This window comes from Pezoporus wallicus, unplaced genomic scaffold (genome assembly GCF_028554395.1).
Source record: "Pezoporus wallicus isolate ANWC-B61680 ecotype Strahan unplaced genomic scaffold, APGP_CSIRO_Pwel_v1 contig_13737, whole genome shotgun sequence".
NCBI lineage: Eukaryota > Metazoa > Chordata > Aves > Psittaciformes > Psittacidae > Pezoporus > Pezoporus wallicus.
Window position 1 is genome coordinate 579,233 of NW_026641629.1, and position 65,758 is coordinate 644,990.

General features: G+C 56.8%; 4 protein-coding genes and 1 long non-coding RNA gene across 5 annotated transcripts; 1 reads left to right on the forward strand and 4 right to left on the reverse strand.

The window, feature by feature from the left end:
• Positions 1-1,579: 1,579 nt before the first annotated feature.
• On the reverse strand, positions 1,580-8,178 carry LOC130607555 (uncharacterized). Its single transcript, XM_057424750.1, has 13 exons — positions 8,169-8,178; positions 7,767-8,056; positions 6,031-6,154; positions 5,743-5,943; positions 5,338-5,650; positions 4,828-4,932; positions 4,458-4,604; positions 3,825-3,888; positions 3,271-3,331; positions 2,710-2,801; positions 2,588-2,630; positions 1,876-1,931; positions 1,580-1,717 (listed from the first exon to the last, which is right to left on the reverse strand). Exons 1-12 carry the CDS (start codon positions 8,176-8,178, stop codon positions 1,900-1,902), a joined length of 1,482 nt encoding a protein of 493 aa, XP_057280733.1. The 3' UTR covers positions 1,580-1,717; positions 1,876-1,899.
• Positions 8,179-17,044: 8,866 nt separating this feature from the next.
• LOC130607574 (uncharacterized) lies at positions 17,045-17,699 on the reverse strand. The gene is made up of 2 exons (XR_008974281.1): positions 17,622-17,699; positions 17,045-17,398 (listed from the first exon to the last, which is right to left on the reverse strand). It is a non-coding gene; the product is annotated as an uncharacterized LOC130607574 (long non-coding RNA).
• Positions 17,700-18,158: 459 nt separating this feature from the next.
• On the reverse strand, positions 18,159-27,242 carry LOC130607557 (BPI fold-containing family B member 4-like). Its single transcript, XM_057424752.1, has 16 exons — positions 26,990-27,242; positions 23,091-23,202; positions 22,761-22,832; positions 22,536-22,634; positions 22,121-22,331; positions 21,722-21,826; positions 21,528-21,650; positions 21,086-21,149; positions 20,491-20,551; positions 20,058-20,137; positions 19,376-19,561; positions 19,180-19,233; positions 18,934-19,104; positions 18,501-18,568; positions 18,324-18,366; positions 18,159-18,164 (listed from the first exon to the last, which is right to left on the reverse strand). Exons 1-16 carry the CDS (start codon positions 27,095-27,097, stop codon positions 18,159-18,161), a joined length of 1,563 nt encoding a protein of 520 aa, XP_057280735.1. The 5' UTR covers positions 27,098-27,242.
• Positions 27,243-31,290: 4,048 nt separating this feature from the next.
• Positions 31,291-35,776, forward strand: BPIFB2 (BPI fold containing family B member 2). Its single transcript, XM_057424753.1, has 15 exons — positions 31,291-31,439; positions 31,683-31,782; positions 32,101-32,205; positions 32,364-32,501; positions 32,909-32,954; positions 33,156-33,216; positions 33,362-33,453; positions 33,550-33,726; positions 33,913-33,954; positions 34,034-34,198; positions 34,368-34,435; positions 34,858-34,903; positions 35,188-35,251; positions 35,350-35,426; positions 35,708-35,776. The coding sequence occupies exons 1-15, from the start codon at positions 31,331-31,333 to the stop codon at positions 35,774-35,776; spliced, it is 1,359 nt and encodes a 452-aa protein (XP_057280736.1). The 5' UTR covers positions 31,291-31,330.
• Positions 35,777-39,470: 3,694 nt separating this feature from the next.
• Positions 39,471-48,747, reverse strand: LOC130607567 (BPI fold-containing family B member 4-like). The gene is made up of 15 exons (XM_057424775.1): positions 48,627-48,747; positions 47,822-47,936; positions 47,245-47,349; positions 46,866-47,021; positions 45,433-45,496; positions 45,042-45,105; positions 44,545-44,636; positions 43,434-43,607; positions 43,060-43,113; positions 42,596-42,763; positions 42,419-42,486; positions 40,742-40,784; positions 40,182-40,245; positions 39,776-39,852; positions 39,471-39,522 (listed from the first exon to the last, which is right to left on the reverse strand). Exons 1-15 carry the CDS (start codon positions 48,730-48,732, stop codon positions 39,499-39,501), a joined length of 1,374 nt encoding a protein of 457 aa, XP_057280758.1. The 5' UTR covers positions 48,733-48,747; the 3' UTR covers positions 39,471-39,498.
• Positions 48,748-65,758: the final 17,011 nt, after the last annotated feature.

A 65,758-nucleotide genomic window follows, 5' to 3' on the forward strand; every position in this document is an offset into this window, starting at 1 on the left:
CTGAAATACCTGAGCTGTGGTTCAGCTCCAAGGGCGCTCATCACTGCTCCTGTCGAGCCCTTGCTCCCCTGTGCTGGTGCTGCCCAGCACGGGGCCGGTTTCACACAGATCCCACTCCTGTCAAACCCAGCTGGGGAGTGGAGCCCCAGAGTGGGGCTGGTGTCGGCTGCAGGGGCACCCCCATGGCCCCCTTGCCCAGCACCTTCAGCCCTGCTGCTCCACTCACCTCCGCTCCTGAGTGCCCTCAGTGAGGAAGAGCCAAGTCCCGCAGCTGGTGGCAAAGTCGAGTGTGAATGTGGGGTGAGCAGTGGGTCCTGGGGAGCAGGGGAGATGCTGCCTGGAAACCTGGCTCCCGGGACCCCCTCTGTGCCCATGGGATGGGCAGGAGCAGAGGGACCGGTGACGGGCAGAGGCAGAGGAGGGTGCTGGTGCTTCGCAGTGGAGCCACCACGGCACTGGGAAGGGGCTGATGCCACGCGGTGCCGTGTGGCACCCCCGGGGTCCTGGTCCCAGCCCCAGTCTGGGGATGAGCCCCAGCGGGGCACAAGGGACGTGTTTGTTCATGTCCAACAGCTCCCGGCTCGCTGGCAGCACGAGCAGAGAACAAAAGAACCAGAGGCTGAGGGAAAAGGGCAGCATAAATCTGCATAAATACAAATGAGGGGAGCAGTTACTGCTCCCGTGGACCACGGCTGCGTGCCCTTAGCCGGGAGAGGGTCGGCAGGGCTTGGCCTGGCCGTGGCTCCCCACCTTGCCAGCAGATGTACCTGTTCAGTGCTCTTTGCTGTGAGTCACTGCTGGGCTGATGGGGAGATAAACAGCAAAGCCCCGGCAAACACAGAACCCCTGTGGCAGGTTGGAAAGGAACCAAGCCACGTGCGGAATGCAGATGAAGAAAACCCTTTTATTGCAAGCAGTAACAGAAGGGACGTGAATCCGCCTCCCCCACCACGCGCGACACCCAGCCCCACTTGCGGATCACAGGACGGGATAGCGTTTCCTCTGATCACTGGAAGCACAGCTGTGTGGGAACGCATCAGCCACGTACGGGCTGGATTAGGCCTTTTTCTGCCTTCTTTTTAACAGGATGAAATCGCTGGAAGCAGCAACATTTCCTTTTGAAATGGTAAACCCGTCACGGAGCAGAAGGAGAGCAAAGACAAAGCCTCCACCGGCCGCTGGTGCTTGTCCCTTTTCTCTCCCTTCACAGGGATTTGGTGCAAACTCACAGGGCTCCCATGGGGCAGCCGCATGGGATGACATCCCCACTGCCAGCCAGGGGGGGCTTGGTCCAGCACCAGGAAAGGCTTCTCCGTGCCGAGCAATTCCCAGCCCAAACCACAGCCCAGGGCCAGGCAGAACGTGGGGTGCTTGAGGAGGGGCTGGGGTCAGGCTGTACCTTCGTTAGTGGGTGCCCTAATGAGTGGCTTGTGGCTGTGACACCGGGAGTGAATGTGGGCATGGCCTGAGGCTGCTGCCCTGGATCCAGCGGGAGCAGTGCATTGGCACACCTAAGCAGCAGCAAAGATAACTCTTGGCACTGCTAACCCTGGGGTGGACCGAGACTCCAGTGATCAGTCTGAAACGTAACGCAGAAGAAGCAGGGAGTTTTCTTGGGTGGGTTTCTCTATTTTCCTGTCTGTTCTCCATGTATCCAGCAATCCTCCTCCCTCCTCCTCCTCCTCACGGTGGAGCAGTGGGAATGGCCGTGGGGTACCTGTGGGGATGCTGGAGCTGAGGTTTTGGGCAGCGCAGGAGCCTGGAGCAGCAGCTCCGTGCTCCCCATCAGTGCAGGCTCAGCTCTGGAGGGTTCGGCTCAGCCAGCCCAGCACCAGCACCGGGGCTCTGAGCCAGGTCCCAGCAAACCATCCTTACCCCACAGCGCTGCTGGCCCCATGGCTACGGAGTGCCCCCGAGGTTGATGCCTGTGACTGGGGAGAGGGACCCAGGTCAGTGCCCCCCGGCCCCCCCAGCCCCACAGCTCCCATCTGTGGGGCCGGCTCCCGACACAGCAATGGCTGAGATCCCTCAGCTGCAGGGGCAGAGCTGATTTAGTGCCCTGAGGAGCACGCCTCGGGGGAAGCTGGGACCGCAGCCAGCTCTTCCTTCCCTCCTCTATATATTAACTTTGCATGCATATGAGGCTGAAAGCTCTTCCAATCACCTCTGCAAATACTAATTAATCCTCACAGCATCCCGAGGACCATTATTCACTCCTATTAAGTAAATATTATTAAATCCTCTTATGAGAGGTGAACGACTTTTCCAGGGCTGTGCAGGGCCCGTGTAGGGGAACACAGACTTTGTCTCACACCCGCACACCCAGAGGCAGCGAGGGCCTGAGCCGGGGGATGCCTCTGAGGACTGCGGACCAGGAACCACCCCCAGCACCGCTGTGTGGGGTGGAAGCGCTCTGTGGGACCTTCCTGAGATGCGTCAGCACCCTGAACCTTGGCTGCACCCCAGGGCCGTGGGGACCCGCTCTTGGCCACTACCTGCAGCAGGGCTGCATCGCCCCGAGCATCCCCACAGCCTGGGCTGCTGCCCGTCTGGCCCACAGTGGGGATCCCGTTGTGCCTGGACTTACTGCGCAGGAGCCAGTCGATGAAGGCGCTTGGGAATGGGTAGTTCTGTGCAAGCAAGGAGAGAGGAAGGTGTGAGAGGGGAGGGAGAGGGAGGGCGGGGGGGCCGGGGTGGACACGGCCGTACCTGCAGGTCCAGCTCCATGTAGTGCCCGCTCGACACCGGCAAACTGGAAAGGGCCGAGTGGATTTTCCCCAGGAGCCCAAAGGAGACGACGCCTGAGGAGAGGTCAGTGGGGCTGGGGCTGGGCAGAGCCGGCTGCTCACCAGGACCTGCTGGGTGCTCTGCCCGTGCTGGTGCATGGAGCCAGAGGCTGGGGAGCTCAGTCCTGCCTGGCCACGGCCCCAGCACACAACCACGGGATGGGTTGGGTTGGGAGGGACCTTAAAGCTCCTCCAGCTCCAAGCCCTGCCGCGGGCAGGGACACCTTGGAGCAGGGTGCTCCAAGCCCCTGTGTCCAACCTGGCCTTGGGCACTGGAGGACAGCAGGGCCAGGGTGGTTTTGCCACGTCAGGTACCAGGGATGAGCCAGGACTGTGCCCCCCCAGCAGCTTTTGCCAAGCAAAGCAACCCCTTCTCCAGTGGGTCCGGCTCTCCTGAGCCCCCCAGGGCCTGTGGAGGTGACTGGAGAGAGAGCTCAAGTGTTCCTCTAAAAGTTAATGTAGAAAAGGCAATTTGACGACTTACGGTTGAGGAATTGAAGCTTAATGTTGATGATGCTGACCCAGATGTTCACCAGCGGGCAGAGCTGCAAAGGAACAAGTGGCTCAGCCTTGGTGAGGACACCATGGGTGTAGCAATGCGCTTCCTACCACTGCGTGGGATTCACAGGTTTAACTCAAGATGGAACAATCGGCTCCTCACAGGCCCCCCCATGGAAAAAACAACATCAGTTGTTGAGCCCTCTCTGCGAGGGGCACGGATTCCATTGAACAGAACAAAGGGTTTGCTCAGAAGCCCCTTTCCTCTGGGGCTGCCAGCCCTGCTCAGCGCCTCGGAACCGGCCTTTCACAGAGCCATCGGGTGCCGATTACCCCGTGCCACCGAGCGATGCCGTTTGAATTGCTCCTAACAACTAACTCCGGGCTGTAAGAAAGATCAGGGGAGTTTGGGAATTCACTCACGGGATGTGGCTGTGTGCACATGTATGTATAGAGAGTGTGTGTGAGTAACTGCTGCACAGCTATGGCGAGAGCTGCAGTAAGTGCAGCTCTGAGAGCGACGGGCTTTGAGGCACTCACCAGCGCGGGTATGAGGGACCGGAGGGAGCTGTTCAGCAGATTGCTCACCATGGTGGTGAAAAACCTGCAGAGGGAGGGAAGCACAGAAATCGCTGGGGGAGGCCTCAGAGCCAGGCCTTGGCATCCAGACAAACCCCAGCTCTGCCCCCTGAGCACGGGACGGGAGCACCAGCACCCGTCGTCTGCTCCTGCCGCTGCGTTAAAAGATGCCGCGAGCCCACAGCTCCCCCAGGCTTCAGCAGGAATTACTGATGCTGCGGATTTTGCTCCCTGGTTCCCAAATCTGGTTGCTGAGGGGGAAATCTGTGCCCAGGTTTGAGGCTGAAATTCTGCCCCGCTGCAGACTTGCAAAGAGCTGCGAGTCCTGCCTCTTGTTTTAACCACTTCCGAGCGCATGCATTGCTCCACACAGATCAATGGCTATGTCGTAGAACAGTCACAGAACCAGAGTGGTTTGGGTTGAAGGGACCTTAAAGCTCCTCCAGCGCCAACCCCTGCCACGGGCAGGGACCCCTTGCTCCAAGCCCCATCCAACCCGGCCATGGACGAGCCCCAGGTAGGCACAGAGGGGCTGGGCTGAGCTCCCGAGTGATGGCTCCATCCCTGCTAAACCCCCTCAGCGCCCACGCTCACCCCCTCCGCAGGTTGACTTTGAAGCCCACAAGCAGGTTGCTGCAATCCTTAGACACCAGCTTGAGGTCCCCGGGGGTGTCCTGGGTCAGCGCCATGTGGGACGTGATGTTTGTCTCCACCGAGGAGCCGCTCAGAAACTGAAAAATCCTGGGGGACAGGGAAGCACCTCGGGAACCGGAGCTGCCCCTGGCTGAACCGGAGCTGCCCCTGGCTGAACCGGAGCTGCCCCTGGCTGTGCCAGGGCCACTGGAGTCGGCTTGGCCGGGGCGATGCTTTAGTGCCACCAGCGCCTGGGGATGCTCCCCCAGCACCCAGGAAGATGCCATCCTCCCCCCGGCCCCGCTCCGCCGCCTCCCCCAGCCCTGCTCACCCTGGCAAGCGCAGCACCAGCTTCGAGTACAGGCTCAGCACAAACTCGCTGCCGTGAACGACCCTGCAGGACACTCGCACGTTCTCGAGGTTCAGCACCTTCAGCCTGGGCCGACACCAAAGCAAACCCACCTTGGGACGGCAGGGTCAGCAGGAGCAGCCCCCGCAGCCCCATCTCCTCCTCTTCACTGCATGACCTGCTACCTCTGGGGATATTCCCAGTGAAAAGTGATGGTGGGGAAGGGACAACTTCAAAGCAGGGTCAGTTTGCTCAGGGCTGCACCCCCAGCTCCCAGGGTGCCCATCACAGTGTCGCATCACTCCCATAGGGAAGACTTTTCCCATCTTTGGTTGGAATTTCCCTATCTCAGCTCCTCACATGAGCCCGGGACTGGTGGTTGGTGTAAGAGGGAGGAGTTGGCTCCTGAGCATCCCCTTAGGGAAACCCATCCTCTGGACTGATCCGTTACCCTGCAGTGAGCACCACCCCTGTGCTTCGGTGCCCACTTACCAGGAGAAGTGTGTTGGTGTGCCAGGGACTCCACCGCCCAGCAGTCCTCCTGCACCCAGCACGCCATCGAGACCAAGGAGACTTCCATTGCCCAGGAGACCTCCTTTTCCAAGCAGCTCTGTGCCAAGCAAACCTTTCTGTCCAAGAAGGCTCGCATTGCCAAGGAGGGCACTGCCGAGACCATTGCCAAGGCCTTCTCCACCAAGGACGCCAGTGCCAAGGAGCCCATCTCCACCAAGGACACCAGTGCCAAGGAGCCCATCTCCACCAAGGACGCCAGTGCCGAGCAGACCGCTGCTGCCAGGTTGTCCTCCTGTAACAGTCACATCTCCATTACTGGCCTGGCTTTCACCGCCCAGCAGCCTCCTCTCCCACGCACACCCATGCCATGTGGACCTTCCTCACCTAGGAGGCCTGTCCCGAGGATCCCAGAGCTGCCGGACTCTTTTCCTGCATCACTGGAACCTCCGCTACCTTTTCCACTCGGACTTCCCGTGCTAAGGATGCCGGTACCGGGGAGCCCATCCTCACCAAAGAGGCCTGTGCCAAGCAAGCCACTTTTTTGGTTGAGGAGACCTTCGCTGCCAAGACCGGTTCCAAGCAGACCTGCACAAGAAAGTCCCAGTTGCTCCTCAGACTTCCCACCTGTGCCAGGATGCTCCCATGGGACACACGGAGCACCGCGGAGCTCACCGTCTTTGGATTGCGCTGGGCTCAGCCCAAGGACACTGCCCAGGTTGAGGAGGCCCTGGGAGGGGGGCAGGAGGCCTGTGGCAAGGACGAGACACCAGAAGCGCAGCATCTTCTGACCCAGCACCTGTGGAGAAACCCACATCAGCTCAAGCATCAGCCCCACCCCATAGGAATGGGCAGCCTGGGCACCGATCCGGCTCTCCATCCTTCACGTGCGCTGCTCCCAGGCAGTGGGGCAGGTCCCCCCCTGGACATGGAGCCCCCAGGGGCCAGCCCAGACCCACAGCACCCTTTTCCCACCCGGAAAGGTCAAACTGCTCCTGGTTATCAGGCAGCCACTGAAGCACGGCGCCGAGCTGCTCTGCATTGTGCATGCCCGTGGGCTACCCCTCTGCAGAGCTGGTGCCTGTCACTGCAGGGAAGCTTGCAGGGAGAAAATGCCATTTCAAGAGAGCTCGAGGATGGAGATGAGGCAGGAGGACCTTGCAGGGAGAGATGGATGGCTTCCCACCGCTCCGAAGTGACCCTGGAAGAGGAGCACTCACAGGGACGCAGCCGGATGAAAAACGGTGCGTGTCAAAGCCGCGTCCTTCTCCCTGCTATGAAGAACACTGTTATTAAAGCCCACGGCACAGCCAGACCACACTCCCTTTGCCATGGGCAGGTTGTTTGCTCTTCTCATGGCGCTCCATTCAGGCTATGAAAAGAGCCCATTTTCCCTGAATTTGATCTGCCTCTATTCAAAAGAAAGCACCTTCAAGGACCTTGCGTTCCTGGGCACCTTGGGGTTGCAATCACCACTGTGGAGTGCTTGTTTAGGCACAGAAAGGTGCTTCAAATAAGTGAGAACAGGAAACCAGGGAAGCGCTGCCGTGGGTCCCCGTTTCAGGAATGCCCACCTGCAGCACCCATGTCCTAGGCCTCGTCCCAGCTTTCCCTTCTGAGGAAAGGATTGCAGAGCCTCAGCACCGAGCAACGTCACTACTGAGGTCAGAATGAACACCTGCGCTATCAGTTCCAGGTGCTCTGAAAACAATCCCTCCATGACAGTTCTTGGCGCAATCAAATTAGACTTTAATTCACTGGCCTGTCTTTGAGATTTTCCCTTTGATCAGAGCGCAGTGATGCACAGCTCCTGGAGCTGGGATTATTGAACAGGAGAGGAGGAGGGAGGCTCAGGCAGCTCCTATTGAAAACCGTGTCAAATAAAATCAGGGGGATTTGTTGGAGGGTCTCTGCAAGACGTGTGCAGCATTGCAAGAGGCTCCCCCAAAGGCTCTCGGGTCTTGCAGAAGATCTCTTAGAACGCGACTGCCGCCGCAGTTATTAATGTTATCTATCAGGTTGCTGTCTCCTTGGTCACACACGTTTAGGCTGAACATCTTGCACATGCAAAATTCATGTATGGCTCTGCAGATGAAGGCTTTACAGCAGCTCAGATGAGACCTGATAAGCTGAAAATGGCTCTGAATTCTGGTCACCGAGAGCATGAAGCAACCAACCCCCAGTCACTTCTGCTGGCTCAGTGGTAACGTAACAACAAAAATAAACATGGAATTTGACAAGCAAGAGCTCTGCTGGCTTTAAAAATTAATTCTCATCAATTATTAAATGCTGCTACAGAAGTCAAAGAAAACATCATTAAAATTCCTGCTTTTAAAGCCGCGTCACACTTTGCTGCAGGTCACCCAACGGGAGCAGTTGCTCCGTGGCCACTGTGCCGCAACACCGCTTACCTGGAGCCCTTTGCTGCAGTGGTGCTGCTGCCGTGGCCGCTCTGCGGGGCTGGCTGGCAGGAGCAGCCTTATATACCCGAGCTGCAGGAACCAGGAAGGTCCAGGGAAGGATGAAGCGGGATAGTTCCTCCTCGCTGGCTGTGAAGTGTGAACCCTGCACCAGCCTGACCCCGCACGCTGCACGTAGCCGTGCTGGGCCCTGGCCAGCAGCTCAGCCTGGATGCGGTGCCCACCGGCTCTCCTCCTGCCGGACACGCTGCATCCCGCTCCCCGGGCTTCTCCTCCTGCCCCTGGGACCAGGGCAGCAGCACCGGGGGTGAGGGTGCAGCAATGCACCCCTGGGTGCTGGTGCAGCAGCCCGTGTCCTCAGGCAGGGGATGCTCTGGTCAGGCTCCATCCCACCCAGCGCCATGCGGCTCCTTGCACATGGTCCAGAGAAGCTGGACATGGCCATGGCCAGCACGGGCTTGTGCTGCTCATGGCTACTCAGTGTCTCTCTTGCTTTGCTCTCCCAAAGTGAAGCAGAAAGATGCTGATCAAGGTGGAAATCTGTGATTCCTCCTTCTCCCCCCTCTTCTTTCTGCATGCAGACCCCTGAGCATCCTTAGAGCATCACGGTTACTCTGAGCCACCTCAGAACCTTGGGGTGCAGGGGGATGCCACGAGGAGCTGGGGATGCTCTTATCTCTTTGGCTAAAGAGAGGGTCTCAGGAATGGCGCAGGGGATGCTCCATCATATTCACCAGGGACAGTGAGAGGTGAGCATTACCTGCCAGCGAGTTAATTCCATACAGAAACAGCGTGAGGCAGATTAAAATGAAAAGTTGTCACAAACTAGGAGTGTGTGGATCTAGGGCATAGCAGCTGTGCTGTGAAACCTGCCTGTCACCCAGAGGAGAGCAGGAGATGGGCTGTGCCTCCAAGAAAAACCTCAACAGTTTAAAGAGAAGTTGAGAAACAGCAAATAAAAGAAAATGGGGAAATGAATATAGAGAGAAAGGGAAGAAAAGCATGAAAGATGACAGGAAAAACCTGTTTCCAGGTGGTTTTCAGGGTGGATCTTGGCTGGACAGGGCAGGACAGACTCTAAGGCAGCAATATTACATCTGACCCAGCTATTCCCCTTTCCCCCAGAGCAACAGGCAGCTTTAGAGCCTTAGAGAAGGCTTCATTGCTCCAACAGAGCAGGGAAGAGCCTGGCCATAAATAAACTGGGGGCCATCCTGAGCCCCGGGGTTCACTGGAACACCCCCCCCCACACACACAGAGGCCGGAGCACCAGTGGTGGCTGCAGAAGGGGATGGACTTTGTTAAACCCAAGCATGAGAACACAAAATACCCCCGATCCTTCCGAGCGTCCACAGAGGAGTCAAAACAACGTTCAGAGCCAAACCCCACCGCGGTCCAGGTCCCAGCAATGCAGGTGGGACGCAGTGTTTGCATGGAGGAGACCAAGTTACTGCATTGGGTACGAAGAGCAATGCAGCAGGGACTCCCTGGGCAGGCTGAGTCCCATCACCCCGGGGGCAGAGAGGGAAACCCAGGGCTCCCTTGGCAGCCCGGTGTCCCCGGCTCACACTGACAGCAAGAGATCCTGGGGAAGCAAAGGGGTTTGGTTTCCTCTGGAATCCTCTGTGCAGAGCCCCGGAGCGGGGCTGCCATCGGGGCACGTCTGAAGCACTTCAATGACATCGATGTCGATGTTCAGCAGCCCGGGGAGGGGAACCCCCTCTGCCAGCACCTCTGTGGGGCACAGCCCAGCCCAGCTCCGTGCCAGGCAGGGCTCGCTGCCAAACCTCAGTCCCCAGCTCCATCCTCTCAGTGTGCAACCCCCCCTCCGCAGGGTTCTCCAGAAGGGCTTTTGTGCCACGGGACTTGGCAAAGCATCCTGGCAAAGCATCCTGCCATTGCTGCTGCTCCCAAAGCATCCTGCCATTGCTGCTGTCCCCGAAGCATCCTGCCATTGCTGCTGTCCCCGAAGCATCCTGCCATTGCTGCTGTCCCCGAAGCATCCTGCCATTGCTGCTGTCCCCGAAGCATCCTGCCATTGCTGCTGTCCCCGAAGCATCCTGCCATTGCTGCTGCCCCCGAAGCATCCTGCCATTGCTGCTGTCCCCAAAGCATCCTGCCATTGCTGCTGCTCCCAAAGCATCCTGCCATTGCTGCTGTCCCCGAAGCATCCTGCCATTGCTGCTGCTCCCAAAGCATCCTGCCATTGCTGCTGCTCCCAAAGCATCCTGCCATTGCTGCTGCTCCCAAAGCATCCTGCCATTGCTGCTGCCCCCAAAGCATCCTGCCATTGCTGCTGTTCCCGAAGCATCCTGCCATTGCTGCTGCTCCCAAAGCATCCTGCCATTGCTGCTGCCCTGAAGCATCCTGCCATTGCTGCTGCTCCCAAAGCATCCTGCCATTGCTGCTGCCCCGAAGCATCCTGCCATTGCTGCTGCTCCCAAAGCATCCTGCCATTGCTGCTGCTCCCAAAGCATCCTGCCATTGCTGCTGTCCCCGAAGCATCCTGCCATTGCTGCTGCCCCCAAAGCATCCTGCCATTGCTGCTGCTCCCAAAGCATCCTGCCATTGCTGCTGCTCCCAAAGCATCCTGCCATTGCTGCTGTCCCCGAAGCATCCTGCCATTGCTGCTGCTGCCAGCAAAGCAACCGGGGAGGCTGCTCAGGGTGTGAGGTTTCACCTCCCAGCAAAGCCCTCCCACCCCACCCAAGGCCCTCAGTGCAGGTCCCGCTGGCTCCTGCTCCATGCAGTGGGGTGAAGCTCACTGCAGACACTGATGGCACACCCAGCACGGGGAGCGGGCAGGTTCTCACCGTCCACTGCAGGCACGAGGGCAACATCGAGAACCTGGCCAATGAGCGTGTCCAGGAGGGAGACCTGCAGCAGGGAGAGGGGTCCCTCAGTGCCACCGCTGGTCCCGAGGCCTCACCCTGTCCTGCAGGAACCGCCCCTGGAAACCAAACGTGCTCTATCCGCAGGTATCCTGCCACAGGAGAGCCCAGGGTCCCCTGGCTTTTCCCATTGTCCCCTACGAGGCACAGGGATGAGCATCCCTGGGCACATCCCAAGGGGACATTGAGGACATGTGTGGGATGTCCTCTGTTCTCCATGGAGCCAGGGCCTCACAGTGAGGATCTGCCTGAGAACCACTCATGGATCAGCCATGAAAAAAGTCCACGTCCAGAGGTGACGGGAAGGTGCTGTTCAAAACAGACCACAGCCATTACCGGCTCTCAGTTCTCCTGAGCCAGTGTCCACCAGCGCTTTCCTTTCTGCAGTGGGTTTTGTGTGCTGCTGAGGCTGCTCCTGTTCCTACGTCAAAGCCGCCGATGGACGAGGACACCAAGGAGAGATCGGCCCTGCGGGAGGAACCAGAGGTGAGTAAAACCCAAGCACTTCCTCTGATGACCCAGTCCTGCTGCTGCCCCCATCGCTGCAGAGCCATGGCCATGGCCGCCCCGCGGTGCCCTACTTCAGTTTATTGTCCTCGACTGAGAACGGGGCCAGCAAGGAGGTGTGCTGTGGTCAGAGAGGGAGCAGAGGGCAGGGGGGCTCTGCAGGACACGGCACCAAGCTCAGGAGGTTCAAGGAGGTGCCCAGACGCGCGGAGCCGGTGGCTGCCATGGGTGGCAGCAGGGGCACGGGCACCCGTGGGGGCAGTTGCTGGCTCTGCCAGCCGATGGTCCAGCCGGCCCCAGCCACGCTCCCCATGACAGCCTGGAGTTCCACGGAAAGGAAGCGGCCAGGGCATTGCAGTGTTTGCCGTCACGGCTCTTCACGCCCCTGGAGCGTGCGATGGCTGCACGCATGACCACGAGCCAGCCCCGCGGCGCTCCCTTCGCCGGGCACTCGGGAAACGGGAGCCCCGTGGTGCCCTCCCATGACGGCAGCAGCGGGAGCAGGGAACGCGCTGGGATCTCCCTGAGCTTCCCGCGGCGCCCTTGGCACCCGCTGCCTGGGTGGCTCAAGGGAACCTTCCCAAACTCGATAGCCCAGCCCTGGCGCACGGGGCAGAAGATGCAGCACTTGACTGACTTACGTTCAAGCCTACCTCGAGGAACAGGTTGGAACCAGGGGAAGGCTGGACGCGGTGTACTCGATGCTGCCCAGCACGCCCGGGGCACCAGCGCTGGGGCAGAGGATGGGACTCAGTGGTTCCCTGTGGGCTCAGGTGCAAATCGCCCCTCCTGAGCCCAGCAGCTCTTTCCTTCCAGAGGAGCCCTGGTTTGCAGCGGGTGCTCAGGGCAGCTCCCTGGCCCTGGCTCCCTGCACTCTGTGCTGCAGGAGACGTCGTCTCCCTAAGGAGCAGCTGTGAACGGAGGGGCCAGCTCACAGCTCCCTGCAGTGCCCAGTTATGCACCAAGGGGTCCTTCTGTCCGTCATTAGAGACGGGGAAAGGGGAGATGAGGGGTCCATGGGGTGAAGTGAGGGGTTTGCAGCAGCAGAGGGAAAGCCTCACAGTCCTCAGGCAGGCAGAGCAGAGGTGACGGGGACAAGGCAGGGCAGGGCAGGGACCCACCAGTACTCCCAGTTCACAAGACCCAGCTGTTGTTTACGAGTCCCAGGGCGATGTCAACCACCGGGCAGAGCTGCAGGGGTTGGGGGGCACAGGGGGTGACCCACGGTCAGAGGCGGACAAGGACTCACAGCCCCGTTTGGCCTGGGAATGGGAGCACCAGGCACGAAGGGGGCAGCGCTCCCAGTGCTGCTGGGGCTGCACCAGCTCCGGACCTGCCCCTGGGCACCTTCACCCTTGGTCAGAGAAGCAGGGTCCCAGGGCCCATGTGGGACGGCGGCAGAGATCCTGGGGCTTTAGGAGGGAGGAGAGGTTCAATGAGCCCCTAACATGGTCCAGAGAATCCTTAGAAGCTCCCAGCAGCCGGGCAGACCTGCGCTGGGGCACTGACCTTGTCAGCGAGGGAGGGAGGGAGCAGCAGATGGAGACACGGCGTGTGTCTTCCTAATCCCAACCCATGGCCGTGCTCCCATTCTGGGACTCCAGCGATGCCTCAGGAGCTGCGCTGCAGCTTTGCAGACTCATTGCTCCTTTCCAGGGTGGAAGTTTCATCCCAACGCACCAGATCAGGAAGAAGTCTGTTCAGGACACTTGCCAATAAATTACCCACAATTGGGAGCAGGCTGTGGAAAAATAAAGGAGCACTATGAAAAATCCTGCTGCAGAGCAAATGGCTCCCGTTAAACAATTCCCTGTGAATAGAGCGGAGCAGAGACCTGCCGGAGCAAGGCAATTGCAGCAGCAAAGTGACTCGGCTTGCCTGGATTTTGCATGAGATAAGTGTAATTTGCATCCCAAAATAGCCAGTGGGAAATTTATTGCTGCCTTTTATCTGCTAGTGTAGAGTCTCCTCAAATGAGCAGAACCAGACTCAGCCCAAGTGGGTTCTATGATTTACACCCCACATCTCCCATCTCAGCAGATGCTGTGCAGTGCCGGTTACAGTGACCCATGAGCGTGACACGTGGGACAGGAATGTCCCTCTGGGATCACTGTGGGGTTGGGCAGCCCTTGGACAACGTGTCCATTTACATGGAGCAGGCAGGGGCCACCACGGCCAGCCCTGGGACATGGCCGGGGGTGGCTGTCACCAGTGAGAACCGTGCCATGGGGAGATGCCCTTGAGTGTTTGCTGTTCTGTGGGTGCAGGCTGGGGACAGCAAAGCCAATGGTGAGGTGGCCCATGCCAGCAGAGGACACGTCCCTCACTCACCCTCACAGGAGTCTGCCACCGAGGAGGGTGCCGCATCTCTGTCGCCAGCGTGGGGTAGCCGGTGCCGTCCATGGTGAGCCTAGCCCTTGACGTGATGCTCACTTCCACCGCGACAACGAGCAAGCCCAGGAGGCTGCACAGGGCAAAGGGAGCGACCTTCGGAGGAAGCTCAGGGGCTGCTTAGACCAGAAAGGACAACAGACACCGAGCTTTCTCTGTTGGTTCCCTGGTGTAGTTATTCGCCAGCTTCACCAGAAGCTTTGTTATAGCTGAGTTACTGTTGCCTGTGCTTCTGCTTGGTGCTGGGCTTCAGATAAGGGTTGAAATGGGGTGGCTGCAAGCCAGTGAGCATTCGCTTGCTCGGTGTGCTCGGTGCACCCTCTATGGGCAAGCTGCTGTCGGCTCCTGTTTCCTTGACCTTGTGCGGCTCAAGAGGCTCTTTGCAGCAGCGGTGCAATGGCAGAGTCGTTTATCTCGAAGCATCACCTCCAAACCAGAGCATCTCCTGCAGCATCACCACTGCTGCCCACAACCAGCACTGGGGTGCCCCCCCCACAAGGACTCTGACCGGTGCTGTCCTTACCCAGTGAGCCCCTGCACGGTGCTGAGCAAGCTGCTGAGCAGCTCTCCACTGCCGGGGGGCCACCAAGGGTCCTGACTGTGCTGAGGGGATCTCCATCACTGAGCACATGTCCTTGATCCATTGCTCCTCCAGCACCCCCATGGGGACAGCATCCCTGGGGGCATCGCCACCAGCTGCCAGCCATTCCCTGGGGGGGGGGGGTCTGGGCTCACCCCCATACACACCTCCAGCGCCTCCTCCACCCAGCAAGCCACCGCCGGCATCACCCCCTCCAACAAGCAGCCACCAGGCAGCCCCTGCCACCACCACCCAGCAAACCACCAGCAATGCCACCAAGCAGGCCACCAGCACCAGCACCACCAAGGACACCTCCTCCAAGGCCACCCAGCAGCTCCCCACTTCCATCTGTGCTGGGACATCTGCCCCTGAGCAGCACCTCTCTGGGGGCGCCTTGGAGGACATCATCGCTCTGCCGCAGGGAGCCTGTAAGAGCTGGACCATCACCCACGAGGCAGAGCTGACCCTGGCCATTGCTGCTGCCCTCGAGAGGGGACCAGCAGGCAGCTGCCAGCCCCCTGCCCGCACCTCACACGTGGGCTGCTCGGGCTGTGTTGGTACAAGAGCATCAACCCCCAGGGACCACTGTTGGTTCCTGCTCCCCAGGGTCTCACCTCGAGGAGGCAGAGGGATTCACCATCACTTCCAACTCCTTTACTGAGCCTGGGGGTGGCACCTTTTGGCTGGCCTGGAGATGGAGTCAGCAGAGCACACAGGAGGAAATGCCAGAGCCGGTGCCACGGTGTCCTCTGCTTGGCTGGGAGCTGCGGCAGGACCTGGTCAGGAAGAGGGTGGGAGCAGGCTGGAGATGAGTCAGGTGTTTCCATCTGGGGGACATTTCTCAGTGACTGGAACCAGGAGCTTGAGGAGAACCAAAGCAGCCCGGAGTTAGAGCTGCATTCAGCAAACAGACCTGGACACACACAGAAAGGGGAAGAGGAGCGTGTCCTGATGCAGGAGCCAGCTTCTGAGCCACTCCAGGGTCTGTTTGCTTATTCCTGCTCCTGGGCACCCCCACAGCATTTCCAACTTACAGTATGAAACCGTTACCCATCACCTATGGACCCCACTGAGCTGCCCCCACTAGTATCCACCCTATGAGTAGCTATGCAATTGAATGCTGCAGTGCTACAAGAAACCTGCATTGGAATAAAGCTTTTCTCCTTAAGACGGCCTGTTTGAACATTACATCCATGAAAATCATACTAACAACCTTAAAAGGGTTAACTTTTTGTGTCAAATGAATATGGTTCTTCAGAGAAGGGTTTCATTTTACTATAGCAACCTTTGTTCTGATTTTTCAGGCTAGTCACTAAATATAAACCAGAATTAGTACCTGCATGTCTACCATTATTGGAGTTATTCCCATAGCTTTTCTTGCTCACCAGAGCACATTGCAGGGCTGGCAGGTAAAATGGTGGCTCTGCCTCCCCAGGCTTACAGCACCCTGTACCACTGGTTTGACCATCCTTCCTTACCTGGCTTTATCCTGGATTCCGAAGCCTGACTTTGGTCCTCAGTGCTCAGCTTCTGGTCAGGGGGAGACCTTTGCTCTGTCCCGAGACACCTCTGCTTTAACAGGGAGGAGCCGCGGGTCCTTACATAGCAAATGTGGAAAGACGCCTAAACTGTAAAAGCTGGGCTAGAGGATTGAGTGTATAGAACAGGATTTGTGGGTTTGATGTATCCCAACGTGAAGAAAGATTTGTCAAACAGGGAAAAGCTTTGAGCAGCAGGTTACAGGACACCCAGCTATCGGGTAGTGGTTACCCAAGAGCTAAAGCAAAGGAGAAGCCTGAGACCCTGCGAGCTGCATGGCCCCAAGATCCGTGATGGATCCTGCTTCTTCCAGACAAATCCCTGCTGACACCCGCGCGCAGGGTGACCAGCACCCACAAACGGGGTGTCCAGCACCCACAAACGGGGTGTCCAGCACCCACAAACAGGGTGTCCAGCACCCACAAACAGGGTGTCCAGCACCCACAAACGGGGTGTCTCACACACACCACTGTATCGGGGCAATGTTAAGTTCCCAGAGAGAGCCTGGAGATCCTTTAGCAAAGCACGAGGGGATTTTAGTCTCCTTTAGTGCTCACCCCAGCAGCGGCTCCCGGGAATCATCCCGCCCGTCCCCAGCAGAGGAAGTTTCCACAGCCCCAGGGTGGTGAACACGCTGCTCTGCGCCAGCTCCAGGCCCTGAGGGTGTTTCTGCCCTGCTGTCCTCGACACTTAATACCTTTGTGAGACACCAGGTGCGGCAATCAGCCTGGTGTAGGTGATAACAAGGTGATAATGAGCTCGTAAACGAGCAGCAGATGAGGGGGTGTGAGCTCAGTTTTCCTGGCCTGGCTCCGTGCAGAGCCTTGCACAACCAGCTCCATGTGGGACGTGCTGCAAACGAGCCCTTGGCAGGAGCTGCTGCCCCTGCAGCGGCTGCAACACGGGCTCCAAGCGGGCGATGTCAGCCGGCCCCTTGCTAACCCCGCACTGTCAGCGCGCTGCCAGCACCCCTGCGCACCCGCAGCACCCAGCCGGGGGGGGACCCGCAGCACCCAGCCGGGGGGGGACCCGCAGCACCCAGCCGGGGTGGGACCCGCAGCACCCAGCCGGGCCGGGACCCGCAGCACCCATCCGGGGGGGGACCCGCCGCACCCAGCCGGGCAGGGACCCGCAGCACCCAGCCGGGCCGGGACCCGCAGCACCCCCGCGCGCCAGAGCCCAGCTCCCGAGGGTGCGAGCTGCTGCTCCACACCTTGCGCCGCAGCCTGAGCCCCGCAACCACCCTCGGCGTGGTGCCGGCTCCTGGCTCCGGGCACAGCCGCCTCCTCCAGCTGCGCTGCCGGCCCGGTGGCACAGGGCACAGTGAGACGGGGTGGGAATAAACCCTCAGAGAGAGAAACACTGAGGCAGAGGAAGGCTTTATTGGAAGAGCAGTAGGAGAGCAGCCTTCAGAGCCAAGGCAGAGCTCTGCTTCCCCACCAGGGGTGTTATAAGTGGCCGCAGACCCCCCCAGCATCCACCAGCAGAGCAGTTTTCCCTACCCTGACGCCAGGCTATGCCAGGACCCACTGACTGGAGCTGGCTGCACATCGCTCTTGGGCCGCAGCAGCGACCCAGGGCAGCGCTCAAGGGAACATGGAGGCAAGCAGGGGGCTGGAGCTCATGGGGTGCTGTCGGTCTTGGAAGGGGAGCAGGGACAAGGGTCCGCTGGGGCAGGAATCGTCCAGACGGGTCTGGTCGGCAGAGCTGTCTGCCTGCAAGAAGCAGCACAAACCCCTCAGTTCTCGCACTCACATTTCCCAGCTTTCCCCCGTTCCCCAGGTGAGGTTTTCCTGTGGGACCTCCTGGAACGCGGGAGCAGCCCATGGGAAGCGGGGCTGGCCGGGGCGTGTGGTTTGGGCTCGGCAGGTCCCTGCCCCGGGTGGGCGCATCCCCAGCTCCCCGGGCAGGCAGCGCTGTGGGATGCGGGATCCTTACGTCGGTGATGTCAACCTTGGCGTTCCTGAGGCTGATGTTGGGAACTTTGGGCAGAGGGACCGACACACTCAATGCATCTGCAGAAGCAAGTGGAAGCACCTCATCATGGGGGGGGACACCCCAAAGGTGGCAGAGAGGGGAGGGAGAGAGCCCCAGATCCAGCCAAGTCTGAGACAACGGGGAGCTGGACGTGGCCATACCAGTGACAGCAGGTAAATACGCAGCTGTGAGGACTCTCTGGAGCCATCCTGCAAGGGGGGAGACCTGCAAAGGAAGAAATGTCAGTATCAGGAGAAGAGCAATGGTTGTTGGGGTGAAACCAGCCACATCTGGCTTACCAATCCCGGTCTGTCCCTGCAGGATGCTCTGAGCTGTGAAATCAAATGCTGGGAAGCTTCTGTCAGTGAAGCTCTTCCAGGACTGAGGGTGGGGGTTACAGAGGGATGTGCTTTTGGGGTAATTTCTTCTTGATTATTCCTCCCCCCCCTTCCCAGGACCCCCAGTGTGCAGTCAACAAGCAAGCACATACACCCAGTGTCACTGCTGTAGGGTACATGGGATGGACAGGATAGGCAGCAGCTGGCCTCTGCCATGAAGGAATATGAAGACTGAGGAACTGACATATTGGTTCTCCCTCCCTACACAGCCCATGGCCATTGAGTGCTTGTGGCCCTGCCTCCATCCAAAGCACCGTGCACTTACACTGAGAGGGTCGAGCCTCAGGGGTGTCCGTGTCAGGCTGATGCTACAAAAGACAGAAGCAAGGCAGAGTCGGGGTGCATCGGGGCCGCACTCCTTCACATCTCTACGTCTCCATCACCCTCCCAACCACTGGCACCTCCCACCAGGCTCTGCAGAGTCCCCAGAGCTCGGCTCTACCTGTCCAGCGCCAGGGAGGTTTGGAGCTTGCCGTCGGAGACTGATGGGGTGATGCTCAGAACGATGTCCTGAGATTGGAACAGTGGAAGAAATGAGGTTATCACCTGCGCAGCTCCAGCAATGAAAACTCACAGTGTGTATGAATAACCCATCCTGAGCAAAAATACCTGCCCAGGCCTAGAAATCACATTTTTTGGTGGATGGCATCGTGCATCTGTCCCCAGCGTTCATCCTTCCTGTCTCAATTTTGTATTATGCCTTAAACACTTCACTTGCGCTCAGTTCTGAGCAGTTCTAAAGCACTGGGCACCACCGTTTGCAAGATGAGGTGAATTCAAATGCACAAGGGCAGGACAAGCCCAGGGGACGCCAGAGAAGAGCCAGTGTCAGCCCTTGCCCTGACCCAGAGCAATCAGCCCCGGGAGCCACTCACCGCATCCAGGGAGAAGAGCAGCTTCTGGGCAGACTGCAGGGCAGGGCTGAGGACGTCGATGGAGGCTCTGAGGGTGGCGGTGGCTTTCCCATCCCTCACGGCCACCACTGGCTCGTTGGCCACCCGCACGTGCAGCTCCAGTGGCAGGGAGCCGGGGAGGACCTTGGCGAGCTGCAAGGGGCAGGGGGGTCAGGGCACGGGTCTGTGCACGGGGGGGTGGGAGGGGGGTGGAAGGAGGCGACTGACCTGGGGGATGAGCGGGAGAAGGGCGGACGTGGACAGCGAGATGCTATTGGGCACCTGCAGGAACAGCACCGATGACCAGGGGGGTCGTGCAAAGGGCTGGACCACGCAAAGACAAGCACCCATGGCGAGCACCCCTGGGACACCCCAGGCTGACCGGGACCCTGACCCAGCCCCAGAGAGGGGCACAGGGACCCACCATGGAGCTGGTGATGCTGCGGTTGAAGGCTCCCTGCTCCTGGGCCAGCTCCAGCAGGACACTGAGGGCACGCTGGGGCAGGCTGAGCCGAGGCGGGCGCCCGGTGACCAGCAGCAGGTTGGCAGTGAGCGGTGGTCCCTGCATGGTGGGGGCCCCCACTGCACCCTCCATGTCCCCGACAGGGAGCTGCAGGGGACAGAGCAGGGAGGGACGTTAGTGGAGCTCACAGTGGGCATCCTGCCCACCATGGACCTCGTGGAGAGGAGCACGTGGGGTTAATGGACTCTTTAATACAGGTAGGGATGCTTCGAATGCTCTAGCACAGGCCACAGCTTTCCCTTTGAAACACTGCCACATCTCCTGGTCAGAGAGACACAGCCCATATTGGCCTCACATGGTCCCTATCAGTGACACATCAAACTTCAAACCCGCTTATAAATGAATGCGCTTGTGAGCAGCGACCACTGCTCCTGGGCTCTGAACTGAGCTTTCCTGGTTAACAGCTATGAGAGAGCTGTAACTGTGTGGATTCAGCAGTGTCAGCCACGCGGGCTCCTGCTGCCCTCCAGGGTTAGCAAGTAAAAGGATAAGGTGGGGAGCAAGGCAAACCAGGCACCGTGCTGAGATGAACTACGCCAGCTCACCAAGCCAGGGGGTTTGGACAGGGAAACGGGGCACTTACGTTTAGATCCAGCTGGATGGTGTCAGCACCGAGGATGGAAAAGGTGGGCAGATCTCCCAGAGCCCCCAGCGGGAGCGCAGCTGTGGGACAGAGGGAGGAAAGCTGTTAAGCTGCAAAGGGAGGGGGATGCTCCCAAATCCCGTGGTCCCAAAAGATGTCTGGACTGACGGTGGCTCCTGCTCACAGCGTTCCCAGCTGGATGGGCTGCCAGAAAGCACAGGAATGGTGCTGCTGAAAGCAACGGTTCCTGAAGTGCTTTTCTGTGGGAAAAACTGTGCTGCTGCGCTGGGGTGAAGGCAACTGAAACCGGGCTTGAGCAGGGCTGGGAGCTGAGAATGTTGTTAAATATCTGTGTTTGCCCCAGGTAAAACCAACCAAGCCCGAGCGCGGGACCCCACACAGGAGGAGAGGACAAGGAGGGGGCAGCACTTACGGGTCCTGGAGCCGAGCAGCGAGCTCACCACACTGAGCCTGGTGTTGACGATGTTGCACCCCTGAGGAGGGAAAGGAGCATCAAAACCTGTGAGGGTGGTGGGACACAGGCACAGGGTGCCCGGAGAAGCTGTGGCTGCCCCATCCCTGGCAGTGCTCAAGGCCAGGTTGGACACAGGGGCTTGGAGCAAGCTGCTCCAGTGGAAGGGGTCCCTGCCCGTGGCAGGGGTTGGAGCTGGAGGAGCTTTAAGGTCCCTCCAGCCCAAACCAGTCCATGACTCTGTGAGCCATAACAGGGTGCATGATCACAACAAGGCAGTCTGCCTCTGCTGGGGTGCACAGGGTGGCAGGAGCCTCTGCAGGGCAGGGTTTGGTGGGACCCCGTTACTGCAGCGGCCCCTCTGAGCTGGGGGCTCTGGCTCCAGAGTTTGCTCGCTGTGACCCTAAGGCGGTGCAGTACCGGTGCCCATGGTGCCCATGGGCGTGAGGACGGGCTGACCCTGTGCTGAGCCTGCAGCTGTGCAAACAGCCGCTGCCATGGCACAGCCTGGACCTGCCTGTGCCGAGCTCACATGGAGGTCGCTCTGCAGCCTTACCATCTCCCGCAGGACATCAGCGAGGAGGCGTTTCAAAGCCTGATCCAGGACAGGCACTTTGGGACTGGGAACAGCAAAATAGGAAATAAAAGGTGATGTAGATTGATGGCTGGAAGATAAAAGGACTTTGCACAAGAGGAGGTTTCACCATCTTCAGTGCCATATTCATATTCAGTGCCAAAGTCAGTTACATATTCAGAGCCAAAACATTACCAAACCCCAGCCCTCTGAATCCGGCCCAGTGCTTGGTTGCCAGCACAACCCCCAAATACCCTTTCTTTAACCCAAACTTCAGAAGAAAGCTCAGCAGTTCCCCTCTGAGAGCAGCAGCCGGGGGGGCTCAGCCCCTGAGGAGGCATCAGCCCAAAAGCCCTGCCTGCAATCCCAGCAGCACCAAGGTTTCCCATCACCACCCATGACGGTACCTGATGCTGGTGCCTACCTCACACTGACGTTTATGTCAACAGTCTGGCATTCCTGGGTGCTCTGGGGAGCCGCCCACTTGTCCTGGACCAGCGCGCCCACATCTGCTTCCACCTGCACGCAGCGCGGCAAGCCCGGGATGCTGCACGGGGAGCAGAGCGCGGCTCAGGGACACGCCGCCCACCAGAGCCCCCCCCCATGGGCGCTCCCTACCTGGAGCTGTCTATGAGCATCCGGGTGTTGAAGTCCACCTGGTGCCCGAAGCCGGGCAGCGAGCGCAGGCTTATTCTGGGCAGGGTGTTGTTCACAATCCTCAGCCTGGGCGGTGGGACAGGGAGCGCGGCTGTGCAGCGATGCCCCAGCGCTGCGCCCGCTGCCAGAGCCACGACCGGGGATCCTCCCCCCCCGGGGCCAGTGGGGACCCCACCAGCCTGGAGCAGCTGGATGGCACCTACAGGAACTCCCAGCAGCTGAACCCTCCCTTATGGACCTGCCCCAGGAGGGGAGTGGGGCCCCACGTGTTAGGCAGCAGGCTCCAGAGCCTCCTTTCCCCAGCGTGGTCCAGACACCGGGAGGGCTGCGCAGGGACACCCGTCTCCCACTCTCACTCACCCTGCGAGGTCACCGTTTCCACCGAGATCACCGTTCCCACCAAGAAGATTGCCAACGAGACCATTTTTGCCAAGGAGACCACCTTCGCCAAGGAGAATATTAAGGACAGCATCAAGGAGACCATCAACAAGACCGTCTTTGCCAAGGAGACCATCAACAACACCATCTTTGCCAAGGAGACCTCCAAGGACACCATCTTTATCAAGGAGACCTCCAAGGACTCCATCTCCTCCAAGGACACCCCCAAGGAGACCATCTCCTCCGAGGAGACCATCTTGTCCAAGGACACCACCAAGGAGACCTTCTCCTCCAAGGAGACCATCTTGTCCAAGGACACCCCCAAGGAGACCTTCTCCTCCGAGGAGACCATCTTGCCCAAGGACACCACCAAGGAGACCTTCTCCTCCAAGGAGACCATCTTGTCCAAGGACACCGCCAAGGAGACCATCTCCTCCAAGGAGACCATCTTGTCCAAGGACACCGCCAAGGAGACCATCTCCTCCAAGGAGACCATCTTGCCCAAGGACACCACCGAGGAGGCCACCTCCTCCAAGGAGACCATTTCCTCCAAGGAGGCCACCAACAGCACCATCTTTTCCAAGGACTTTGCCAAGAGGACCATCTTTTCCAAGGAGACCACCGAGCAGGTTGCCACCAAGGAGACCACCTTTAAGTTTCCGGAGGTCGCGTTTGGCCAGAGAATCTTTAATATCTGAAAAACAAAGGATGGGAGGTCACGGGCTCAACACAAGCATCTGTGTCAGCCTGGCTGGTCCTTTCCTCTCCATTGTCCTGCAATAGGGCTGGTGGCCACTGTAAAGTACCTCAAGTGCCATCTCCAAAGGGCTTTATAAAGGCAAATTACCAGCATTACCTCTACTGCTGCACAAGTCTGGAGCAGCCTCTGATTTACTGAGCGTGGTCAAGAGATAGGAAGGGCAGGACTGGCCTCTCTTTTCCGTACACTTACCATCTACATCCATCTGGGGACCCAAGGGCATGATTCTAAATCCTTGCGAAGGGGACAGCAGGCTGCAGAGGAGGAAGACAGCCCAGAACGGAGCCATCTTCGGTCCTGGTAACTGGGAAGTGATCGATGTCAGTGCAGTGCTGGGGCACTGAGCACAGGCCATGGAGGGGGAAGAGGATTGTAGGAAAGAGAAAATCAGTTATAAAGTTCCAGCGTTGTTGACATTTCGGAGGGAGCTCCAACTTGGAGTAGCTTTTTATTTATAAAGAATCATAATGAACATCCCCATATCTATTTAAATGCAGATAGCACATAAGGGAAAGCAAGTGTGAGAGGTCTAATTCACTCTGGCTAAAAGCCTATCTCAGATAATAGAGTTATACCAAAAATCATTGAAATGAATATTTCTTATGAAGACCATGAAATCCCTTTTACTCTTCAAGGACGCAAATACCAAGAACATGCATGTCTGTTCTTGGGAAAAGCACAGTGAAAAGCCGACACACGCTTTCCTTGTTGGAGGGGAATTTAGGCAGGCAGCAGGCAGGAATGACAATGTCTGTTGAAAAGGCAACGCTCCCAAGTGAACGTGAAGGGTTCTTTGGGAAGCATTCAGGTTTGCAGAGCAGAAGCTAAGAGCATGATTTTGGAGGAACAAGCTCACCCTTACCTGACCAAGCTCAAGAGTGTGAAGCTCTCCAGCCGATGTCCCTGTCTTCTGAGAAGGACCCACACCAGGGATCTTCATATATAGAGCTTTCCATCAGGCAAGTGATGTCACTGAGGACATCCAGGGCAATTGGTGGGGAGCAAAACAAACAAGATATGGTTTCTGGTGATTTCCACTGCAAATATTTCCTTAGAGATGTTAGGAGTCAAGTAAATCATTGAGCAATGACCTGGAGGTGCAGAGCAGACTCAGCCAGCTCACCCCTGCCGGGTTTGGTACATCCTCCCTTTGGGCTTGCTGCTGTCAAGACGTGGACATGGCTGAAGGGTGGGGCCCTGGTAAAATGATTGGTTTTAAATAAAATTGAGGTTTTGACTGAAAAATGAGTCCGAAGGAGAGGTGGCCTCCCTGCCACACCACCCCATGCAGCAGTGTGCTGCAGCTCCGGGGTCTTCTGCCTCCACATCACAGCTCTGTCCAGGCCCCTGCCACTCAGATCTGTGGCCAGGGTTTTTCCAGTTGTGTCCCAGCTGATCCATCACAGCTCATTTACTGCAGGCTCACTTCCTAAATACCACCCGCTCACACAGAGCTGTGGAGCTGCTGCCCCGAGCTGCACCAGAGCAGCAGCTCTGCGACAGGACACAGAAAACCCTCTTCTGAGGACCACAAGCATAGGCCCCATGTGTGGATCACATCCCGATGTGCAGGGTCAATGAAAGCCATCCAGGGTGAAGGGGTGATGCATCAAGGGGACAGCGTGAACTCTTCACTCCCCTGATGTGCCCCTGAGGACAGGGGTGGGAGGGCTGCTCCCCAGCACTGGCAAATAATAGTCCAGAAAATGCTTGCTCGGAGTTAATATGTTCTGCAAACTTGGGAATCCGCATTTCCAGCAGATTAGCCAGCTTTGGTCACACACTGATTCCAGCTTTAAAGAACATCTCAGCTGAAGGCCAAGGAAGGGATGGCAAAGATGCCAAAGTAAAGGAGTTGTCACTCTCCTTGCAACCTGATCAGCCAGACACCGCAGGAGCACAAAGCCTTGCTGTCATGGCTAGATCATGACATTTGATAAGGTGGAAGTGGGTGTTAACAAGCTGGTATTATGTTATCATCCTTCCTGTATCAATTTATACTTTGGGCAGTCACTATAGAAACCTGAATTACCATAAAGACAGACCTAATAATGGTCAGCACACAGCAAAGGGGCATCTTGGCATGGTGGAGAATAGCTTCTGGGCAGTGACCTTTCAGGCACGACAATAACTTGGCCTCTCACCAGCTCTTGCTGAATGCAGAGGTCTCTGACAACAAAATATTATGGATAAACTGAAGCCGATTCCCATAAAGAGAATGACATCGTTGATGTCCAGGTCCTGATGACATTGAGATGTCCACGTCTCGCTAAAGCGACTTTCAAAGCCCCAGGAACACGAAGCCAAATCGCTGTGTGAGAACGGAAACACAGAGTAAAACCAGAACGGACTTGGTCAAAGGGAGAAGAATAGGACTGACGTGAACAGACACTGCTTTGGTGCTCACATCACCCGGGACCTGAGGGGTAAGGGCAGGCAGCAAGAGGGACATACATACCCTGAGAAGTGATGGAGGCCTTGACATGAGCAAGAGGGCAGCAGGCTCTGGCCAGGCAGAGGGAAATGTATGAACCCTGGCTGAGAAAGGAGCCTGCTCTGCTCTGCTGTTGATGGCATCATCCAGACGTGGCCCTTCTGCCCAAGGGAACCACCCCTTCGGGGACCCCTGAGCCAGGGCAGCCACAGTTTGCTCTTTCCTGCCTCTGGGACCATTAAGTGGGGGGAATGGTGCATTTCCCACTGCTGGGAGAGCTCCAGGGACTGTGCTGGTGCCTGCACACATCCCGCACCTCCACCAGCACCCGCGGGCATCAACCACCAGTCATTGCCAGCGCGGCTTCCCAGCCTGGGTAAGTGAAAAATCAACTCAGTGCCCCCGGAGGTTTCCAGGCTGGGGTTCTCCTGGGCACGCTGAGCACAGATTTTGATTCATGGTGTGCTGCTCTCACGGGAGCTCGGGCTCAAACTGTTCCATTGGTGACCAGCAAGAGCAGGCACAACCGGGGAAATGGCTTTGGAAAGCTGCTTGGCTTTGGCAGTGTTTGCAGTGGAATGAGGAGGGAAGGCTCCCCAGGCACCGGTCCTCGCGGGGAGCTGGCTTTATGGCCGCTTCCCTCGCTGCTTAGCAGTCCCGATGAGGACAGTCCCTTACACGCGCTGCGGAGCAGGAGCCTGCTGGGGCTGGCACACACAGGAAAACAAAGGGAGCGCTCAGAGCCTGCCTCATGCAGAGACCTTCCTGGGGACAGCCTCTTAGAAACAGTGATCTTCCCAAAGCTGCCCTCAATTCCTCACCAGCTCCTGCCACCGGGAGAAAACGTTCCAATCCTGCTGGCTCCATGAGATCAGGGTCGAAGCTGTTTATTGACCTCCTAATGACAGGTAATAATGCAGCAGTCAGGGAACTGTACGCCTGGGATCCATATCTGTGCTGCAGCTGATAAACCACGGTGCTGGGCTCCTCTGAGAGACAGAAACACACATGGAGATGTCTAAACACTCGGCTCTAAATCATGTGGAGAAGCACTAATCCCTTACAGGGCTGCAGACACGCTCTCACCTCTGACAGCACGGGAGCAGGGGGGTCCCTTCCTGCACCCCTCTCCTGGGGGGTGATGGGGTCTTTTTATTTCAGCTTGTGGAGTCGAACTATTGAGAAGTGAAGGAAAGAGGAAGCATCACCCTGGGCAGCCCAGCACCCTCCCTGCTCCCTCTGCAGCCATTGCTGCGGGTCTTGCAGGTTGAATAAACCTGCCTGGAGCTGAGCAGAACAAGGCCAGACCCCCCCAGCTGTCTGACTGAACCAGACCAACGCTGTGACATGTGGTAGGAGGCTGCAGGTCTGCCCTTCGACAAGCCTCCAGGAACAAGCGTGCTCAGCATCACAACCAGCTCTGCCCGAGCATCGCATCCCTCACCGCAGGCTGGGATGAGGAGGCTTTAGGCAGTGACAGTGCCTTCACTGTGCTTGTTGGCTGCGTAAAACCAGGAATTGCTCAAAATGCTCCCTTTCAGCAGCCTGCAGGCTCCTCTGTGTAGCAAAACTGTGAAACCCATTAAAGCTCAGTGAGGAGGAGGAGGAGGAGGAGGAGATGATCTCCAAGAAACGAAGGGAGGAGGATCAGACTTACCAGGCCTGACAGCACTTTCTGAAGGATGCTGTCCACAGTCTTGCTCCTGCCTTTGTATTGCAATCTGGGCAGAGGAAACACATCCACCGCTATGCACACAGCACTCATTATTTACTAGAGATCAAAAGGCAAGAAAGGCAAGTGCTAAACAAACCCATCTGGTGCGGGTTAGGACAAAACATGCCCAGTGTCTAATATAAGATGTTTTCCCTCTTCACAAACCTTTTCTCAAGAATGCCATCTTCTGGCTTTAAAGAGAGCTAAAGGTTTCCAAGCCTAAAAGAAGCTCTGATATCCCCAGAGTGCAGCACTCAAATGAGGACTGATGCCAAAGGGAACGTTCACAGAACAGCACAGCTGGAGCTGGCCTGAATTTGTCCGTAAAACATTCTGTTTTTCTTAGTGTCAAAAAAGGAACGGTGAAAAGTGTTTGTGTTCTGCAGGAAAGCAAACCTGGAGGCTGGCAGGTTCAACAGTGCTGCCACTGCCTCTTAGGGGCTATTGATACTGACAGAGCAGGGACGCTGTCCCCTGGGAGGTTGGTTTTCACTCTGATGGGGCAGCTCCTGGAGCAGAGCCTGGGGGTGCCCGTGGGGTCCTGCCACATCCAGCCACAGGCTTGCAGCCAGGGCAATGCCCATGATTCCTCCTGCAGAGCGGCTCAGAGCAAAGCCCAAAGCGGGACAATCCCCTGGAGTTCATCCCAGCAGCGTTCCCTGCAGGCAGCGGCTTCCTTCTCCCACCTCACCTTCTCCCAGCGATGCTCCTTTGGAGCATGAGGAGCTCCGAACCCAGTGAGAGCAGCAGCGATATCAGTGGGAGATGGAGACCTTTCACTCTGAGCCTGCAGAAGAACACAGGAAGAGGGCTGGGAAAACAGAGCTGGGAATAAGGAGCCCACAGCAGCCAGGTCGGGCTGCTTCCATCAGTCACTATCAGATATTGCCATCACCATCTTTAAAGTCCCCATTTAAGAGCACTGTTTAATTTAGAAACTTGCTTCTTCCCACCAAAATCACACCGCTTAATTCCGAAGAAAAATTGGGAAAAGAGTGTTTTGGGTTTCCGACACCTCCTGCTTTCCCCAGGGGGAAGCTGTGGGATGGAGGCCCCAGAGAGTCAGGGGTTTCCTCAGGATGTCACTGACAAACCCAGCACCCCCAGCCTGGAGAGCAAACCCCAGCGGTGCTGCAGAGCCGATGCCGCAGCCCCGGCACACAGGAGCAGGAGCCGATGCGCTTTGTTGCCTTTAAGTTATAGTTTCTCCATGTATCTGTGGACACAGCCATGCAGAAAATCACCGGCTTTAATATCACACTTGTTAGCGGGGAGTGATTCGTTTCTGCCTCCGGGCTGACACCTCCCAACCTTCTGCTGCTCTCCTTGGGTTTCAGGCTGGCGCTGCAGCTCATCGCTCAGCCCCACACGCCTTTGATGGATTGCGTGCTCTGCTTCCTTTTGGGAGCTTCCTCTGTCATTCTCTGCAGAGCATCTCTCCCCTTCGGAGCAAAGGAGGGTGCTGGAAGGTTTGCACAAGGTTTAGCTCAAAATCTCCCTGCGCCGGAGGGCGGGGGGACTCAGTGCTCCCCATCGTACCCTATAAAACATCCTTATTAACGTGTTCCCCTTCCAGCACACAGGCACCAGCAGGACCCTTCACACGCTGTGAATGGGGATAAGCATTAGGGTCACTGCATCACACTACAGGAAAGCAAGCAGGGCTCCGTGCAAGGCCAGCAGAGCCACACTGGCCAAAACAGAGCCGGAATGCACAAACAGCTCCCTGCCTGCGCTGGGGCTGGTGGCCCCCGCGGTGTCCTCCCCTCTCCCCTCCTGTTACTCACCCCAGGACCCGGCTCTGGGAGCTCCCCCCATGGGATCCTGCAGTAATGTGTTTCTTCTTCTCTTTTCTGTATAAGACATGTCATAAGGTTTAACCTGTCGTTACCTCCCTCCAGTGAGGCACTCGCTGTCTCTGCTCAGCCCAGACAGGGAGATTTACATCTTATCTAACAGGAGTGTCAGATTTACAGATAACTCCCAGTGAGGAAAGCATCATGCCAGAAAGACGCTTTTGTGTTGGTAGCTTGATCCATCATTATGCTGTAAGTTGACATCTAATTAAGCCTCCACAGGGATCACTGGGTCCAGAGCAGCTCTTGAGGAGGAGAAAATCTGCCTCTAATCACCACGGTGCAATCTCATCCCAGCAGCTTATCCCCAGCCCCTTGCACTGCTGTAAGTGGTAAGAACACTCCACTGGTAAAGCTCTGATACTGCTTGGGAAGAGCTGCTGATGTTACCTGGGCAGGAACAAGGCAGAGCAGGGTTGAACTTCCAACTGCTGCTCTAAAGCACAGTAAAGACATCTCCCAGAGACTTTGCTAGGTTGTGTCCATGTCCCTTCCCAAGTCGCAAATCGCCTTGGGACTCACCTGCAGGTCACAGCCTTCTCAATGGTAACACATGTCCTGACTCTAAATGGGCTGCACAGGTCAGTGTGGATGAGTAAGCCCTGCTCTCTCCTGCAGGCTGCTGGATGTGCATCTTCACACTGCCTTCAGTGGGAATGCACAACGTGCCTGAAACTCCGCTTCTGGTGTTCCTGTGCCATGCCAAGAGGGAAAGCAGCACAGCGCTCCGAACGTGTCAAGATGCACCTGGAACCAGCGCCCAATGACTTACTTCATCAGTGCACAAAGGACAATGGTTTCCTCCCCAAGCTCCAGGTGTTTCAACAAGCTCTGAACACCTCATCCCATTGCCAAGGGATCCGGACCAAAATGGGCAGCTCAGTCCTCTCCAAGACTGGTCATGCCTCAGAGCTGAGATCATGAGTACTGCGGGCAGGGGCGGTGTCAGAACACGGAGCACTGAGGAGAGCTGTGAGACCATGGAGGATGTGCTTACATGGCATTTGCAGGAGGTCCCTGCTCCATCCTCCAGGCCAAAACAAGGCAGGAGAACGTGATGGACCCCGAGCATGAGATGGAGCAGGACTCTGACCCCCTTCCATGACAGCTTTCCTGGCTTGTAGAGACATGATCAAAGAGGGTGAGCATCACTCACCACTTTTTCTACCACTCGTAACAAATATTGCCAGTGCCTTTGGATTGGGAATGGGTTGAGAGGAAGGAATGGCTGCACATGGGCCATCCCGGAGGTCACAGGAGACACCTTAAAAGAAGTTGATCCTCTGTCCGGTCTGAAACTCACTGAACACAACAAACACTCCTGTTGCATTCAACACTTACCCAGGCCTGGTGGGAATGGAGGGCACCCTTGATGGATCACCACGACCTCAGTGGGACACGTGCAGGTCTCATCCCTCTGGTCTGAGCTGCCCAGCCAGGACAGACACAAACCACAGCAGCTTCTTGCTCGTGTGGACATGGTGCTGGCTGCCCTGTGAGGAAAGCACGGCCACAGGGACATCTGCTTTCTAACAATGGTTGCTTTCTTGGCACCTCCACCCAGAGCCCTTTCTGTGTGCTCCCCTGTGACAGCAGATGGAGGCACGCTGCCCCAGCACCGGCTGTGCAGTACTTCACCTTGCTCGGGCAACAGCCAAAGTAATCAAATACGCAGGGAAACAATAAAAATGATGTATAAAACAAAGCGTCCTCCCCATGTCCCGGTTTCCAGCCCTCTGCCAGCTCCTGCCCCACCAGCCTCGTGTGTGAGGGTATATAACACCAGCACGATTCCCTGGTGTGGCCACAGCACGACACGGACCGAGTCAGAAGGATGGGAAGAACGGCCAGGAAAGGTAAAGAAGCTTTTGCAAACTGCATAGCTTGATGTGGGCAGTGCTTGCGCTTACCCTGGTGTGTCTCTGTAAGGTCAGCTCTCATCAAATCCACTTTCTGCAAAGGCTGATATACACACGAATGTTTTCTGCAGGCTAAGCTTTCTGAATTACTGGGGTTTTTAATATTGCACGAGCATTGCAGGCATGCTAAACAACTCCCAAAGGTTTTGCAGAGGGAGATAACACACTCACCTCTTTGTTCGATTTTACCTTCTCCATAACTTCCATTCATTCCTCAGCTCATTTCAGCTCCTCTTTATTCACCACTTTTATACAGCAGTGGGTCATTGTGAGCTCTTCAGCAGGCATGATACCGCTGCGAGCACCACTCCAGCGCACAGACTGGCAGGGGGTTTCAGGGCCGAGCCTTCTCACGGTGCTCTCAGATCCCAGGCAGCACGAGAGCCTGTGTTGTTATTGCACAAATGCTGCCAAGCTCAGGACCACAAACCTGACCCCAGCAGCGGATCCATGGCTCCGTGCTGCTCTCACCAGGCTGCTGTGGATGTTCTGCTCTTCCAGGCACCGGCATGGCGAATCTCCGCACCCTGAGCATCCTCCTGAGCCTCCTGGTCCCCGTGCACAGCACCCGGTCACCCGACTGCGGGGGCATCCTCACCCCCTTAGGACTGAGCTACTGTAAGTCCAGTCCCCTCTCAGCGGGGAGGGGAGGCAGCAGCATCGTTCAGTCCGATGATGAGACACCAAACACTGTCACCGCAAACTTCTGCCATTACTCAGCTCTCTTTCAACATCCTCTCTCTGTAGCTAGTACCAGGGGGGTTAGTAAGGGAAGGAAGCGTGTCGCCCCGTGGATTTCAGCCTGTCCATCTGCCCACAACCCCCCAGAGGCTCTCATAAAATATGTGCCCTGTTTCACAGTCGCTGAAGTTTCCAAGCCACACGCTGAGACAGTCCTCAGGCAGGACCTAATGGCTCCCACCGTTCCTGACCCGCTTGTCGGCTCCACGAAGCCCAGCAGGTGAGTCCGTGGCTCTGCCTTTGCTGCCATAGCCCTGCTTCATGCTGCTGGTCAGATGAATATCGTCCCAAAAGGCATTGTGCCAGTGAGGGCAAAAATGCTCCTGGAGACCAGCTCAGCTCTTTGCCAGAGAGGTTTAGAAATGAGCTCCTGGTTCCTCCACTGGGCTCTGAGGGCAGCAGCCCCAGTGCCACCCTGCGGCACCGATTTATCCATGGGCATCCCATGGACCTTTGGGGTTTGCCCGCTATGAGAGCAGGCAGGGACTGCCCACCAGGCCGGGCTGCTCTCCTGACACCTTCCTTTCTGCTCCAGCAGGACCCAAATCAGCTCTGTCAAAGTCACTGAGCTGTCTCTGTCGCTCGTCCCCGACTCCGGGCTGCGGCTGAGCGTCGATGTGGACCTGGGCATCACACCCGCCCCGTGAGTGCTGGGGCTCATGCTCCTGTCTGGAGCAATGGGGCTACATCCAGCTCCTGACATCTGCCTGCAGGAGCGGGGGGGCTGAGGTGAGTGGGACCAGAATCAGGACCAGGATCAGCCCCTGTGCTCCAGCCTCTGCTTCTCCTCCGCTGGCACAGCTCGACCACCAAGGTGATGAGACTGTCCATCCGGGCGAACCTCCACGTGGAAATGAACCCCGAAGGGAACCTGGAGGTGGTGACCTCTGCCTGCAAACCCACCATGGAGGAGGTGCAGAGCACTGAGGAGACGGAGAGGTCAATCCTGTGGTTTTCCTTGTTATGGGATCTGGGTAACGGGGGACAAGAGGAAACTGAGGCATGAGAGTTTCTAGGCAGGAAGGTGACTTTGACTGAGAGCTGCTCACAAAGGTTAGAACAAAAGCTTTGTTCTGCTTCCAGGGTTGGTTTTCCCCATTTCAAGAGAGTTCCATTCTCTCGTAAGGGATCTTTAGAGCAGAGCAGCAGCCACATTTGTAACACAAGTCCAACAGCAGTTCTTCAGTGTTTTAGGATTCTGAACTGTATTTGCAGCTTAACTAGATAAGAAAGTAGTGGTAATAACACCTCTGGTTGCCTTTTGGTCCAGATAAAAGACTCACCTGCCCTTGACTCACCTGAGCTGGGGCTCACCTAACTTCTTCCATTCTGTTGTTTTCATCCAGCAAGTCCTCCAGTTCAGAGCTGGACAAGGAGATTAACGTCGATAAGGTAAGAGAAGGCTGTGAGGCAGGAGAAGACAAAGTTGTGCAGGTCTGTAGGAACGAGAGCACTTTCAGTCAGGCCAGTGCACTGCCCCATGCTCCTGAATGCTTCCATCCCCGTCTCCAGGCTGCCAGCTGATGGGGACACCCCGTGCCAGCAGACTCCTGTGTTCATCTACCAGTTCTCTTCTTGTTCTTTATGCCACAGGTTTGCCTGGAAGTCTCCAAACTGCTGCTTTCCCCGAATGAAGAGCTGATCTCTCTGACAGGTGAGCGTTGGGCTTTCACTCTTGATACGGACTAAAGGCTTTGGGGGTCATTCTGGAGCAGCTCACAAGATGGAGCAGGCCCATGCAGGCACTTCCCACCACCTTCGCCTCCTCTTCCTGAGCATCCCTTATGCTCGGTTTGCAGCTCAGTTCCCCTTCACACCGAGCTGCCAGCTCCAGTACCTGCCCCTGGCTGCACCCATGTTCTCCGAGCAGGGAATCACCATATCCCTGCAGGTAAACCCTCACTTCCCAGCACTCACAGCCCAGCTCCCAGGGCTACGTGCCCTGAGACACCTCAGACTCCTTTTCTCCTTGCCCATGTCCCTGCAGACGACTTTCCAGGTGGCAGGAATGGCGATCCCGCTGCCAGTCAGCCCCGTGCCCTTCAACATGCCCGAGCTGGCCAGCTCCAGCCCCGCTCACCTCACCCTGGCTTTCTCTGAGCACTTCTTCACCAGCCTCTTCTTTGCCCTGGAGATGGCAGGGGCCTTCAACATGACCATCCTGGTGAGTAGAGCAGAGAGCAGGGAGCAGCAGGCACACATGGGAGGGACAGCCCTGGCCCAGGAACGGGCTGGGGGAGCCGTGCACCCTGCAAAGAAACGGGAACCACTCTGAGCACCCATGGGAGCTGGGCAGTGCTGGCTGCGAGCCCTGGGGCTCGGTCAGCCACAGGCTGTGTTTGCCTTGCAGAGCCCGCTGACCACCGCCACCCTGGCACCCAAGATCGCCCAGGTTGGTTGCGGTCGCACCGAGAGGCACGGCCCCGGCTCGGGCAGTGCCCCCGGGCACCGGTAACCCCCCTGCCCCGCAGATGGGCTCCCTGTTCCCGGAGGACCGGCCGGTGGTGCTGCAAGCCGTGTTCAGGAGCTCCACGCGGGTGGTGCTGGAGGAGGGCAAGGCAGCCCTGAAGCTCTTCCTCACCGTCCACGTCGGGGCAGGATCGCCGGCATTCCAGAGCTTCCTGAGCGTGAACGTGGTGAGCGTGCCCTGCGAGCCACAGCTGCGCTTGCCTCCGATGCAGGGAGCAGGGTGCGAGGAGCTCATCGCAGGCGGCAGCGCACGATGGGCTCAGCGCAGCCCAGTGCCCAAAGCTGAAGCAGGAGCGTTGGATCCCTCTGATCCTTGCCTCTCTTTTTCCCATGCAGGATATGTCTGCAGGACTCCTCCTCAGCGTCACCAACACGAGGATGATAATCTCTGCACCGGTGATAGAGTAATGAACCCTGCTATGCTCCGAGTGCTTGAAGGGGATGTGTCCCACTCGTAAAGGGAAAGGAGAGGCAAAATGATCCAGGGAACTTCTTAGCTTACGTGGTTTGGGCACTGCAGAGGTAGCTCTGTCCTGAGGGGACCAGTGAGACTTCAGTTTCACTGTGATTAAAGTGCAGCATGCTGCATCCCAGCCCGCTCACCCCAGCCCATGGCACATCAGCAGCACCCCAGAAGGCTGCTCAGGCTGAATCCTTGGGGACAAAACCTCCCTAGACCCTCACTGCCGTGCCCAGGGGAAGTCAGGCTCCAGCCGCCTGCTCAGGCACTACCCAGACACCGAGCCCCTGGCCCTGCCCTCACCCGTGGTCCCTGGGGGAAGTCGTTGCTCACTACAAGCATCTCCTGCTCCACTCTGTTTTCCAGGAACGTTGAGCTCAGCCTGGCTGCCTCCGACGTGGGCCCCGTGCCGGTAGGTGCCCTGCACCCCCCAAGTGACTGAGCTCAGCCACAGCCCCTCCTTGCCCTCTGCTGCACCCACTTAGTGAATGCACCTTAGCATCGTCTTCTAACAGCCTGGTCCTGCACCTCCCAGCTTAGGCGGTCCTAAACCGTCCTGAGCAGTGGTTATCAGCAGGGGAACGCTGACTTTGGTGCTGGCCTCACCTGTGAGCACCAGGACCCCCCCTCCGCTGGTCCTGGCCCCCCTCCTGCTTTAGCCACTCTGTGAGCTGACCATGGACTTCCCTTTGGCAGGATGCCTTACTGGAGGAGCTCTTCTTGCCCACGATCCGTACGGAGGTACCAGCTCAGATCAATGGTGAGGAGCCGGGAGTCCTGTGTGGTGCTGCCCCATGGGATGCGCAACCAGGACGAAGGCAGCACCCAGCTGGCTCCTTTCCCTCTGTTTTTTCCTAGTGGTCCTGAGCGAAGGCTTGGTCCTGCCCCACATCTCCAGCTTCACCTACACCGACATCAACGTCGTGATTCACAAGGTAAGAAATAAGACCTTTAAAGTGCTCCTGCTGTGTCTGATTTAAGGGGAGCCTGGGAGCAATGCTCACCTCCTGGTGCCAGAATAAATCAGAGCCCGCTCCTCCAGCCCTGCTCACCCACAGAACCAAGCCTCCTCACCTCACACAGGCAGAGCTCCTCTCCAGCCCCCCGACAGCAGCAGGGGCTGTGCTGGAGGGGCTGCTGGCCCATGGGGAGCCCTGAGCAGGCTCTTGAGAGCCACCCCAGCACCTTGCTCAGCCCCCGTTCTCCCCTTGCCTAGGACTACGTCTTGGTGCCCTGCAACCTGCAGCTCCAGGCGAGGACTGGAACACAGACCACTGTGGGCTGACATCTGAAGCAAAACGGGGGCCGAGCTGTGGACTCCTGCATCACACTTACTTTGTGTTTTGGCGCTGCTTGAAATGCTGAGAATCTCCTTCCTCGCCTTACTAGAACAGCACTTTTTCGTCTCTAGGACGATAACAGCATTGCACTAGCACCTTTTCCTTCCAGTCCCGCTCTTGGTGTGACAGTTGCACAAAGAGGATGGATTATAATTGTGTTCCATGCTTTAATTAAACATTTCTCTTTAATACTGCACTTTCCGGTGTGTCTATTGATCCACCCCCCCGACCGTTTGTACCTGGAGACAGATGAGATTGCTCTTGCTAAGAACTGGTACCAGTACAGATGGCCAGCCCTTACATTTAATTAAGGGAGCATGAACATTCCACCAATTTATAAGGACGCAAACCAGCCTCTTACTGCAGAGCGACACGGCCCCTACCAACAAGAGATCCCTCATCTGCTCTCCTCCATCCCTGTTGTTACTATGGGAACGTTGCGGCTGGTGCCTCTCCCTGGCTCAGGAAGGAGGAGAAAAATAATAACAATAAACCAGCTCTGTCTGCACAATGGGCTCTAATTCTGGAGCCGAGGAACGCTCCCTGCTCCAAAGTGCACTTTGACAGCGCTCGGCACGGAGCCAATGCCCACGGAAACGTGGCTGCCCCGCACAGACCGTGCCGGGCGCCCACCCACGGGAGCCTCTGTCCATGCTGGGATGCTCCCTCCTACTGCCCAGACCCAGCTCAGGAAAAAGGGGGGAAAAGCCCCACAACAGCCTTGGATGCCCTTGAGGGACAGAGGGGCTGGTCAGGGGGCTGCACCCCTCATGAGCTCTCTGATAACAACACTTCACACAGCACCGCAGCCGTGAACCCACGTTACACGTCCATCTGCTTGCACTCACAACAGCTATTACCCATCATTTCTAGCCTCTGAGAAGCACTTCAAACCCTCGTATTTCAGTGGCTCAGAAATAGGAGAGCAAACAAAACAAGCCAGGTTGATTTATTGCAAGGAGTAAAAAACCCCGAAGGTTTATATGCCCAGCTTGGGGACCTGACTAATGATTTGAATGGCCAAGGTTGGCAATAGTGGGAACTGCTCCTAATAAAAGTTCCCTGGTAGAGCTGCAACCATTATTCTTTGACTAATATATCTTAAACCAGGTTCCCAAAAGGAATAAGCTGCAGCAGTGAAAAGATGTATTCATTGCCAGTGGGTATTCTGGCTGAGGGCTTAACTGCATGGTTCTGCACCTTCAGCGTGGGGTCACGGGAGCTGCACCCCCGCTCCCAGCACCTATGTGGGTCAGCCGCAGGTGTGGGGCAGAGCTGGGTTTCACTGGAGAGCTGGGTCCTCCGCTTGTCCCCCCAGTTCACTGAGCCTCCAGCACAGCAGCACCTGCAGAAGGGGGGCACTGTGCTCCCAGCACCTGCTTTGGGTTCACCTGGAAGAGCACCACAGACAAGGGGGTCGTGGTGCTGTGCTTGGCGCTAACCAAATCCATCATCTTCCTGGGTGCTGCCCCGGGGTCCCACAGGAAGAGCCACCAGGCAGTGCACGGCCAGAGGGGCATGGATGCAACAGCCAACGGCTCAGCCATTGAGGAACAGAGACGAGCCCCTTCACCAGCCCCAGAGGTGTGAAGCTTCACCAGGGATACTCCTGGAGCAAGAGCTGGAGATCCCAGAGCCCCAAGAGATCCGGGAGCTTGGGCAGAGCAGCCAGCCTGGCACACCCCATTCCCACTGCTCATCCATAAGGTGATATTCCAGCTCATCAGGTGCCAGCATGATGGAAAACCACTGCTTAGAGGTTTTTCCACTGTGGACAGGATCACCCCAGTCCTTATCGATTTGGACTTGCCCTTTCCTGCTCTGGATTTCCTCCTGGACCCAGCAGCAATTTGGGACATTAGATTTACACATTTCAGAAGGTGCTGCCCTTTCCTCTGCTCCTTCCCACTGAGCCCTGTACAATAAATGGCACACTGGAAGCCAGGCCCTGGCAGGAAAAGCCATTTCCAGATGCTCAAAATGACTTTCCCGCTGCTCTGTGACCCCAGGCTCATGCAGGCCCTGCCCCAGCTCTGCACTGAGCTCTCGTTACCTGCTTCCCTCTGCTTTGTCTGTCTCGAGTCAAACAGCCCCCTGGGACAGCGACAGGACCCAGGTTATTGTGTAGCAGCAGAACGAATCCCCTGCAGCAAACCCGAGTGCGCAGAAGTGCTGGCTAAAACTGCACAAGAAGGTGCTGAACTTCACTCACCGTGCGGGAGGTGTTTGCTCGGGAGCCAGAACAACCTTGGACAAACAGAGCCCTTAATGCTGACCCGAGGGCAGAGAGGATGGATGGAGAAGCCAAGCGCGATCAGTGCAGCAGCCCTGAGGTGGCACAATGGAGTTGGTGCAGGTCAGTGGAGCTGCTCATCCTGCCCGCTGGTGACGGGGTCACGGAGCCCCCAGAGCCCCGCTCAGCCAGCTCCATGGGCACAGCAGTGCCACAGAGCACAGGCAGCAGGGTGCAAGGGTCCTGGTGGTTCACTCGTGCTCACACCTCCCTTTGCCGCAGCTCCTCACCGTGTGTTTCAGCTGCTGCTGGTGCTGCTCAAGCAGGGAGCTCCCTCACCGCACAGGAGCATCCCTGCTGCCCAGGGACAGGACAAGGTGCTGAGGGCCGTGACCCAGCAGATACTGAACTGTTCTTACCTTTAGGCAGGAGCACAGACCAGGGCTTTGTCCCTGTCCATTACCTGACCAGCGCTGGACCTCTTCCACGCTCTGACAGTGACACACCACCAGCAGCTTTGGGAACACCAGCAATAAACAACACGCTGCTAACAACATCTAGTGCTGGGGAAAAGTGCTTGAGAGGCCGTTGGAGACCTGGATTTATTTCTTTTCTACCCTGAAATCCCAAGTGCCCGCGTTCTTCTCTGCGTGACGTGCAGGGAGCAACTGGCTCACATCTGTCCGAGCAGGCGCGGGCTGCTGCAGGGACATGGGTGTGCTCTGGTGCGACCGCGCTGCCCAGGGAGCAGGTAATGAAGTTTTCCCTTCCGATTCCATTAGGAAACGCTTCACGACCTGTGGACATCCAGTTCCATTCGGACTCCTGGCAGGTTAGCACGTGTGCGGGGCTGACCTGGCCAGGAGCAGCCACTGGAAACCCAAGTGGGTTCTGTTCTGAGTGGAAAGTTTTCAAACCAAGGCCCAAAACCTCAGTGGTCACAAAGGAACCAGACCCCAAAGCTGGAGGCAGGACGGATGCTCTCCCTGAGAGGCATCAGAAAGCAGAACCTCATTCCAGCACTACAAAAGTAGGGATGTTTATTGGGAGCTACAAGTTTCCTTCCGCATGGGGACGGTGACATTTCCTCCGAGACCCACATGCAGCAAGTTCCCTCTTCATTATATCAAGAGCAGTTTTCCTTCAGGACAGATTTAACACGTCTGCTGCAGCATCCCACGGCCCTGCTGGAACTGCCACCCAAACCCTGCTCCTTCCTCTAAATAAGCATCCGCACACGGAGTGGCCTATGGGGGTTTGGCTCATGGGAGCACCTCAGTGCTCGCAGGCCAATGAACTGTAAAGTGTCCTAAATGTCATCAGGAATCCTGAAGTTTAGCGCAGAAAGGCTGGTAACGCTGGGCTCCGGGCTCCATCCGCGCTTCCTCCTTCCCCTCTGCCCCGGCAGAGCCCCCGGTGCCTCGCCTGCCCAGCTCACACCAGGATCACCAGCAGGCCCTGAGGAGGTGCAAGGAGCGACACAACCACGTCAGCACCCCGCTGCCAGGGATGCGGGATGCTGGCTCCCGACAGCGCAGCGGCAGCGCCCGGTGAGCTGGAAACCGGCTCGCGGAAACCCTCGCCTCGGATTTGTACCGAGGGAGCAGCGCCCTTTGGGGGCACTGGAAGGCTCTTGCTCACCCAACGCCTCCGGCAGGGTGGGAGCAGCCCCGGTGACCTGCACCAGCACAGGCAGGAGGAGAGCACTCACCGCTAGGATCTGGATGTCCACCTTTATTAAGGGAATGCCCAGCACGTTTGGCAGAGGGATCCCGATGCCCAGAGCACCTGCAGGGGACAGACAGGTCCTTACATCGCACCGCAGGGACGAGCCCAGCTCCCACCCGTGACAAAACCACTTGGGATGCACGGACCACAGCCCCCATCCCCGCCATGCTCTGGTTTTCCTTATGTTCCCTGTCACTGATACCAGGGCCCTTTGGATGAAGCTGTGTGGGAAGGTGCAAGAATAAGGCTGGGAATTTAACTGCAGCCTTAAAACGGGATCGCCGATGTCTGATCGCTTCAGCTCTGCTGCCACGTGCACATCCCCTCTCCCCTCCTTCCCAGCACCCGGCCGGAGCCCTCCCGGTGTTCCAGCTCTCCCGGTCACCCACCGTTGATGAGGGGCACTAAGGTCTCGGCCAGCAGACTGCTGCAGTGGGGCCTCAGGCTCGAGATCTGCACCAGAGAAGGGAGAAGCGTGTGAGCAGCCCTGCCTGGCACAGGACAGCAGCGAGCACAGCCCAGTCTGTGGCTGGGTGCCGGCCCTGGGGCTGGAGATCCCTTCCCACTGACACAGCTGAAGGACAAAGCGCCCTCTTTTCTTTAAAGCAAAACTATTCTTCCTTGATTTGAGTTTGGTGCTTCCTTTGGGAAACCTTATTCCAGGTGAAACTCCCGCTGGAGCTCCGTGTAAGCGTTGCCCATAGAGGGGAGGAAAAACAGACTGCAGATTTCACGTTTGCATCATTAGAAGAGGCAGAAGGGGAAAAAAAGCAGCAGAAAAAGAATTGCCAAGAGCCACAAAACAGAGCAGCAAACAACTGAGACCAGCAGCAGCTGTAATCCATCACAGCCAGAAGAGGTTACAGCAGCACCAGCGACCACGCGCCTCCATCCCTCCTTCCCCACAGCCACTCGCGCAGCGCTCGGCCCGGGCTGGTGCGACACTTACGTTCCTGATGCCAACTTCAGAGGACTCCAAGGAGAGGGAAGTGCTGGGGGGAAAGGAAGCATTGGGCACGTCAGACACTGCGGCACCTGCTGGAGGTCGCGGCAAGAGCCCTGCCACCTCCAGGGCAGCATCAACCCGCGGGCGAGGGACCCGGTGAGGCATGGCTGGGGCATGCCCAGCAGGGTCAGTAGGTGACACAAACAGCAGCGGTGCCACCCTTGCAAGCGAGGGGAGAAAACAGGGAAAGAAAAGCTGAACCTAACTGTTATCTGCCTGTAAATGAAGCGGCGCCGAGGCAGGGCACCCGTGGCTCCTGCCCTCCCCGGCCCTCTCCCGCAGCTACTGACCTTTGGAAGGAGTCAGCTCCTGTTAGCGGACAGAAAGCTTCCAGAAGCAGCATCCTGCCTGGATGGCAAGACCATGAGCTCTGGAGAACTTGCTGCCGCTCCTAATCCATCACTGCCACCACAACTTCCTCCATAGCTAAAATGTATGCTTTATCTCCACTCTGAATTTCTCTTTTCTGCTTCTGCTGAATCTTGTTATACCTTTGTCTATTGAATTAAAAGCTCTTTGATGCATTTCTGTTCTCTGTATCGCCGCATGCAAGCTATGCCAATTTTGCTTCTAAATCTAGCTCTTTGACAAGCTAAATGGCTTGAAATCCTCAAACCTCACACTTGAAGGAATGCTTTCCAATCTTTAATCATACCCTGACTGCCATTAATGACAGCACTTTCCTTTCCTCCTTTATCACTCCTGTCCCATGTCAGACACTGCGAAATACTGCCCAGGATCAAAGTCAAGCTGACAGCCTCACAGTTCTTCAGGTTACCTCATTTCTCCTTGTTATAAAACTGACACAGACATTACCTCCAGTCCCTAAAACTTTCCAGCTGCTGTAACATTGCCTGAAAGCCTGTGGGGACAGCCTTACCCCCCCAGGGACAGCCTTACCCACCCAGGGACAGCCTTACCCACCCAGGGACAGCCTTACCACCCCAGGGACAGCCTTACCCACCCAGGGACAGCCTTACCCACCCAGGGACAGCCTTACCTACCCAGGGACAGCCTTACCCCCCCAGGGACAGCCTTACCCACCCAGGGACAGCCTTACCCCCCCAGGGACAGCCTTACCCACCCAGGGACAGCCTTACCCACCCAGGGACAGCCTTACCTACCCAGTTACAGCCTTACCCCCCCAGGGACAGCCTTACCCACCCAGGGACAGCCTTACCACCCCAGGGACAGCCTTACCCACCCAGGGACAGCCTTACCCACCCAGGGACAGCCTTACCCACCCAGGGACAGCCTTACCCACCCAGTTACAGCCTTACCTACCCAGGGACAGCCTTACCCACCCAGGGACAGCCTTACCCACGCAGGGACAGCCTTACCTACCCAGGGACAGCCTTACCCACCCAGGGACAGCCTTACCCACGCAGGGACAGCCTTACCTACCCAGGGACAGCCTTACCTACCCAGGGACAGCCTTACCCACCCAGGGACAGCCTTACCTCCCCAGGGACAGCCTTACCTACCCAGGGACAGCCTTACCTCCCCAGGGACAGCCTTACCCACCCAGGGACAGCCTTACCTGCCCAGGGACAGCCTTACCTGCCCAGGGACAGCCTTACCCACCCAGGGACAGCCTTACCTCCCCAGGGACAGCCTTACCTGCCCAGGGACAGCCCCAGCACCAGCCGGCCACCAGCAATCGACACGTGGACATTTAGACCGAGATCCTGCAAGCAGAGAGGGAAGAGGCTCAGCCCCCAGGGACGTCCCCGTCCCTGCTGCCAGCCCCGGGCCAGCTGCCGATGACACCGGTCTGAGGGGTTTCCATGCACTCACAGCCTTCAGCAGCAGGACGTTGAGGATGGGTCCATCTGAACGCCTGATGAACACCTGAACCAGCACCGAAAGCTCAACGGTGGCTTTCCTATCTTCCAAGAGGATGAGCGGGCTCCCAGCCAGCGTCAGCCTAATGCTCAGAGGGCTGGTGCCACGGCAGGCAGAGCACTGTGGGGACCGGGGACACATGGGGGTGGCTGCCCGCACCCCCCAAAACTCTGTGGGGTCTCCCCCAAGGTCACACAGACCTTGGACAAGCCCCATGTACCGAGCAAAGAGGCCCAGCAGCACGGGTCGGCACCGCTTGCAGTGTGGACGTGGGAAGAGCAATGGGGCAGCCTTGAGCCCACCATGGCCAGGAGGGGAGCAGGAGACGGGAGCCTGGCACATCCAGGTTCATCACCTGGATGTGCTTGGACCTGGCGAGGTCCACACAGAGCCTGGCAGCAGCAGAAGGCACTCACCCCCGTGGGGAGCAGGGTGGCGATGGCTTTCTGCAGGTTGCCAGCACTGGAGAACTGTGGGGACAGAAGCACAAGCAGCCCCAGTGAATTCTCCAGCTGATTTCATTGATCCCACCCTGCCAGGACCACCCCTCTCCCGCTGGTGCCCCTCTTCCCAGCCCTGTTTGTGCTCCTGGGGATGGTTCCAGCTCTCCCTCCCTCACTGTCCCAAGGGAAGCCCCAGGAAGCTCAGTCACACACAGCCCCTGAGCCCTCCACCTTCCCCATCGCTCCCCAGCTGCATGGGCAGCTCCTGGGCAGGCAAAGCAGCTCCTGCTCCCCAGCCGAGGCTGCAGCATGTCCCTTGTCACCTCCCCGGGTGCTGCCACACTCACGATTTCAGGGGTGCAGGTGAAGGTCTGTGGGGGTATCCGGACCAGGAGGGACAGGACCGCGTTGAGGAAGCTCTGGCGCAGCCCCAGCACCAGGAGCTTGTCCAGCAGCGGAGGCAAGGCAGAGGGGGACGAGTCATGGGGGATGATGCTGCCTCCCACCTGCTTCACTGCACCCTGTGGAGAGAGGTGACAGGGACATTAAACCGAATCTCCAGAGCCATGAGGCACATCCAGTCCTTGAGATGGACAGTGCAGCGCCTGCATCAGCTCAAAGAGCCTCAGCTTAGGAGAGCATTGGACTCAGAGCAATTCCCTCTGTGTTTCCCAGATGAAAGGAGCTGATGAAGAGCAGGGTGCATGACTGGGGCCTTTTAGCTAACAACAGACTGCCCAAATCACAGCTCACTGCTTCAGCTCACCCCTGAGGTCTCCAAGAGCACGCGATGGTGACGGGGCTGCCAGCTGGGATCCAGCCCAGCCTTCCCCACCTCCAGCACCCAGCCAGGCATGAGCCAGCCTCGGACCTACAGCAAACTTGCACCCACACCAACTGCTTGCTCAGGAGACCGGCTCTGAGCACATGGGGTGGTGGAGGCAAAGGCTAATCCCAGTGAAGGACCTGCACTAAAGCAAGAGCAGCAGCACTGCCTGTGCAGTGTTCGTTACCAGCCCTTGCTCTTCTGCACTGTTTGTGTCCCAGGTGCTTCTCACTAGCCACTTTCTTTAAGCTCTCCTGTTTGAAAGTCCTGTTTGGTTCCTGCTGCTGTTTTTCCCTGCCGGTGAGGCAGAGGTAAAGAATACATCCGTTAGCTTGGTTTAGCATTCACCCAGAGCAGAGACCGAATAGCGAAGGCAAAAACAGTGACACCCAGTCCGCAGGCAAGGCGAGGGAGAGGATGGAAACAGCTTGTCCCAACAGTTACAAGCAGCCTCCGGATGAGTTTGTGAACAGAGCAAGAGAAGGCTTGAAGAAAAGCACAGCAGTCACTTAATGGTGATTTAGATAAGGATCTAAGCAAGTCATTAGCAGCTGCTGCAGGTGGTTGCACTGGAAAAGGGCAGCTCCCATGGGATGAGGTGAACGGGCACCTCCCAGGGTCCTTTAACTTACGTCTAAATCCAGGCCGAGGAACGAGCCGGAGGTGAAGGGGAGGCTGGCGAGCTGGTAGTGAATGGTTCCTGCCGTGCCGACCGGGATCACCGCTGCACGGGGAGAAGGGTCCTCACACCACCAGGGAATGGGCAGAACAAACCCTGCCCCAAGGCAGACCCCACACCCACAACCCGGCTCCGAGCATTCACTGCTGGGGGATGCTCCAAATCCAGCTTTGTGGGATCTGCCTTTAGAACGCAGCCCCAGAGGAGCAAAGAGAAGCTAAATCCAAGAGTGATGGAAAACATGGCTTAAAGGGGGCCAAGGGGCGAGCAGGTCACTTGGGCTGCTCAGGTGTGAACTCAAGGCTCAACAGTCCTGAAGCAGCACAGCTCCTCCTGCTGCGCTTACGGATGTGCATCCTCCCTGATGCACTGCTGTGGGAAAGCACACTTCCCACTGCAGGAGTGCAGGGAGCACGGGGAAGCAGCACCCATCCTCCACCAGAAACACACCGTTGAGAGTGCCCAGGAGCTGGATGTTCACCAGGTTCACCACGATGTCAACCACTGGACACAGCTGCACACAAAGCAGAAATGCGACGGCTCAGCCACTGCCCCCTCCCACCCCCCAGCCTGATCTGACCCACTCCTTTCAACCTAAATCCCATGGGGAACAGTGCTGTGTGGCATTAGGCAGCAGCTGGGCTGCTGTGGAGGACTTGGGGGCAGTGCAGCATCCCTGGAGCTCTGGTACCACACCAGAGGGGGCTGCTTTGGTCTGGTCATGGGCATCCTGGCCCAGCAGCACACGCTGGTGATGTGGGAAAACAGCACAGAGCTGCTGCAGCTTCCTGCTGCTGTTCCCACATTTCAGCTGTGAAAGGAGGGCAATCTCCGGGCTTACCAAAGCGGGCAGAGTGGCTGTCAGCTGCTTGAGCACGATCTCATTCACTGACAGGGAGAGTAAGCTGGGAAGGAAAGAGAAAACATTTCCAGTCACTACCAGCCCAGCGCAAGGGTCTCCAGCCTTCATTTCACCCTGCTGCATCCTCGGCCATCCTCTCCGGAGCACTGCTGCAGCTAACGCTGGCAGGAGCAGGCGCTGGGCAGGAGGCAGGAGGGAAAGGGGCTGCTCATCCCACCCAGGGGAGAATTGGGCTTTATTCAGCACTGGGGGTGCGGGAAAGGGTTGAGCCTCTCCAGTGTCACCCGAGTTGGGCTGTGTCCCTCTGGGATTTCAGATAGGGGAAGGTGGGGCCGTTATGAAACATCTGCATGTGAGTTACTGGAAATGAACCGTTTGCTGTGGAGTAACAAGAGGAGAAATCTTCTGTGTAACGTTTCACTGCTGCTGCTAAATAGATCACTCTGGGATGGGTGGTGCCTGCAGGCAGCACAGAGCCATTTACTTTTGGTAATCGATATATTTCTGGGCTGTTGGGTTAGAACACGCAGCAGCGCACTTGGCAAGCCACAGACAGCAGGAATTCATAACACACCTCGTTATTGATGCCCCAGTTCTGCCTACAGACACATCTGAGGAGCTGCCATGAAGCCACCCGTGTACACCCACACTCCCCCTCGCCCCACAGGGAGCTCAGCCTCCTGCGCAGCATCACTTTAATCCTGCTCAGACTCAAGATACAGCCCCCAGAGCGGGTGAGCCCCATTCTCGGTTCACTTACGCAGGCTCTTCCAAGCGGCTGCTGACGGAAACGTAATGCATAATGCAAAAATTAATTAGGAGAAATTCAATGGACCCGAAAAGTGAGTCATTCAAAGGCAATAAAAGAAAGTATTTCCCATGATCAATTTACTGCTGCATCCATCAATACACGAGTCAGTAAATTCCTTCTGCCAGGAATTCCATAAACACTGAGCAAGAGATGGGGCATTTGCATGGAATTACCCATGCCCGCAGCAGTCAGGCCCAAGGTCCATATGCTCAGCATCTTTCTGTGGCAGCAGCCAAGGCCAGAGCATGAAACCAGGGCAGGCGACGGTGTTCTCCTGGAACACTCCCTGCCCTGTTATTCCTGCCCGCTGGATAGCAACTCACTGGTTATGTCTGAAGAAAACACGTTGGAAGAGGCACCAAGCCTCATGTTTGGATCTTAAAACCTCCCCGGGCAAGCAGAGCAAATTAACCCTCATCTTCCAACCAGCACATTTCCTGCCAGTTCCACTGAAGCAACCGGCTTTGGCAACGGGAAAGAAATCACTTCCCCGAGGCCTGGCCCTGCATCAGCTCAGCACCGGCTGCGTCCTGGCAGACTGCTTAGATCACTGGATAAAGAGGGCTGCACGCAATGGAAAACATAAACCCGCAGCACTTACCCAGAGAGGAGCTTGATCCTTATGGCACCGAGGATGCAGAGGCAGTCTTCAATGACCACCTGCACTGTGCCCGACTCGAAATTCGTGCACTTAATGTTTGCAGTAATGTTCACATCCACAAAGACATCGATTAGTTCTGAAAGGAGGCCAACCAAGCTGAAACCAGAGCACGGGTTGAACAGATTTCAGCTCCTGGCCTCTAACCAGAGAAACTCGGCGAAGCAGAGAGCAACAAACTGCACCTCAGTCCAAATGGCACAAAGCACTTCGCAGTGCCTTTTCTGCTCCGTGGCCTCATTACAGGTAAGACACAAACCCAAGGAAGGTGCAGCGTGTTGCCCGCCAGGAAGGCCAGGGGCTGGGGTTTGTCTGCTCTCACCAGTTGCCGCCGAGCTCCAGCTTGGCGGCGATGCTGAGCTGGACGCCGATCCCTGGCAGCAGCACCACCGACAGCTTGGGCAGCCGGACCTGGACGAGGTGCAGGCTGCGAACAAGAGCGCAGGCTGCACACACGGAAAGCATCTTCCATGCTGAGCAGCTGCGCCCACCGAGGAACCCGCAGCCCCGCAGCCACCTCTGCTGGAGGCACGAGCGGTGTAAGCAAGAGACACCAGCTCCAGGGTGAGAGACTACAGCTGAGAGCCAAGAGAAGGCAGCCCAGCGGCAGACCGGGGTGGAAGCCAGCTTCCCAGAGCAGTCACCTTCTCTTTGTAGCCCCTTCTCCCCTCTCCCGTGCTGTCAAGTGTCCCTGATACCAACAGCAGCAGCAGAGTCGTCATTCTGCAGCCCTAACCTGCAGCGCGCTTCACCACCCACCTTGCTACCACACAGAGGGCCTTCATGGGGTCAGAATCTCAGTATCAACATCAAACAAGGATAAGTTCTTGGGCCAATTGTGCCAACTGCAGCTCAGCTTTTGCTGCTTCAGAATGGGGGCCGAAGGTGCCATCACTTACCCCGTGATGCTGGTGGGAGAGCTCAGCAGACCCCCTTCACCCATGATGTTTGGGAGCACGAGGCCCTGCAGGTGCTGCTGGAGGAGCCCGTTCTGCAGTATGGCATCGGAGAGAACTGGAAAACATCTGTATGTGAGGACCAGCACCTGCAGCAGGGACCTCTCCCCACTCAGTCAGGTCTGTCGTGGCAAAGGCATCACACACAAAGCCCCATCGCTCCCCAGAACTCCTCAAGTCATCAGTTGCTTCAGCGCAGCCAAATCACCCCGGGGATGGGAGGTGACACCAAAGCCACCCCCAGTGACTTAGCCAGGAGGAGCAGCAGAGGAGAGCATCCCAGCCCCCTGACTCAGAGCTGACAGTGCGGATGTCAGCAGCAGTGACAGTGGCCGAGGCTTCACTCGCAGCTCGCTTTGCCCTTCTAAAGGGTGTTTGTTTCTTTCTGTCTTTGTTTGACAGCAGCACCTCGAAACAAGTATCTGTTTTTTTGCCGGAGCATCGCAAACATTGACACAGCTGCCGAGCTTCCCAGCGCTGTTTGCCGAACACCGGCTGCTCCAGCGGGGAATGAGAGCTAAGGGGAGATAATCCAGATCCAGCCCCGAAGTTCCATGGCTCTTTGGTGCTGAAACGCGCCCCAGCTCTGGAGCAGGGAGACCTCCCTGACCCATGGACGCAGCGATGGTGGCAGGAGCTCCGAGCAAAGCCTGCAGCCCTGAGGAGCTGTAAACTGAAGGGGAGGTTTTGCTGCACGTCCTGGCTCCACAGAGCTTTCCCCCGGCCGTAACTCACGTTCTCTGGTTACCTTTCTGCAGTGCCCCCGGGCTGACGGCGCAGGACAGACCAGACAGGACTTCCCGAGAGGGCGAGAGGAGGCCACAGAAAAAGAGGATTCCAAAAAGCTTCAGCATCGTCACCGCCGGAAGATTCCCCTGCTGGAAAGGGAGACAGAGGGAGGAGGGGGAAAAGCCTCTAAGGAGTGACCCCGGTGTCCTTGCAAGGGATGAGGTCGAGAGGAAAATCCCTCCTCTACTCTTCATTGAGCTCAAGAAGACTCTGCTCCAGCCTGGGGCAGCAGGACCGTGGTCATGTCCACACACGTGGGGAGACTTCGAGTGTGGGTCAATAAAAGCCCTTTCCTGCTCCTTTGTACTGGCCCAAAATATTCTGTGTGCTCACACACACGGAAGGAAGCCCGCCTGCTTTGCCCTGAAGTGATGGTTAAGCTGCTGTCATTGCTGTACTCCTCAGGGGAAAAGTTACACGGGCTTTGGTGAGGGTCTTTGCCACGGGAAGCAGCTGAGGATTGTCCTTGTTTGGTCTGACTTGCCAAAGCGATAAGCTGAAGCTCAGGTGATTAGAACAAGCTAACACCAAGGTCGTGATGTACTGAATACTAATATAAATTTAATTAGGAGGCGACAGAACGACTCGGAGCTTGGTGCACAGCAAAATCTCAGGCTAAAGCAGGCAGCACACGGTACACGTGTCCTTCCAGAGCGTGACACTGCCACCACCGCTCCCTGCCACTGTGCAGCCTTCGCTTTGATGCCCACATGTTATTTACCTGCAGCAGCAGCAGCAGCAGCCAGGGAACGGCGCTCGGATCCTCTCGGGCTCTCCTGGAACTCGTCGAGGCCCTGCTTCGTCCTCCCCTTTTTTACCTGCTCCAGAGATGGAAGAAGCCTCCCTTATATAAACCTGCAGCACCAGACACACCTCTCCCTCCCCACCTCCACGTCCCACCACGGTCCCTCGCGCCCGTGCTCCCTGCAAGCAGCACCCAGCTGCCACCCCTCCTGATTTATACCAGGCAACGTCAGCGCCGACTTGACCGCCTGCCATCTCCCTTTGTGGCCTGGATCGCTCGGATGCCGCTTTCCTTCCCCTCGCCCCAGTCTGTCTTAAAGGGATGCTCTGTAGTGGTGGCCCCAGCTCGGAGGGATCCCCGTGCCCGGAGGACACCAATGCTGTGGGAAATCACAAGTATTACTGAAGCATCTCAGTCTGGCAGGAGGCTGATGGAGCTGCCTGTAGGGAAAGCAGCACGCAGAGCACCTGGGCACGGATTCAAGGAAGCTTAGAGTAGGAAACAATCTACTTTTCCCAATCCCCAAGGCGTTATGGGGCTTAGGATGCTCATTCCTATTTCAAATGCAGCGCTGCAAGAAGATTTTCTTGGCATAGAGAGGTTGCAGGAACCTGATGAATGTTGGCTTTGTGAAGACCAAGCTTCAAATTGATTTTGGTTCTATCTGTAAACACCGTCGTGGATTGCCTGTCAAAACTGCACTGAAATTGCCCTGGAATTCTGAGCCGAAGGAGAGCAGCGGAAACGGGTGTTTCAAAGGGAAATCGTGGCCTCAGCAGCCGCCTTGGCCGGGCTCCGTGGAAGTTTCCATTGTGCAGAGCCCTGGGAAGATCTTATCTGGGGGCTTTGTTCGGGTCTGGTCACCCATGTTCCACAGGGACAGACCCCAATGGGAACAGGGCAGCAAAGGGCTCCGCGACCACTGGGGATGGTGGAGCCTGGCCTCGGAACAGCCGAGGTACGGGAGAGGGAGGGAAGAGCTCCTTGGGCTCAGGACAGCCCTGGCACGGGAACAAACACAAGCCAAAGCGCTCAGGTTGAAGGCAGGAGAAAGCTGCCACCACCACGGCGAGGTTTGGGCTAGCTTCCCCATGGGAAACACTCAGCCTGGACGGGTTTCGGTGTGCTGAGCATGGCCCGGTCCCACGACATGGGGATGAAGGCCGGAGCCGCGGAACCAAGTGAAAAACCATCTCCCAGAAGATGCGATTCCTCACCAGCACCCCGCAGCGCCTGCATCCTGCCGCCAGCTCGAGTCTTGCTTTCCCCATCCCCTCCCCTGGTTTACCAGGGGGATCTACACCTACAGCTTCTATTGCTGACTCTGCTGCTTGCCAGGAGCACCCTTCCCATCTTTCTCCTTCTTTGTCCCCTTTAGACAACCTCAGATGCACAAGGCTGAACGTTGAGGTTCTACCTGACCCACACCCCGTACCCAGAGCAGGGAGCAGAGGCCATAAGGATGAGGAGAGCAGCACATCCTACACACCATTGCAGGGATGTCTTCTCGCTTTCTGAGGAGTTCTTATTCATTCCTCTCCTTTGCCTTCTCTCGCACACCTATATTTCATTCTCCCCTTGAAGCAGTGATTTAGATAGCATTTACCTGGAGGCTGAATCCAGCTCTGCAGTGACAAGGGAATGTATATTAAAATGAAGCATTGCAAGAAATGCTAGGAGAGATTATCACAACACAAATGCTGGAAAGTGGAAGGGTTTATGGAAAGACTAATACCCGCAGTGGAAAGATGCTCCGGAGCAGCCGCTGGCATCCTGAACCACCTGAGCTTTGGCTCAGGAATGGGGCAGCTTAAACAGCAACAGGAACTTTTGGAGTGATATGAAATAAATATTATAACGTGGTCGATATTGTTAAATTCACTGATATCTTTTCTCTACTATCCAGATCCACAGAAGCCCAGGGAAAGCTTAGAACTGCCATTCATCCCCAACCGAGATGTGGCGCAACATCTAAGAACACCAAGAGATCAGGTTGGGTCCACCGCAGTCTGAAGCCACCACCACCACCTTTTTATGACAAGTGGTGGGATTGAGACACCCCAGAGCTTTGCAGGCTGCAGACACCGAATCTCTTCCTTGTTATCTGGTGAGTTAAAAACCAGAGGAACCTCTGTAGAACTCCCTTAGTGGGCAAACAGCAACTCCTTCCTAAGGAAACACGTGAACTGCATCCTGCCTCTGGAGGGGATAAACCCAAAGGCAGCAGCATGAACCACAGCCTGTGATGGAGTTCCCTGTACAACCCCCCAGGCTGCTCACTCACATGGGCACCTCCTGGAGTCTGCTTCCACATGGATGCTGCGAACATGAAACAAACTGCTCCGTTCAAACGCTGATGGAAAGGAACCTCTCTGACGTCAACCAGCAGCAGCCAGGCCAAGGGAAGGGAGAAACACTGAGGTGGGGAAACAGCACAGCAAATAGCACAGCAAATGGGCCAGCAAATGGGCCAGCAAACAGCGCAGCAAACAGCACAGCAAACAGCACAGCAAACAGCACAGCAAACAGCACAGCAAACAGCACAGCAAACAGCACAGCAAACGGGACGGCAGAGGGGACAGCAAACGGGACAGCAAACCTCAGAGGAATGAGGCTGATGGAACACAGACTGGAAAGGGAAGGGGGGAAATGGAGGAAGTTCTAACCACAGTTGCTGAGGCTCAGGTTTATGAACTGTTCTCCCCACTGTTGACCCTCACTGGAGAGCACAGCAGTGATGGGGATGCAGCTGGGCCGGTGCTGCCACAGGTCTGACAGAGACTGGAGAGCAAATGTCTCTTGATGCTGTGTTTCCTCCACCTCACTGCACACAGCATCACTCGGGGGAAGGAGGAACCCCTCCTGAACTCCCTGTAGCACACTGAATCACGCTATCTAGAAACGCTGCCTTAGCAGAGCATCTCTCTGTACAGTTGCCTGTGCTCTTGCTCGGGTTGGGACGGATGAATCCCCAAAACCTGACTTCTAACAACAGGATTTGTCAAAACCCCAACCAAAACCTCCTCGAAAGGAGCTGAAGGGTTTTAGTTAGACCTGAAGCAAAACCTCCCCAAGCTTTGGGACTGGACTTTGGCCCAGGATTGTCAGAACCCCCCAGTCCCCACAGCCAGGTTTAGAGCTGGTTCAGCGGCTGCCTTTGTCAGCAGCGCACAAGGGCAGAGCAGCTTAATTAATACCCATGGCTCTATAACAACAGCCAGCCTTGCCAAATCGATCCCAGGCTCACGCTGACCCAGGCTCCTGCACGCACCAGGGGCTCGTGGTGTTGTGCGTGCACAGACGTCAACGGCATCTTTCCAGATGCACTCGTGTCTGATCGCTCACCCGTGCGGCTCCCGACACAGGAACCTGGGAACCCGAGCGTGGTCCTGGGTGAGGGCCACGCAGACGGCACAGGCAGCAGGAATGGGGAGGAGGACATCGGGCTCGCAGGCAGAGTTCTAAGGAGCTGCCTGTCAAAAGGAGCGAGAGCAGCAGCATTGATTCCTGGGTGCATCCGCAGCGCCGCGCATAAACAGCGAGAGCAGATGAAATCCCTGCCAGGAGATAACCACAAATCGATGCGCCCAGGAATTGTACAGACAGGAAACTTTGTGCTTCCGAGATGTGAACCGAAGCGGAATGAGTGCAGCGTTATCAGCCACAGGGAAGGGACAAACTTCATTAGCCAGATGCAGCGTGAGGAGCTGCAGTGCAAGAGCCACGGGCTCAGACCTCCGCCGGTGCTCCGAGGAGTGATGCTGAAGGCAGCACTGGCCAAAGGAGCCACAGGGGAACCAACCACCACGGGCAGGAAGCCTGGGGAGCCCCAACCCCCTCCCCAGCTGCTCTGGGCATTTTCACTCAGTTTTGCAGTATTTTGTCAGTGGCTGTCATCAGCCTGCAAAGACTGAGCTGAAATCCCCCGAGCATCTTCCCATGGGGACATCCTGCATCCCGGCTTACCCAGAGCTGCCACGTTCCAGGGTTCCCCAGAGCACCCTTTTACTCCTGGCCCCACACAAGACTGGCAGAATCCCCCACTGAAAGGCCATGGGGCACACACAGCTCTCCTGCCCCACATCTGGGGGGTGCAGTCAGAGGAATCCCCGTGTCTGCAGCCAGCCCCACAGCGTGGGCAGCCTGGGTTCCTGAGTGATGCAGCACGCACCCCAAAGTCAAACCTAGTGCTGTATCTTAAAGAAATGAATCCATTTTCTGCCTTCTTCCCATCACGAGCGCTGTGAACGCCTCAGTTCCTCCTCACTCTTCATTCTCCCAATTTACTTCTTGCTTTCCTCCCAGGCTGGAAAATGGATTTCTGCCCGTTGCATTGTCTCAGGAAGTGTCAGCACTGTGGTGCCGACAGAGACTTTAAAATAAAGACAGCTATTTCCATCTGACTGAAGGAGAGCACCGCAGGCTCAGCGCCGCGCTTCTGTCTTGCCTCAGGTTTGGGGAAGCTTTGCTTTACAAAGAAAACAGCAGTATTGAGCGAAATTGTCCTTGATCGTCTCTATTAATCCCTGGGAAGAATTAGCAGCAGCCTTATATTGCACACATACATCTTCTGCAAGTAAAGATCTTAGGCTTTCTCTCTTATTCTCATCTTTTAATAGAGACTCGGCAGGGTCCCCTTGGACACATCATCAGCGCAGGTGGCAGAATTAGTGCTGTGCTTTGTCCAGGCGTTCCTCAGGGGATAAATTACAGCTCTTACAAACAGCCGGGGGTTGGAGTCAGCACTATGTAAATAAGGGCTTATTTCTAGGACGATACCGACCGCTCGAAAGAAACTGCCCCTGAACCAAGGCAGCGCGTCCGTGTCAGACAAGCCTGGTTAATGACTTAATCATCCTGAGGAGCAGGACCAAGGGCAAGCTCATCCTTGTGCCAGCTCCCTGCCATGGCCAGCCCGGCGCTGGTGGGCACGAGGACCCCGTCTCGGGGCAGAAGCCTCAGGACATCAGTGGGACACAGGAGGGAGCACACAAAGGGGCATTAGAAGGGATCAGACCCGGGGTCAGGACCTACCGGGTGCTGAGCACCCACCCGCTGCCCGGCCGCGGTGCCGTGGGGAGCTGTTACAGATCTCACACCCATCCTCCCTCTGCTTCCAAACTGAGGGGCGGTTTTGGTGCAAAAGACGCGTGAGGAGCTCACCCTCAGGGGATGCGAGCGAGGGGCCCGGAGCTCGCGCTGCCATGGCAGCAAGCGGCCCTCTCTCCGAGGCGTCCCCAGGGCCGCTGAACAGCATCCGTGCACCGCAGCGAGCACACAGCGGGGAAGCTCCCGGGGATGCGCCGGGAAGAGGGAGCCGGGGAACAGCCCCGCGCGCACCCCGAGAGGGGCCGGGGCTGGCCTCGAACCCGCGGCCATCGGGAGGCCCCGAGCGGCTCCTCTGCGGCCCGGGAAGCGGCGCAGCTTGGGCTGTACCGCCCCCTGCTGGCGGCCTGAGGCTCCGCGGCAGGGACCGGTCCCACCCCGGGGGACGCGGACGGGCCCCCGCTGCCCCCCAACCTTGTGAAGAGCAGCAGCGCGGTGCGGGGCCAGCGCAGAGGAGCCTCGCTGGAGCCTGGCGCCGCTCGGACTGAGCACAAAGCGCTTGGGAGCATCGCGAGGAAAATCCCCTCCGGGGCGTGTGGGGGAACAGCGCTCCCGTGAAGCTGCGCGCAGCAGGGCCGGGTGGATTCCTGCGCACAGAAACACGAGACAGGCAAAAGAGAGAGATCATTAAACCCCCTTTAGCGCCGAGCGCAGTCTGATGAGTACCTGACACACTGCAAAGAGCTAAGGACCCACAGCAGAGCGGAGCGAGGCCCCGGCCCCGTACCGCACAGCGTGAAGTTAGGGACTAAAAATCTGATTCAGGGGCAATTTCACCCCCACACAGTAAAAGGCTCAGGGGAAACTTTCTGACGCTCTTCCAGTAGCTAAAGGGGACCTACAAAGAAACCTGCAGAGGGGCTTTGGATAGGGGATGTAGGGACAGGCCAAGGGGAATGGCTTTAACCTGCCCGAGGGGAGACTGAGCTGAGCTCTCAGGCAGAAGCTCTTCCCTGTGAGGGTGCTGAGGCGCTGGCACAGGGTGCCCAGAGAAGCTGTGGCTGCCCCATCCCTGGCAGTGTTCAAGGCCAGGTTGGACACAGGGGCTTGGAGCAAGCTGCTCCAGTGGAAGGGGTCCCTGCCCGTGGCAGGGGTTGGGGCTGGAGGAGCTTTAAGGTCCCTTCAACCCGAACGAGTCTGGGATTTCATGATCCTGTCATTGAGCAGGAAATCCCCTCTATAAGCATTTGGGCATGGATGCTCGCAACTGGGATTTATGAATGAAATCGGCGCGTGCTCTGCTGCGGTGTTCCACCTGGGTCAGACAAGGAAATGGCTGAACTATAGCAAGGAACTGTCAATATCATCTCCAAAACGAAGAGTTGGGCTCCTGAAGGCATCGCCAGGCTCCGGTAACTTCAGCAGCCTCTCCTGAGTGCAGATGCTCACACCATAAATAATCACTACACATTTTTGCTGCCACTGATGCTTTATTGCCCGAGGCAGCCACTCGCTGCTCTGCCTTCAAGATAAGGCCGGGCGAGCTTCAGAGAGTTGGGGTGCTTTGAGTGGAATCTTCTCAACATCAAAGTCCCAGCGGGGTTTTTAGTGAGGCTTTAGAAACAAGTTGAGGGGGTTTTTAACGCGCCATACCCCAACTAGCATCAAAGGCCCAGCAGTCTGCAGGGAGCGGCTGCTGAACAGAGCCACCGGGAGCTGGAAACGCAGCTCAACGAAACGGCTCCAGCACTAGGACTTGGAGCAACTCCCATGTAGGGGGGCGAGCGCTGCGGAGGCTCACCCGGAGCAGAGCACCCGAGTTCGAAGAGAGACATCCCCGTTTGCCACAGGAAGTTACTCAGAAGAAACCAAGGCACTGGGGTTCTTTGAGCTTGTGCTGTGCAGCTCACAATAAATACCTCACTGAGTTATGGCACTTCGCAGCCCTCACACGCCGAATCAAGGTCATCTCTAGCAGTTAGCAAGAGATCTTTGCTGTTTCAGCATACAACCCTTGTCTCTCTTTCCGCAGGAGTTATTGTTAAGCAGGGGTTATCTATCTGGCTGCCGGGAGAGGGACCATGTTTAATACAACCCTGGGCATCAGCAATATCACTGCACGGGAAACAGCCTTGCTGCTCAGACACGCACTCGGATAAGAGCAGCAACCTGTAAATCATGTTCTCCTGCTGTTCATTTTGTCCCAGGAATCACGAGCATCTCGTCTCACACCAAATCCCCGCATGCCTCTGACACCGCAGCCCTCGGAAGCGGGATGAGGAGCCCTGTGATCCAGCGCCCGGACCCCACGGCAGCAGCAAAGAGCATCTGTTCTGTTAGCCCAAACTCCATGCAGTGCTGCTGCTGGCTTCATCGCTCTCAGCAACACAGGCTGCCTGTCTGGAGCTGCAGCAGATACACGTCTGCCGCCTGTTACCTCGATTTTGTAGGGAATAACGAAGACAACGAAGGGCGAAGAGCGGCGGCTGTGGCAGAGCAGGATGTGGGGTGCGCTCTGCAGCTCCCCGCACCCAAACTGTGCGTGAAGCACCGACTGCCTCAGAGGGGTGACGGGCACTTAGAGGTGCCGCAGCCAGGAAACAGCCCCAGCGGCCGCTTGTCTTGCCTGTGATGCGGTAACAGATCCAGATCCACGCCAGCCTCTTGATGCTGCCACCCAGCTGTGGTGCAAGGAGGAGATGAGGCTTCTTGAGGCTTCATTTTCCTAAGGAGAAAAGCAGGGTCCTGGTCAGCTGCCTGCTCCTGGCCATGGGAAGCAGGCAGGGTCCCTCCATCACAGTACTCCAGCCTCCCACCTCATCACCCTTTATTTCTCCTATTACGTTTCTGCAAGTAAGAGCCTGTGGCCCCTTCTCAGCCCCGTGGGCAGCACACCTGCAGGCACCACAGCCCCAGTGCTGGCTGCTGTGCTGATGGACCTGGTGCAAAGCAGCAGGTCTAAATCCCAGTGCTTGGGGCAGCTTTTCCCAAGCCATTCCGCCCGGACAGCAGCGGTTACCTGCCGAGAGCCGGGCACAACCAGCTGCACCCCGGCTGAGACAGCTCCAGCACACACCAGTAAGTGAACACCGGCCCTGGGTGCCCCCCAGCTCTCAAAGCCACCTTCGGCTCCACCAACATGCAGCAGCTTGTAAAAGGCTGAGCTGAAACAGTATTTCATGGCTCGAATTGCTTCAAATCCCCCAGGAACAAGTGTCAGGATTTTCAATAGCTGCAGTGTTAATAACAAAACAGGGACCTCTCCCCGCATCCGAGCACAAACAGTGCTTATTTCTCTTGCAAAGCTTTGAGTCCTAAAACCTTTCTTACATTCAGCTTGACATCAAAACACCCATCTCATTCACCCAGACTGCCACGGGAGAATTGTGCGCTATTAGAAGTAGCCCTGAGGTGAATTAGGAGCAGCCTGTAATGATGTTCCACTACAGCAACTTTACGTCTCCCAAGCCAAACAAATGAGCAATATTTTATGTGCTGTGCTGGGCTCAGCAGAGAGCGGCAGCTGCTCCTCCATGATTTAGCGAATGGATCTTTTCTAAACAGCCAAAGTCGGGCTCTGAAACCAGTCACAAAATATCCTGCTCATGAGGGACCAGTGCACAGACAGGGAGAGAGAAACTCGGATTCTGGATAGTGGCGAGTTTGGGCAGGAACCGTTTTGTTCGCTCTTTTCCCCCTATGAACAGAACACAAATGCAAGAAGCTGCATAACAAAACCCCTAAATGCTGATGCTCAACAGCAGCAGCAAAGGGACAGGGCCCAAACCAGCCTCTTGCTCTGCAGAAGCAACCCGGTCCGCATCAGTCCAGCGGGCAGGGAAGGGAGCGGCGGGTGTTTGAGGCACACAGGAAGTTGATTGGATTCAAGAGAAGCCCGGACATTGACATGCACTGAGGACACGGGGGAGCGCTTCGGTGCTTGGTACCACGTTACCTTGGTGGGCTCCAGCTCCCGGAGCCCAAAGCCGTGCAGGGAGGCTGGTGGGCGCTGGTGCCTCCCTCTGAAGGAGCCGAAAGCAGCAGCTGCCAGCCCGCAGCGACCGTCACACATGGGCAGGGGCGATCCCTTTGGGGTACCTGAATCACGTGGATGCCAGAGCAGAGCGGAAAGCTGACGTGAGCAGAGCTAAACCCTGCCACGGCAGCCAGGGCCCGGTGCGCAGCGCTGGGATCCCTGCCCCGAGACAGGGCAAACACCCGGCAGATACAGCCCGAGGAACGCCGAATCCATGCACCAGCTGATGCTTGCTCCAGGAGCGGGAATGCTGCCAGGACAAGGGATGCGGAGCCCGACTCTGCTGGACACACACCAGCTCCAAGAATGTCATCTGTGGAGCTGCTGGTTAAACACAGCCGGGCTGGGATGAAGGCTCACACCGCGGCTGGCTGGCCAGGGGTGGGCGCGTTAGCCCTGGTCCTACTGAAGCATCAGGGAAGCCTTAAGGGAAGGCAGCTTCAAACGCCCACAGACCGCTCACGAAGTTGTCCCGGTGCCAGGCCGAGCCTCTCTGCGCAGGGTCCCAAACCAAGGAGCCCTTTGAGGGCAGGAGGGCGCGCGGCCGCCCCGGGAGCTCACTCCACGGCTGTTAACAGAAAAGCCTCTGATGCAGTGTGCGCTCACAGACGTAAATCACCGCCAGCCCTGCTGCTGGAGAGCGGCGCGAACGTGTGCACAAGCAGATTATTGACCAGAAGCACAGGAACCGAGTTAGGAGCAGTTCTGGAATCCGATGAACACCCCAGGGGAGCTCCTCAAACCAGACCACACAAACCTCATTTCACCCACCCTCCTGCAAAGGTTGTCAAATATCTATTCATGAGGTTATAACTACCCATTTTCTATGCCATTTGACAAAGGGGAAGAAAGAGAATCGAGATAAAAAGAGAGCATATTTTAGCTGTAAAGGATTTATTCATTCAATTTACATTTGAATCAATTATCCGGGCAAAGCTCAAACACTGCCAGCCTGATTTAGGTGACTGAGCACACAGCGTAAATAGTGCAGCATTCACGCTCCCTAATCCCTATCTGCAATTCCTGCCTACCTTCGAGCAGGAAGAACATCCTGGCTCACAGTGGGCCTTTGTTTCCCAGCAGCGGGGAGGCTTTGCTGTGGTTGGGAACGGAGCCTCCGAGACCCCACGCTCAAAGGAACCCCTCAGGTTTACACTGAGACCCAGGGACTGGGGACAAAGCCCCAAGCACGGACGGGACCTGCCCCACGCCCTGCTCGCTTCCCACACCGACAGCCCCAGACCCAGCAGCAGCCTCGTATCCCCCAGCTCCTGCCCTGCAGGAGGGCTCCGGGCCAGCCTCTTGCAAGGACCTGCCTGTGTTCACAGGGGGTTGATCTCCTCCACTTTTCTCTGTGAAAGCAACAGATGAAGGAAAGCTCGACCAAGTCCACAACCAAAGAGTGAATCCTCTCCTCTGCCAAGTTTTCCCCCATAGAACACACCTACTCTGCAATACAGTTCAGCAACAAGAGAGGCACGGAATTACGAAGCTCTGTATCCCATTAGCATCCAAATGCAGCAGAGACAAGGGGTTTATGGAGATATTTTTGAAGGAGCAAACATTTCTTTTACCGAGCGTGCATTTTTCATGCTCCTGGAACCCACAGCCCATAATAAACCCGGATTTGTTGTTGCTGGGTTTCCTTTGCAGCATTAATCACCACAGGCTCGCTTAGGTGGGCAGGAAAAAATCCATTTTCCTTTGTATGAAATCCATATAATTCAAGAGGCCTTTCAGGCCCCACGGAAGCTCCGTGAGCAGGTCTGAGCCTGGCTGGTGCTGTGCTGGCAGGGCGCAGGCTGCTCAGCAGCACATCCTGCAGCCAGACCGGTGTGCTGAGCACGGGGCACACATAAATCACTGCAGCTCCAGGCGCCCACGGCGGGATCGGCACCTGAGCCTTCCCAGAGCCCCGTTCCCGGTGATGCAGGGAACAGGGCCGTTTAATCCCGGGTCCTCGCACAAGCTGCGGGGTCCACAGGCAGAGCAGGGAGGCACAGAGGAAGGGGACCCGTGTCTGTGACAGCACCCGCTGCCCGCAAGCCACATCCTGGCTGCAGTGCCCCGGGCAAGGACAGGCCAGCGGCTCTGTAGGGACAGGAGATGCCTCCTCAGAGGTGCGCGGGTCTGGGCAGCTTCTGCTGGCCGTGGTGTTGAGAAAAGGCTCTGAACACCAGGACCCTGGTGGGAACGGGGAGAGGAGAATCCCAGGGGATTTCCGTGCGGGGGGCAGCGTGTCTGTGTGTCAGCCCTGGATTAACAACCCCAGCTCTGCCTGCCCAGGCTCCCCAGGAAGGTTACACGGGGAGGTGGGCTGAAGGGAGCTACCAGAAAGGGTCAATGCAAATGGTTAACCAATTTCCATCACATTGCAAAAGCTGACGTGCATTTACAGCCCGGGAATGTGCCCCCGGTGCCGAACGCTGCCTTTACTCACTTCTTAGCAAAATCATTACCACGCGAAGGAACAGATGGATTTGGCACCTGCATCTGGAGAGAAACAAATGGAGTCAGATGTAGACAGAAACATGCATCAGGGCTTTGAATGCTACTGCTCGGTCCCCCAGACACCAACATCTCCATACAATAGATACACACACTTTGCTTTAACACATAAACAGCGCAGTCTGAGAACCAAACTGATGGTTGGGTATGTGCAAGATTCCCGAAACCCTGCCTGGCTTTTAAGTGGGCACACACAGAAGGCACAAATGCTCCCTCCCTGCTTTCCCAAACCAACTCTGGGGAACTGAAGATAAAGAGCACGATGCCTTTGCAAAGCACACAACAGCCCAGGTGCTGTCTGGAAGGGGCTCTGACCCCCAGCACATAAATCAGAGCAGTGAGCCATGATCAGTGATCATGAATCTGGTCCAGCAATGCAGCAGGATATGTGCTCCACATCCAGCTGTTTACGTGGCAATGTGCACGTGCCTTCAGCTCATGCTCCAGCCTGCCAGAGGCCAAGCTATGTCCATTTAATTCCACTTGGTTTTCAGCACTGGAGTTGCTGTTGATACAAGCAGGGCTTTACGTGGAGAACTTCTCCATCGCTCCTCAGCTAGCTCCTAGCGGGCCCCTCTCCAGAGCCACAGCACCCCTGCAAACGTGCACCAGGAGCCCAGGCCAGGGAGGGCTTTGGGCAGGCAGGGCTGTGGAACGGGGATGAGCCCTGAGCACACCCAGGTCCAGATGCACCCGTGCCGCTAGAAAGGGGCTGATCAGCACCTCAGAGGGAAGAACTTCCTTAGATCCCTTCTCAATCCCTGGCAGGTTAAAGCCATTCCCCCCTGTCCTGTCACTACGTCAGTGTAAGAAGTCCCTTCACATTTCCTGCACTCCTTACTAGCTCTTGCTGGAGCCAGGACATGATCACTGTAAGACAAATGTACCTGGATTAGGAGATCCATAAATCCAGCTGGCTGGAATTGGAGGCTCTGTAACAATCTGCAGGAAGCAAGCAACGCCTTAAGGACATCTGCGTTGCTGTGTTAGCAGTGAGAGCACCATTGGAGCTCAGCAGACACCGGGATACCCTGTCAAGCAGCATCTAAATCATGATCTCCTTGTAGGTACATTGGGATGGATTTCTCTCCTCTCAGCCGCACCCCTCTCCCACCAGGAAGGTGGTGGTTGCTTACTGTACTGCAAGAGGCACCAGCAACAGGACAAGGATCCATCTAGGGATTCCTGCCAGGAAGGGCCTGCAGACAAAACTGATCCATCAAGTACAGCACAGTGAAATCACGTTAACATGCAGCAAACAGCGTGAGGCCAGAACGATGGGGAACTGGGAGCCAGGAGTATTCCAATGGCAGGAACGCTACGTAATTGTGTTTGAGGTTAAAGGAGAATCCCAATAGAACATGTGTTGATGCAGCAGCCCTTGCTGAAGTGCCTCCCAAACCCCTCACAGCTCTGCCCTACCCCAGACCAGCACCCACTGCCTGATGAGGACACAAATCTCAGTATCACTGATAAAGCAGCTGGTGTCAGCAGGAACGGCCATCGTAAGCATGTACGGCTTCAGCTGCAGCGCGGAGCAGGGAAAGGGGCTTTTATGTTATCCTGCCAATAAATTCCTCTCTGGGGAGCCATCAGAGCAGAGGATGCCTTTCTCTAAAGCAATTGCTGATGGCTGATGAGCAGAGGAAATATGCAGCTATGCATGGAAACGACAGCAGGTCATTGGAAACACATCGCGGGCTCTCAGGGAAGGCGGCACAGGACACATCTGTCTGACAGAGCCTGGATGAAGGAGAGGAATTCCAGGCTGGTGCAGGGCTTTGGAAGCTGTTAAAGACTGCAAGGGGAGGGAAAGACAAAGATGCGCGATGGCATGGTCCATGCAGAACTGGCAGCAACAGAGAGACAAGATGGGGAAAGAGCATCTCAGGAGAAGGATCCAGCATGGCTCCTCCTGCAAGCAGGAGCAAGTGGGAAGCAGAAGCCAAGTACAACCGCTCTCCATACAGCCCTTTGAGGGCACAACAGCCAGAGTGGGCTCTGGCAACCAACAGTGATTTACAGCCCAAAGTCAGAGCTCCGATAGAAAACCAACAGCCTGTCAGGGTAAGTGATGGTGCTCACGGAAGCCTGTGAGCCCCTTGGAGCAGGCACTGTCAAGGCAAAGGAATGAGCAGCCTGGGTGATGGGCTCCTCCGCTGGGAAGGAGGAGCAGGGGCTCCCCGCCTGCTCTGGGCTGCTGGTTCCTCTGGTTTACAGGTCCTGGTGCCCCTGGAGCAGGGTGCTCAGCACATTCCTCGTCTGCAAAGCTCACCTGCGAACAGCAAACCGAGCAAAAGGAAAGGAATCCGCAGGGATGCCCCAGGTTAATCCCGGCGCCCGAATCCGTCCCCGGGAACCGGCCGTTCCCAGCCCAACAGCACCACCTGGTGGAAACCTCCTGGTACTGCCAGAACATCGCTGAACCCCGGCCAAATCCTGCCAGGATCCCGAACCAAGCCGGCTTTAAGGCGTGCCAGACCTTACCCAGCACCAGGGTCCAGTCCCGCACAAGAGCAGCTCCGGGTTTAGGAACCACAAGTTTGTCAGAAGCAGAGAAATGGCTTTTGCAGGGAGAAAAGCAACGAAGCAACGTGGAGAACAGCAGGAGAGGGGGGAAGTGAGGAACAGGATGGAAGAGGAATGAGATGCCCCAAAAGGGCAATGCTTCCTAGAGTTTTCCTGTAGAAACTGACCCTGCTGCACCCCCTCTGCAGGAGCTGTTCTCATACAGCCTAAAGCAGCTTTCAAGCCCCTTATTTATTTACAGGTTTTAAAAACCAACCATAAATCACAAAAGAAAGGAGCCCCTTCCACATTTTCTTGACAACTCATGGAATAGAATCCCAGGATGGGTTGGGTTGAAGGGACCTCGAAGCTCCTCCAGCTCCAACCCCTGCCACGGGCAGGGACCCCTTCCACTGGAGCAGCTTGCTCCAAGCCCCGGTGTCCAACCTGGCCTTGAGCACTGCCAGGGATGGGGCAGCCACAGCTTCTCTGGGCACCCTGTGCCAGCGCCTCAGCACCCTCACAGGGAAGAGCTTCTGCCTAAGAGCTCAGCTCAGTCTCCCCTCGCATTTCCCAGCACCTGAGAGTTTGGTACCTTAAGTTCTACCCGGAAGGAAGAGAATGCTGCAACTCCAGCAGCACTGCCTGATAGCATGGTGCAATGGGTAAATTACAGAACAGAGCAGAGACCTGTCTTACCGGAGCCTGCCTGTGTTATTTCAATGGCAGCAGGGTGAGCACCGGGGCTCTTATCAGCAGCTGAGCAGGAGGCAACAGGCTGGCGCTCAGGAATGAGCTTCATCTGGTAGCACCAGTTCCCGAGGAGCTGCAAAAGAGGGGAGATTTCACTTAATGAAATCAGTTGAGTTCACTGCTGCTGCTGCTGCTTCAGAAAGGAAGGAGTTCCGTGGAGCACAGAGAGAAGGGCGCTGCCATGGGAAGTGAGGAGCTGGCCCTGGGGGTGCAGACAGGGAGCTGCTCACAAGGCGCTGCCACCATCTCCCATGACATGGAAATCATGGAGCATCCGCAGCAATGTGCGGTTTCCATCCAACACAAGGAGGTACAAGCACGGAGAGGAGCTGCCGCTCCATCGTTATCCGTGCTTATATCATGCCAGAAGCTTGTGAGTGACAAAGTTGTTTGTCTAATATGGAATTCATTCCATGAGTTTGCTTCACCATGGACATGGCCAGAGTCTCTTTTGCGACAGCCTCTCATGCATACAGAGACGAAGCCTGCCTCTGCCCCCAGCAGTCTCCTCTCTAGGACAGATTAACCCCAGTTCTTTCAATCTTCCTAAATGGGACGGTTTACCTTTGTAAATCTATGCCCCGTGAAGGAGAATAGCTGTCATACAAAGGCAAACCACGAACCAAGGTAACAGGCACAACCTCTGAATGCATGGTTTACATACAATGGCCAAACCAGGCTGATTAAACCCAAAAGAGAACCCATTTACAAGAGTCATTTATCACCAAGTCTATTACTCCATCGCAGACACTGTTCTTAGATGAGGGGCTGGTTTATGAAGCCAGTTTCATCAGGAAGGATGCTCATGTTTCCTATTTGATTTTGAGAAATTGAAGACTTAATAGCAGACATTTTTCTTGGCAGCACAAAGAACCATTTAAGTGGAAGACAAATACAAGCAGCTCTCAAGGCAGGGCTGCTGCTCAAATCCCCTCCAGTCCCAGCTTCCCAGCATGGTACCATTGCTCCTGCATTTGGGTAGCACAGACTCCCAGTACCCTTCCTGCAAGACAGTCAGCGATTTCATTTGCACAGTACCAAAAGGAGAGTAGAATTAACTACCTGAGGGTCTGTGGTGACAGAGCCAGAAGCAGGGAAGAGAGCTATGGAATAAGCACTGTTCCAGCACCAGGAACAAATGGACTTCGATTTCTTTCTCCTTTTTCTCCTCCCTTTTAAATAAATCAGGAAATTACTTTTGCAACTGCTGCTCCTCAGTCCTCATCCTTCATTGCAGAGGACAGTGTCATTACCCAGGCTATGAAGCATCTCAGCCAGCGTCAGCCTTCACAAGAAGTCATCAGTGTCTTTACTGTCAATATTATCTATAATTTCTCTCATTGCCACGCAGAACTTATTCATACCTGTGAAAACAAGCACAGCAAATGGAGACCGAGAACCCACCAGATCATCCGTAACAAGGAACGATCATCACGATGGCATGTGCAATAGCCTCGCATCGAAGGTGACCCCAAAAAAAAACCCTCCAGCACAC

What these genes read in the sequence shown, in the direction of transcription:
- LOC130607555 (XM_057424750.1), bottom strand. An exon ending in CTGGTGCTGCGCTTGCCAGG is followed by an intron (nt 4,605 to 4,827) that starts GTGAGCAGGGCT and finishes CCTGTCCCCCAG; the next exon opens with GATTTTTCAGTTTCTGAGCG. An exon ending in CATCGACTGGCTCCTGCGCA is followed by an intron (nt 1,932 to 2,587) that starts GTAAGTCCAGGC and finishes CCCTCTCCCCAG; the next exon opens with TCACAGGCATCAACCTCGGG.
- LOC130607557 (XM_057424752.1), bottom strand. Translation starts at nt 27,097, where the DNA reads ATGAGTGCTGTGTGCATAGCGGTGGATGTGTTTCCTCTGCCCAGATTG. An exon ending in AGAAAGTGCTGTCAGGCCTG is followed by an intron (nt 23,203 to 26,989) that starts GTAAGTCTGATC and finishes ATCACTTCCCAG; the next exon opens with TTACCAGGACCGAAGATGGC. An exon ending in TCCCCAGATGGATGTAGATG is followed by an intron (nt 22,833 to 23,090) that starts GTAAGTGTACGG and finishes TTTGTTTTTCAG; the next exon opens with ATATTAAAGATTCTCTGGCC.
- BPIFB2 (XM_057424753.1), top strand. Translation starts at nt 31,331, where the DNA reads ATGGCGAATCTCCGCACCCTGAGCATCCTCCTGAGCCTCCTGGTCCCC. An exon ending in AGGAGATTAACGTCGATAAG is followed by an intron (nt 32,955 to 33,155) that starts GTAAGAGAAGGC and finishes TTTATGCCACAG; the next exon opens with GTTTGCCTGGAAGTCTCCAA. An exon ending in GGTACCAGCTCAGATCAATG is followed by an intron (nt 35,252 to 35,349) that starts GTGAGGAGCCGG and finishes GTTTTTTCCTAG; the next exon opens with TGGTCCTGAGCGAAGGCTTG.
- LOC130607567 (XM_057424775.1), bottom strand. Translation starts at nt 48,732, where the DNA reads ATGCTGAAGCTTTTTGGAATCCTCTTTTTCTGTGGCCTCCTCTCGCCC. An exon ending in TCACCTGCACCCCTGAAATC is followed by an intron (nt 43,114 to 43,433) that starts GTGAGTGTGGCA and finishes CTGTCCCCACAG; the next exon opens with TTCTCCAGTGCTGGCAACCT. An exon ending in CTTAGTGCCCCTCATCAACG is followed by an intron (nt 39,853 to 40,181) that starts GTGGGTGACCGG and finishes TGTCCCCTGCAG; the next exon opens with GTGCTCTGGGCATCGGGATC.